Source organism: Lactuca serriola, chromosome 7 (genome assembly GCF_051521515.1).
Source record: "Lactuca serriola cultivar US96UC23 chromosome 7, Lser_US96UC23_V15, whole genome shotgun sequence".
Taxonomy (NCBI): Eukaryota; Viridiplantae; Streptophyta; class Magnoliopsida; order Asterales; family Asteraceae; genus Lactuca; species Lactuca serriola.
Genome location: NC_136414.1, coordinates 164889009 through 164961097, shown reverse-complemented (window position 1 = coordinate 164961097; position 72089 = coordinate 164889009). Strand labels below are relative to the sequence as shown.

Below are 72089 nucleotides of genomic sequence, written 5' to 3'. Positions count from 1 at the left end.
GTGAAGGAATCCTTGACGATCACGATTACTCGGAGTTCACGACGTGAGTTTTAAATTCTCACGACGTGAATGGTGATTTTCCAGAATATATATATATATATAATATATATATATATATATATATATATATATATATATATATATATATATATATATATATCCTTCTCCATTACGATTTGGAACAACTTTTGCTGGCTTAGGAGGATTCCTGGAGATGAAATTCAGAGAAAAAGAAGCTCTGGAAGTGGGTTTTAACACCAAGGAAGGAAGAGTTCATAATTTGTCTTATAGATTGGTACATTTAAATATGTTTTTGATTATAGAATTCGTTTGTTTAGTTGTTAATATGTCTAGCTAAATCTAGCTGCTTCTGTTAGCTAGATGAAGCTGGAACTCATGGTTTTAATGCATTAGACTTAACTTTACTTGTTGGTGATATGCTTGTGTTGATTGATTTTACCTAGCATGCTTGAATTAGTTATTTGATTGCTTTGAATTCTAGTTCTGTGTAGTTAGTGAACACAAATCTGCATGAACTTGAATACCTAATAATATAGTGAACACTAGTTTATTGGAGCTAAGATCAAACCAATCTTAGATTAGTAATTGAATCATTAAATCAAGCTGTGTTAGAGAACTCATATTATGACTGTAATTGTGTTTAAGATTAATCAATCTTTCATGGCTCCAATCTTAATTAATAATTGATTATGTGTTAACTATTGTATGACCATAAATAGATTTACATGAATTTATTAATCATTGGTAGATTTAGAATAAAATTACTAATACTTTTTAAATTGGTCACCAACAATAATAATTATAGTTAATGTATAACCATTGAGTGAAAGCAGATTCGAACTAACAGAAGTGCTTTGTTTATTAATTGAGTTTCGTTAAAGGATTAAGTTCATCTAAACTTGCAAAATTAGATAAAAACCCCTTCTTAGTTTATGAATAATTAGATTAATTTAGTAGTAAATAGATTAATTAATAACACTGTTCCATGTGATCGACACCCAACTTACCAAACTATTCTATAATTTGACTAGGTACACTGTCTAGGTGTATTTTAGTTAGTTAGTTAGTTAGGTTATAAATTTAAAATTTGGTGTAGCTATTTGCACACATTAAGTTTTTGGCGCCGTTGCCGGGGAACGGATTAGTTTATTATTTGTTTATTTGCTTTAGGTTAATCGATCCTTTTTGTGGAATAAAACCTGCAAAAAGTTAATTTTCCAGCAAAGTTTTTATTAGCATAAGTTTTATTTTTTTCTGTTTGTCCAGTTTTCACGACGTGAGGGCACTTCTCACGACGTGAATATAGTAGTTATCAGTTTATTCATTTAGTTGATATTTTCTTTAAATTCTAGGAAAGTTTGATTTTTTTTTTCTGATTAACAGAACTCACGACGTGAGAACTGTGATTTTTAGCTTTCTTTAGTTTTTAGTTTATTTTTCTGTTTTAGTTCGTTTTTACGTTGTCTTTATAGATTGTTTGTACTAGTTCTTGACCAGAGGCTCAAACACACCTTTGGTGCCACCACTTGAAGATCTGGAGTCAGCCCTTCACAAAAACAAGAATAAGAACGTGAAGGAAGATCACGCGCCAAAGAAGACGCCATTGCAAGAACTTAAATCAACCTTTTCAAGGAAGTCGGGGAAGAAGATAGGAGAGTCAAGTTCAACCCCAAAGGATAAAAGCAAAGTTGAAGAATTTGGTCCAGTTTCTAACCCACACGAATCAGAATACGAGTCAGACCCAGAATTTGAAATATTCGCGAGTGAGCCCAAAGACGAGCAAGAGGACGAAATGTTAGACATTGAGGAGATGTCAATGGGAGATTACAAGAAGCAGATCCGAGAAGATGTGGGTCCCCCTTTAGTCCAACCCGCAATACCTGCCACTGCCACATTCGAGCTGAAGGGACACATCTTGACTGCACTGAAGGATATCCCATTTTGTGGGAAGGATCATGAGGATGCTTTTAAGCATCTTGATGAAGTAAATAACATTGCGGATTACTTCAATGTCCCAAATGTCAATAGAAACATCGTCTTGCTTAGGATGCTTCCCATTACTTTCAAGGGAGCTGCTACAGAGTGGTTAAAATCACTTCCACCGGGTACGATCACCACTTGGGCTCAAATGCGTGAGCAGTTTCTTGACCAATTTTGCCCACCATCCAAGATAGCTAAACTCAAGAAGGCAATAGCCAACTTTGAACAAAATCCAGAGGAGTCATTATACGAAGCATGGGAGCGTTACAAAGGCTTGCTCAGAAATTGCCCTCAACATGATCTTAATGTCCAACAAGAGATGTCAATCTTCTATGATGGGGTCAACGTTATGACAAGGTAACTCCTTCATTCTCAAGGACCTTTGACAAAGAAAAATCCAAGGGAGGTTAAGGAGCTGATTGAGGAATTCGCGAAGCACTCTCGTGAGTACCACAACCCTAGGCAAGATGGAATCAAAGGCGGTGGAGGGGCCCAAACTGAAGAAATAGCAGCTATGATGGCTATGCTAAATAATATGGACCGGAGGTTGACACAAATGGACCACTCAATTCATGCCATAAGAGTTGGTTGCGAGAGGTGTAATGGTCCACACTTGACCAAGGACTGCAATTTGGATGAGTATGGGAATAAAAAGGCTCAAGTATGCTACTCGAGTGGGGACAAGTATGATGAACACTGGAGGAAACCAAAGAAAGAGTGGTTGTCATATGAAGATATAAGAAGCAAAAAGAAGAGAAGTATAGGCAAACAAGCCAAGGCTTATACCAAAAGGAGTAGCCACCAGCTGAAAAAAAAAACCCCGATCTAGAGACCATGTTAGTTAAGTTTATGGAAGCTTCAGAAAAGAGACACGATGCTACCGATTCTGCTATTGATGAACAAAGAACTTTGATGAAGAATCATCACGCAATGATGGTAGAACAGCAGGCTCTAATAAAAAATCAACAAGTCTCCATAAATAATCTTGAAGTGCAACTTGGTCAACTAACTACTTTGGTTCATGAGAAGCTTTCCCCGAAAAATCCTGAAAAGAAGACCCAATCTCATGTAATGGCCTTAGATACAGTAGAAGAGGCCATCTTTGAGTTTCTAGAGGTGTTAGAAGTGGAGCCACAACAACCCGATCAAAAGCCAAAGAAGCCAAGACTCGAAAAAGAAGAAGCTGTTGGAACACGCAGTTCACGACGTGAGCCACTATGCTCACGTCGTGGGATCTGTCTGAACAGAAAAATTTCGTCTTTGTTCCAGCATATTAGCCACCTTTGTCGTTTCCTTCCCGAGCTGCCCTTAGTCCGCTGGAAAGAGAGCATATAGAGTTTATTAAGCACGTGAAGGGTATCCCGATTAATACTCCCTTTGTCGAGTCGTTATCAAAAATTCCCGAATATGAAATTTTTTTACAAGACTTGATAAACACTCGTCAGCAACTAAAGAAGAATTCCAAAGTTATTCTAAGTGAGCAAAGTTCAAGGGTTGTATTGGGAGATATACCTAAGAAGATGGGGGATCATGGACGACTCACTCTTCCATGTGAGTTTGGGAACAACATGAAGGTTTATGCTTTAACCGATTCTAGGGCTAACATAAATTTGATGCTTTATTCATTTTATCAAAAGTTGGATATTTAGAAGTTGAAGGCTACAACAATGACTATTCACATGGCAAACCGTTCAGTGACACAGCTCCGGGGCATTGTAGAAGATATTTTAGTAAAAATTGGGAAATTCATTTTTGCAATAGACTTTGTGGTAGTGGACATGAAAGAAGATCCCAACGTACCAATTATTCTTGGCCGCCCGCTGCTAAACACTGCTGGAGTTCTTGTTGATATTCAGGAGTCTAAGCTCACCTTGAGGGTTGGAAATGAAAAAAAAAATTGGAATGGAAGATGGCTTTCAAGGGAATCATGCTCATGAAGAAGTGTTCAACATGGATGAAGATGATGAACTTGAAGAATTAGAGAAGCTCATGGAAGAAGAGATCAAGAAAATTCATCAAGTCAAAAGAACAAAACCAAGAGCAGCTGTTCCATATTTAGTTGAAGTCATTGCATACACGAGTCCAGTTTCTTGGGTGAGCAAGGAAGATGATAAGATTACAAGTGATGAAGAGCAGATTACTTCAAAAGTAACAATTCCAGTGGGGAAAGAAGAAAAGAATGCAATGGAGTGCAAGGAAGAGACTAAAGGGACCAAACGCAAGCTTGATGAAGATGGTGTAAAGGCTAAAAAGGAGAATTCGAAGAAGGCGTACAAAAGACGAGTTCAAGCTTACAAGAGGCATTTCAAGGAACAAAATATATTAGTGGTGGATTCTTCAGAGGACTCAACGTAGGAGGCACGGAGTCCAGCTCATGACTCCAAGAAAAATAAATGCTTCGCGGGAGGCAACCCGAGTTTGGTTTGCAATTTTTTTCTTTTCTTTTTAATTTTTGCATTTTAGTCTTAGAAGCATAAATCATATCATCCAACTCACTTTGTTCATAATTAAACACTGAGTGTGGGGTCCCTAAAAATGAAGTGTTAATAATTAAGGATTTAGTTAATAGACAAACTTGATTTAATAGTATTTTTTCCGTACAGTATTCACGACGTGAATAGTTAAGGATTCACGACGTGAATTCTGAATAAGTCGGATAAGATAAAAATGATGCATATCAGCCCGTTTTCTATTAAACTTATTGGCCCAAGACTAATCCATTATTAATAAGGAATGCATGGCCCAAAATTCAGCCCAGATAGGACTCACGACGTGAATCCTTAAGAACTCACGACGTGAGTGTTGAAAAATACGGGACCACAGATTAAGGGGATAAGAATCCCTTTGACCCTCTTTTCTTTAATCCCCACGAAGTGAACACAGGATCTGGTAGCCCTTGCTCCAATTTTGGCCGACAATCACACGAGTTTTGTTTTTGCTTACCTCATACTACAATCTAAGGTAACACTTCTTAATTCTTAAAGTTAATTTTTCTTTAATAGTTAAACTTAGGGTTAGGGTTTGTTAGTTAGTTGAAATGTATGAAATTTGCCCTAGAATTCGTGGATTAGCCTTGGTATGTTAATGAATTATGGTCGAAGTTATCATAGGAGTAAACCCCATTAGTAATGTGACCAGATCAACCCCTGATTTTTGCGATTCTGCTTGCTGAAGTTGTGAACTCACGACGTGAATCCTAAAGGATTCACGACGTGAATCTTGGGACTGTACATTTTCAGTTCTGTTAATTTCTAAACTTGTGGGTTGTTTCTTTTGGGTGTGTTTGTTGCTTGTTTTTGCAGAAATGGGTCCTAGAAGGAAGGCACCTCTTGGAGTTGCGGGTTTGCACCCGTTTTACAATTTTCCCACCACAATGTCCTGCGACATCTTGACCCGATGGAACAACAAATTAGGGTGGCTCTACAACCACGAGATTGTTGTTGCTCCTACAATCAATTGGACGCGGTTGAGGGAAGTCGGGATCGTGGAAAGGCTGTCCCCATTTTTGACAAAAATATTTATTGGAGATGGATACTCGTTCACTTGTTCGGGTTGGCACAATCCATTTTGAATTCAAGAGTGGATATATAAGGAATTTTGTGTTGAGTTTTTCTCAACAGTGACATTCCAGGAGACAGTCCAAGACCCACATTGGCTGCAATCTTTGGTGTTCCGGTTGGGGGGTGAGTACCGGGAGTGCAGCCTCGTTGAATTTGCTTGGAGAATTGGACTATATGATCGACAAGAGGCAATGACTCCCGAATTTGGTATGTTCTTGAGCGCGGCCACTAGAGGATATACGGAGGGTGTCACTGGATATGCTTTCTGGCATAATATTGCATCCGGAATGTTTAATTCCGGAGTGTCTCCCGAGAGCAGTATTCGGTCCCCTATCCATCGCTTACTCCACCGTTTCATCACATTCTCCATCAATCATATGAGGCATGGAGATAAAGTAACAGAAAAAAATTTATTCTTCTTATGGTGTATCTTGCATCCCGGAGTGTGTTGCAACATTCCTTATTTTCTGGCACGTTTTCTGGCCGGGTCTGCAGCTAGTTCGCGCCCTGGGAGCCCCATTTGTGGAGGGAAATTTATTACGCGTTTAGCCCGCTCGTATCATTTGGTTGTTCCTGATATTACTCATTCCATGACTTTGTGTGGATGAGCATGAGTTTGGCATGGGGTATTTGGAGACTATGCGGGTTGTCAGAAACTTCGGGTCGCATTAGGGAATAGTACCTTCAGATGGTGAGGGTGATGATGGTGATGACCAGCCGGCCAACCAACCTGAACCACAACTGAGGCCGAGGCGCAGGAACGTAAGAGGAAGGGGAGAATGCGGGCAACCAATAGATCCACCCGCATCCATGGTGGGAGCACCTTTTGGGGGTGACATGGTTGGTTATTTTGACCAGTTATATTTGAGTGTCAATTGGATTGGTGGTACCATGGAGAACGTTGTTTGACACCTTGGAGTGGAGCAGCCGCCTCATTTGGGGTATCATTACCCGATTTGCCCGAGGTGGACGGAGTATAGAGGACATGGAGCCGACGGAGCAGGCACTAGCGGGGTGAACGAGGATGACAAGGATGATTGATCGTGTTTTTATTATTTTAGTTTTATTTGGTTTAGTTTTATGTTCTTTTTGTTTGTTTTGGATTGTAAAACTATTTGGGTATTATGTTACTTTTTCTCTTATTGGTTGCTATTTTTCAGCATTACTAGGAGCGCGTATAAATGATGACGAGATACGAGTGCATATGTGATTAGTCGGGACTGTTTAAAGTCGAGAGTCGAGACCCATAATTTAAATTAAGTGTGGGGTGAGGCAAATGAGAAGAAATTTGGAGAGAATAGTTGAAATTAATAGGGTTAGAAGAGTCTTAATCCATTAAGACATGGGGTAAATATAAGAAGTGAGAAGAAAGGTTGAGGGGAATACATTTCTAAGAATCCAGTTCTCACGTCGTGACCCTTTTGGTGTTCACGTCGTGAGTCATTATCTGCTTACTTTCAGAACCCGTTTCCAATCGAATTCACGTCGTGGCCATTTACATACTCACGTCGTGATTTTGTACTTTTCACAAAAATAATCATATTTTTCTATATTCCTTATGTGGTTCACCACCATTCTTTTTGGGAATATTATGAAGCTGATAATGGCTTATCTCGCGTGTTCAAGATCCAATCGAATTCACGTCGTGGCCATTGTGCACATTTTTCTGCACCACATCTGTTGAAGATTGAAGACTCGATTCCATATTTTGCTGGTACATTACTTATCTCGCGTGTTCAAGATCCAATTTTCTATTTTTCAAAGTTTGTATTCAAGATGCACATTCCATCCACACTTTTGGAGATGATCACGCCACCATCCCAGGGGAGTCTGTTCCTTTTTCTCCCTTCTCTTAATTTTTATATGAATTTAAGCATACAATGAGGGCATTGTATGAAATAAGTGTAGGGTAGGGGTAAAGAGTTAATTGCTAGATAATGGTAAATTTTGAAATTTTTAATAATTAAATCTAGTAATAATAATCTGAACTATAGTTGTTAGTGTTATATGGGATGATTCGATAAGAGCTCAAATGTTTAGTTGAGCCAATACACGTTATAGTGCATTTGTGGCCTCCTTTATTTTAGTGAAATCATGGAACAAAAACATGACCTTGCATAGTTTGAGGGATGCAAAATGTTTAGCAGCCTGAACCTGAAATGTATCCAGGAAAGATATGTCTTAACCAATAAAGGTTGAAGTTAAGCGCCCTTGTTTAAGCATGTAGGTTTTTGAGTGAAAAAAAAAGTGAGTATACATGTAAAAAAATGAGAGAGAAATTACCAAAAAGTGAAAAAAATTGAAGAATTTTGGAGCATAAAAGTACCAAGTTTGAAAATCAAAGATCAAAATTCCAAATAATCAAAAGTTGAAGATACCAAAAGTTATATATGGTGAATTTAAGCGATCAAAGATCAAACATCAAAGAAGTGAAGAATTCCAAGAGCTCCAATGTGGTATCTAAAGTTGTAATTTCTAGATTACGTATGCTTGGGCAGCTTAACCAAAAATATCTTGAGGTTAAAAAGCTTTCTGAGGATGGATTCGGAGGGTTGCATAAAATGAACATTGTTCAAAAGAAGTGGGTAATTGTTTATGAAGATTGTGAGTATTTAAAGTATGGGGTACTTTAGGAAAATTTTAGACACAAATGCATGCGTTGAGGTCTTGGCATAATGGCTGAGCTGGAATTGGATTGTTTTATGAAATGCTAGTAATGAAGGTTTGAGTTTAAATAAGTAGATTTGCTTGAGGGCAAGCAAAGCCTAAGTGCGGGGTATTTTGATATTTCCATACTTATACATATTTTTAGGCAATATTTAAGTACATTTTTATATATATTTTGGTCATTCGCATAGAATAATGATACTTATGAGGTTAAATTATATTTTGCAGCCAAAATAGAAGACATTTTGAAGAAAGGGACTAAAAGCGTTAAAGGATGGAACTTTGGAGGTTGAAGGCTTGAAAGACAAGAGAAACACCCAAAAAAGACGTACTCACGGCATGAATAGTTGATGGTTCACGACGTGAGTGAGAAGAATTAGAAGATAAGCATCCGGGTGAAGGAATCCTTGACGATCACGATTACTCGGAGTTCACGACGTGAGTTTTAAATTCTCACGACGTGAATGGTGATTTTCCAGAAAATATATATATCCTTCTCCTTTACGATTTGGAACAACTTTTGTTGGCTTAGGAGGATTCCTGGAGACGAAGTTCAGAGAAAAAGAAGCTCTGGAAGTGGGTTTTGACACCAAGGAAGGAAGAGTTCATAATTTGTCTTATAGATTGGTACATTTAAATAAGTTTTCGATTATAGAATTCGTTTGTTTAGCTGTTAATATGTCCAGCTAAATCTAGCTGCTTCTATTAGCTAGATGAAGCTGGAACTCATGGTTTTAATGCATTAGACTTAGCTTTACTTGTTGGTGATATGCTTGTGTTGATTGATTTTACCTAGCATGCTTGAATTAGTTATTTGATTGCTTTGAATTCTTGTTCTGTGTGGTTAGTGAACACAAATCTGCATGAACTTGAATACCTAATAATATAGTGAACACTAGTTTATTGGAGCTAAGATCAAACCAATCTTAGATTAGTAATTGAATCATTAAATCAAGTTGTGTTAGAGAACTCATATTATGACTGTAATTGTGTTTAGATTAATCAATCTTTCATGGCTCCAATCTTAATTAATAATTGATTATGTGTTAACTATTGTATGACCATAAATAGATTTACATGAATTGGTTAATCATTGGTAGATTTAGAATTAAATTACTAATAATTCTTAAATTGGTCACCAACAGTAATAATTATAGCTAATGTATAACCATTGAGTGAAAGCAGATTCGAACTAACAGAAGTGCTTTGTTTATTAATTGAGTTTCGTTAAAGGATTAAGTTCATCTAAACTTGCAAAATTAGATAAAAAACCCCTTCTTAGTTTATGAATAATTAGATTAATTTAGTAGTATATAGATTAATTAATAACACTGTTCCATGTGATCGACACCCAACTTACCAAACTATTCTATAATTCGACTAGGTACACTGCCTAGGTGCATTTTAGTTAGTCAGTTAGTTAGGTTATAAATTATAAAATTAGTGGGTACTCCCGTGCACATCAGGATGTCACACATCAATTTCATTCTGAAATCATTTTCAGTCTGATACCAATTCCATTCCGAAATAATTTTCGATTCCAATATTATTTTGCCCTTACTTTGAATCTTGTATAAACTTAAACAAGTGTGTAGTCCACACCTTCCTTACTTGTTTAATATTATCAAGATTAGCGAAACAATTCACCAACAATTACTATATTAAAACACTCAAACCTACAGGTTTAGAACATCCTGACGGTCACAAGGAGTGGTAGAGTCGTTAATAACGAAGGAGGTCGAGCACCTTAAAATGCCGGAGCATGAGCTGCTTAGTTCCTAATGGATGAAGTTCAATTGATGTTGCATAACATGATAGATCAGAAAAAGTGTGAGTTTATGGATTTCCTAAATCAGGAGCTAACAAATGCTAGAGGAGGAGCACCAGTGATTAATAAATTGATAGTCATTGAAAGAGTCAACAATGGATCGGTTCCCTCTCATCCAACAACGGTTCATGAAAGGGAACTATGAATCGGAAAGTCATCAAGGAATACTCCCTCCTCCGAAAGATTTATAGATGCGAAGGAATGATGAACCTAGAGGCTATTGCAAGTATAAGGACTTCACGACTTGCAAGCCGTCACCATTTAGTAGGAAAGAGGGTCCAGTAGAAGTCATGAACTGGATTTAAAAAATGAAGCTTTCCTTCATAACCTGCGGTTGCATGGGAAAGTTGCAAACCACCTACGATGTAAGGCAATTCAAGGGTGCAAAAAATCCAATGGTGGAATATGTTGGGAAAAACTTTAAGTACTAACAAGCCTCTGCATCTGATATGGGAAGAATTCTTGACCCACTTCAAGCGCACGTTCTGCTCAGTAGAAAATATGTTGGAGTTACAGAATCAACTCTTAAAATTGAAAAAGGAAATCATGTGTGTTGATAAGTATATTAATGCTTTCACTAACAAAATGGAGTTCACCCTATGTGCTGTTCCGGATGAACTGTCAAAAATTGATAGGTACTCTAAGGGACAACTATGGGAATATTTTGTGCCAGTTAAGCAGACACCTACTTTTGAGGCAATCATCTGGGCTACAAGGTTTGTGGAAGACATGATCAAGAGAAGAACTGCCGACAAGAATGAAGTTGGCGATAAGAGGAAAAGTGAAGGACTCCCGAACTCTTATTTGAAGAGTAAATTCTCTAGGTCTGAACCCGACAACAAGAGATATGGGGTAACAATAAAGCAAAATGGTGTCATAAGTGCAGGAAGAAGCACTTTGGGAGATGCGACGGGGAAGTGACGTGCTATAAGAGCGGAAGGACTAGTCATTAATCCAAAGATCATACATTCAAAGACAAAATATGTTATGGATGTGGAGACAAGGGGCATATTTCGAAGGATTTCCCAAAAAAATGAACTAGAAGGGACGAATGCACCGCTGAAGCCAAAGGCAAGAGCACGTCATATCATCCTTGACGAATCAAATGTTGTTGCGGGATATTAAGAATAAGGAGCTACTTATCTGAAGCTCAAGATATAAAGTAGCTATATAGATAGTAATAGGTTGTGTAGCATAATGTAAGAGGCATGAAGTATGAATAAATGTTGTAACCATTTTAAGAAGTTATAAAATCCCTAGTTATGTTACACTGTTCGATGTGTGACAATAAGAAAATATGATTTCAACATAATAGGTTGGTTAAGCTGAATAAAGTAGAATAAATTATGGTATAGTGTGCCTTGCGGACATGCCACTATGCAAGAAAGAACTTGTACATAGACTTTAGGAAATAGAACCATAGAGGAAGTTAAGTTTAAAAGTACAAGGGTAGAATCTACCATTGTGAAGATGACATTCTAGTAGAATCTAGGAGAAATTTGTTGTACATGCTTTATTGGACACATTTATATGTGTTAAATAATTAGGTGAGATTTTATGTATAGTAACTTGAAAAAACGGTGAGACAATTTTTGGGACGAGTATGAGTAGGTGCAAAAGGTAGTAGAGGCCTATACTACCTAAATCACATGAATCACTTTTGGATCAAGAAGAGTCACAAGGTTACTAAGGTACTAGTAGCTGAGTTTGTTTCGTTTGTTTTCGTCATTACCATCATTTCGGTAAATGACTAAGAAAAAGAATGTTATTCCGACGCTAGTGGTCATCACGAATCAAGTGTGATTAAGATAAGTCTGTAAAGTAAGTTATTTGGTTTAGAGAACCATGATTGATGTAGTGTCCGACTTTCCTTAAAATTTTGAAGGAAAAAAGTTGAATCGATCAATAGAAGTATTGCGGTCGTCATTAAGACTAAGTAGCTTGTAGCTAGAAATGCTACTTGTTATGATGTGATTATATCACATTAGACCATGAAGGAATGTGTCTTCCATCCTAGAGTTTGAGTCTAGCCATTGCATCATGTGATGGAAGGTCATTAGAGTATGACCATTCACTTTGTTACGATATCCAAAGTAAAGACCCTATCTTGGGTTAAGTATGTTCTAGAAGAAGCAAGAGTCGCTGAAGAATATCAAAATTTGTAACTCAAAGGTTAGGACTGAAGATCCAAAATAAAATGAAGAGCAAATGCAAACTTGAGCACCGCCAACAGTTAAGAAGTCCAAGAGTTTGATATTCGTTTGGAAAGACATAGGAGTTATGGTTATTACCTAGGATGGAAAGGTGACATGTGAACTCTTTATGCGAGCCTTGTTTTGCTGATGATTTTGGTACATAATCATCCTAACAGGGAAATAAGTGTAACGCCCCCAGATTCGGGCTAAACAATTAAGATATAATAAACGTTAAAATAAATTTTTGATAGATGATTATCTATGATAAATAATGTTAACAAAAATTATAGTATATGTTACAAGGATTCTGTATATATAAAGAACTCTAAAATCCGACTTCGTATGAAGAAGTTATGCTTCTTCAAAGTTCTGCGATTAAACCGAAACTGCAACGCACGTCATAAAAAGTGAATGTGCATATAGAGAACACCAAAATCTGACATTGTATGAGGAAATTATGATTTTTCAAAGTTTCAGTGCAATTGTGTTAGCATAGAAATCGAAATTTAGATTGGTTGGTTGTTAGCCGAAACAATCTAAATGAGAGACGATGATCTCATTAATAGGAGTTTGTCAATATAAAAACATTCGAGAACATATGTCGTATGCAGGAGTTATGTCTTTTATACGAACTTTAACAATCTAAGCTTGTTAAAAATATAACTTTAAACATAAAGTGAGAATTAGCCGACAGAGTCTAAACAGAAGTTTTAAATCTCATCGATAGCTATATGTGGATATAAAGAAAGTAAAAAAAAAAGAGTTCCTATGAAGAAGATACGAATTTTTGAAATTTCCTGAAATGTGCGGTGCGCAAGCTTCTAGAAGTTGCCACGTCGCACCAGCCATTGAAGGACACATGTTAACAAGCGAGAGGGCTGACCAGGCTAGGGCACGACATGCACCTGGTCGGGGCATGATGCATACATTATAATTCCATCCTATAAATTGCATTCAGCTGCTCATTTGATTCCCACATCATTCCAACATCTCTTTCCCTCTCTCTTGAATTTCTCTCTATTTGGCACAAAAGTTCTTTAGTATTTACGATATTTTGGCTAGCTCGGAGGTCCTTGAGAGACTGGAAATTGAAAGCTATCAAGTCGAAGTTATGCCAGTGTAATTCCTAGTTTTCACTAAAATATATGTAACTTAAGCTACACTTATTTTATTTCAAGTGTAACTTATGTTTATTTTCATAATCATATTATGAACTTATAAATAGGATTTATCAGTAATTCTAAGTCATTATACTGATTGATCTACTTACGAGAATGATTTCTAGTCTGGATATAGTGAGGCATTTAAAGTTGGATTTGCAAACAGTATACTCTATATATCAAACGGATCCTACCCCCGATATGATGCTACATGATTGTTCCTTACTTGATAGATCTAGATGTAGACATTTGAGATTAGTGAGGAATCTAGACTATCATTCGTCACAATTAATATTACACTAATAAATAGTTATAATTAAACCTAGGTCATATCAAAGGAAAAGTCAAGGTGCTAGGCGAAGCACTTCCGAATTCACCAGTCATCAACTTTTAACATGTGAGTGCATAGTTACTTTCATCTTACACATAGATATGAAGTATTTAGATAATTGAATGTTATATGTGTTCTGTGATATGATAAGATGTCACGGTACGCTGAAAGATGAAAACGATGATAGGATGTCACGACTTTAATAGTACTATTGTACTAACGATGTGGGAACCGGTACTATCATACTAATGATGTAAGAATTAGCATTATTGTACAAACAATGTAGGAACTGGTACTATTGTATTAACAACGTAATAATCTAACAAAATATAAATGGCAACCACGATATTTACAATGATGGTACTTAAGGTAGGACACTATAGATGAATAAAGAAGATAATAGGAATGTGTAATCGGGTTAATTGTTTGACATGAAATAGATAATTAAACAAATTAGCTATTTTATTGTGGGTTGAAAACCCTATGTACTCACCAGGTTTCCACACTTGACCTACTCAGTTTCTTTGTACCACAGGAAGCAGTACAAAGATAATGATGTTTGGATCTGATGATAGATTAGAGGAGTTTATGCCACTAGCACAATAAGTTAATATAAGTGCTATAATGATTATGTTTATGCTTATGTTTTGTATCAATTATGACATCCCAAGTTTTTAATAATCAATGAAAAACATTTCTTCGGGTAAGAACGAAATCTCTGTCAAAATTTGTCACTACTGTGATTTAGGCCTTTTCAGGATGACCTGAACGTGAATCACCTATTTACTATCAGAGATGAGATAGATCATAACTGCATTGTAACGTAACAAAAATTAAGACCAAAAAGTTAAATTTTTGGAATAATAAAACCATCTTTCAAAACTTGTTCATAAAACCATAATAGAATTAAAGTATAACCAGAACATCCAAATACACCATAGTCAAATAACATGTAGAACAATGTGGTGTGTGAAATGCTATCACCCCGAACACTTCCCCTTGGCTCCGAAAGTACCTAAAAAATAAACTAAAAACTGTAAGTGCGAAGCTTAGTGAGTTCCCTAAAACACCAAATACCATACATATCAAACATAAAATGGGCCCTAACCAGCATCGGTCCAAAGCTCGGAATAGATCTGTCAGTAATATGAGATGTGCCCCACCTCATCACATTCATCAGCCCCACCTGGCATTGGGCTCCGCCCGGTATATATATAAACACATGCAAGAATCACAAAGATAAATAACATACAATATACTCATCAAGCCCCGCATAGCATCGGGCCCCACCATATATACATATCAGATATCAGACTTGCAAGAGTCACGCAGACAACTAGCATCCTAATCATAATAAACCATGTGTCGGCATTGGTGCCTTCGACTCGCCAAGCACAATGAGGAAACTCACCTCAAGCTTATGAATATCTTAGATAAAAGCTCGGACTGCTGATCCGGAAAATCCTTATGCTAACATCATCAAATAATACCCAATTAATAATTGGTCAATAATCTATAACTGGAATCCTAGTCCGATGCCCAACACTCAGGGTAAAATTCCATTTTACCCTTTCCTCACTTGGCCCAAAATCCGAGACCCAATCTAATACAACAAAAGCCTAACACGGTCCAACTTCCTAAATGGGCACAAAACCCATCATGGGCCTAAATCCAAAAAGTCCAAAAGCCTAGAAATGGCCCAAATTAGAAGACTAATGGCCTAAAAAGGCCCAAAACCCCTCTAGTCCAAATGTGGCCCAAACCGTGAAAGTCAACTGAAGTCAATGGCAACTGAGTATGCACTGCATTCTACTAAGCATGCAAGATCGGGGACCGGACGACGTACACGCATTGTACACATACGTACACCCTACGTACATGTCCATAAAGCACTTCTCCCATTAAGTGCTTAATACTTGCAACCACAATCCCAAACTTCAAATCCAAGTCTTATTAAACGTCTTATCCATAAAGTCATGAACTTGGAGCCTTTCCATGGCTCGAAAGGACCCACACCTCACTTTTAGCATTCTAATTTCACCATAACGGCCTAAATACATGCATGGTTGATCCACAACCATCAAGATGCTAACTTTAGGAACTAAGGGCCTCAGAAACATCAAGAGAAGCAACTCCTAACTTCTGGTGTGGAAAGAATCCACTAAATCTCATCATATAACAAAAATAGGACCAAAACTTCATGAAAAATAGATCCAAGCAAACAAGGAGCAAGTTAAAAGCTTTATACCTCAATGAAGATGGAAATGATGAGAGAACTATGGATCTATAACTCTCCTTTGGACAAAGCTCCTTCTTCCAAGCTCTTCTTATTCAAATCCCACCAGCACACACTATGAACACACACAATAAGGTCAAATCTCTTCTAGAAGGACTAGGGTTTCAAAATAACATCAAAAAGGCAATAGAGGCTGAGGAACGAGAGGATAATGGGTCATAATATTGTTTAAATAGGGTCCAAACCCTAAAATTTAGGGTTTGGCCTCTAAGTGCGTACACCCAACGTATGAGGAGTACGCCCATCGTAATCTGACTTTTCCAGAATTGGCAAAATTACCCCTAGGGACCAAATCCGCAAAACATTTACACACTAACGGTCAAAATGAAAAGTACCTTGGATCGAGTGTTATAATTCTCCCCCACTTGAATCAGACTTTATCCTCGAAGTCCGCTTCCGCGAATAATTTTGATCAATGCTCCCTCATCTTGTCCTCGGGATCCCACGTCCATTCTATACCCTTGCGATGCTGCCACTGCACCTTCACTAACTCAACAACCTTGTTCCTCAAGGTTTTCGTCTCCCAATAAAGAATTAGCAAAGGTCTCTCAATATAATTCAGGCGATCATCCACGTGAATATCCTCCAATGGAACTACTGCGAAATCATCCACCAAATACTTCCGCAACCGAGAGACATGAAACATGTTATGGATATGACTAAGCTCCACACGAAGATCAAATCGATAACCAACCCGGCCCACTAGGGCCACAACCCTGAAAGGACCGATGTACCTAGGGCCTAACTTGCCCTTCTTCCTAAATCGGATGACACATTTCCAAGTCAACACCTTTAGGAGAACCATATCCCCAACCCGGAAATCTAAGTCTAATCGTCACTTGTCGAAATAGCTCTTATGTTGACTCTGTGTTGTCTGAAGTCTACTCTGAACCTGTTGAATCAACACGATAGTCTTGAGAACCACTTAGATACTCCCCATGACTCGCTGACCAACCTCACCCCAACATATTGAGGTCCTGCATTCCATCCTATAGATCATCTCAAAAGGAGGTCGATCGATGCTGGCGTGATAACTGTTGTTATACGAGAACTCCACCAAAGGGAGATTGTAACACCCCAAAAATCATGTCCAAAAATTTCATTTTAAAACTATAATAAAACCATAATTGTCAAAACATTTATTCAAAACATATTTAATCAGAGTATCATGTCTAAACATATCATATCAGAGTAAAACATCCCAGGCTAAAACATCATGGTGTCTACAATGCAGTCATCCTCAACTCTTCCCTCCGCTACTGGAAGTACCCGAAACCAAAACTGGAAACCGCAAGCACGAAGCTTAGTGAGTTCCCCATACTACCACATACCAGACATATAACCACATACTGGGCCCCCGCCCGCTGCATTGGGACTTACCCGACATCGGACTCGCTCCGGCATCGGGCCCTGCCCGACAACAAGCCCTGCCTGGCATCGAGCCCCGCTTGGTATACAGATATGTCTCTCTCTTAGACCCTGCCAGTCTCTGGGCCTCGCCCTCCATACACATACAATCATATAAACATGTTAACAGATAAGCAAACATACCCTACTATATTCTTGTCCTAAGTCCTCGCCTAACTTGGGCATCGCCCCTGTCCTGCTACTGATGAGTCATGGAACCCCGTCCACACTCCGGCTGGTAATGAGATACGGGCCCCCGCCCACACTCACTCCTCTCCTATCTCGGTCCCCGCCCCTGCTTTGCTACTAAGAGTTACAGAACCTCGTCCATACTCAACTAGTGATGAGATACGGGACCTTGCCCACACTCACCTCCCAACCAGGCACATATAAGTATCATACCGACAAAAAGCATAAACTAACATACAAACATTCCTCGGGCTTGCACCGGCATTAGACCTTGGTCCGAAAACATACTACCGACACATGCAAGAATCACAAAGACCTCTAGCATACAAACATACCTCGGGCCTCGCCCAGCATTGGATCGTAATCCGCAACATATATCATAATAATGCCTAGGGTTAACCCCTAGGTCTTCCTACTATACACAAACATAATGGGTTGACATTGTGGCCATAGACCCATGCTCACAGAGAGGAGACTCGCCTCACACTGCTGAAGTCCTGTTAAAAACTCCTCTGGCTGCTAACTGGAATTCCCGAACTACTGATCCTTTGGCTCCCCAAGATATCAATACCAAAATATTAGTTAGTCCAATTCAATAACCCTTCATAGGGTACAATGACCATTCTACCCCTAGGCCAACTTGGTCCATAACTAAGGCCCAAACCATAATGAAAATGGCCCAACACTAGGTGGGCTTCCCAAGCTCACTAGTGGCTCACTAATGGCCCAATTTGCTAAATTGGCCCAATCCCTTTAATGGGCCTTAACCTAAGCCCAAACATTTCCTTGGCCCATATTATCTAACTTCTGATGGCCCACTAAGGCCCAAAGACCCAAAGTATGGCCCAAACCGAGGCCCAATCATGCAAAGCATAAACTGACAGAGTACGCGGGGCGTACATTCACATATGCTAAGTGTACTATCTAAGTGGTGCGTACGCTGGACGTACCTTCACGTACGCTCAGCGTAAACCTCCTGATAAGTCCTTTTCCCATTAAGTGCTTAATACTCCACTTCATAAGTTACAATCACAGATCTTGGTCCTTTTCCACGTCCTAATCCATAAAGTCACTAATTTGGTGATTTTACTTGGCCCAAACAAGCTAAAACTCCAAAAATGATGCATTACTTGCATGAATATGGTCTTATCTCTTGCATGAATCCATTAAGACCATCAAGGTGTCAACTTTCTGACCTAGAGAATCATTTAGCACCAAGGGTGGCAACCCTTGGCCTGGAAATCAGATTGGGGCTATAAATCTTCCACCTTTAGGACCAAAATTACTTCAACACTAAACCTCACTAGATCTAAGCACCCTTAAGTAAAGTTATGAACTTTATACCTCCAAAGAGTTCTGAATGATGATGCTATTCCATATCTATGAGCTCCAACTTCCTAAGTTCTTCCTTGCCAACTTCTTCTTTTCTTCTTCCAAGCTTACACCACCAAAATGAGCTTCTTGAAGTCAAAATCACCCAAAGGACGAGATTAGGCGTTCTAAGGTTTATCTGAGGTTGGGGAGGCTGATAAGGAGGCTAGGGTTTGAGCCATTATGTTCTTTATATAGTGGTTGGCCCTAAAATTAGGGTTTCTCGACACTGTACGTACGTTGGGCGTACGCCAAAAACACCCGCAACCAAACCCATTTATACGTTGGGCGTACTCTTGCGCTGGCCACCTTGCATGCATGGTCCTTTCTTGCCATCTTTCTCCATTAAGGACCAATATTGCCAATAACTTCAAAGTGCTATAACTCCTTCGTTCTAAGTCCATTTCCGACGAACTTTATATCCACGAAAAGGTGGCGAGAAGACCTACGCTTCTAGCAACACACCCTGGTCCCAAATCTCTCGAATAAAAACTTCAAGACCCATAAAAAACCGAAATGCCCCTAGCCTAGGCCTCTAAAATCCATAAACAAACATTTTCAGAACAGGGTGTTACAGAGATACGTATCCCGACTCCCGCCAAAATCCAATACACATGCCCGCAGCATATCCTCCAAAGTCTGGATAGTCCGCTCACTCTATATGTCAGTCTGCGGGTGGAAAACCGTACTGAAGTGCAGACAAGTACCCAAATCCTCATGAAACCACTTCCAAAAACTGGAAGTAAACTGGACATCCCTGTCTGAAGCCACTGAAACTGGCTCCCCATGACGTGCCACAACCTCCCTGATGTATATGTTGGTCAACTTCTCTATAGAGATACTTTCCTGAATCGTAATAAAATACGCACTCTTGGGCAATTGATCCATGATGACCCAAATCGAATCCACTATGCACGCTATCCGAGGCAACTTCATGATGAAATCCATGGTAATCTCTTCTCATTTCCAAATGTGAATGTCTAACGGTTGTATCTTTTCGTGAGGCCACTGTTGTTCAACCTTGACTTTCCTGTAAGTCAAGCACCTCTTTATATACCAAGCTACATCCCGCTTCATATACAGCCCCCAAAAATCAGGACATAGATCTCTATACATCTTTGTTGATCCAGGATGGATAAAGAACCTCAACTTGTGCGCTTCCTCCATCAGAACCTGACGCGCACTACCCTAGTAAGGAACCCACACCCTCTGATGGAGAGTCAATAAACCCCGACTATCATAATCGAAGGAAGCCACCTGACCCACTATACGCTCACTCTTTCGGTGCTCTTCCTTCATAGTCTCAACCTGAGCCTCTCGAATATGCTCCAAGAGTGGAGTAATCACCATCATCCTCAAAAAAATATCCTTAATAGGAGCCGCGACCACCTTGCGGCTGAGAGAATTGGCCACCACATTGGCCTTCCATAGATGATAAAGGATCGCACAATCATAATCCTTCACCACATCCAACCACCGGCGCTGCCTCATGTTCAGATTCGGCTGATCCATCAAATACCGCAGGCTCTTGTGATCCGTGTAAATAGTATAGCGGAACCCATATAGGTAATCTTGCCAAATCTTGAGGGTCAACACCATATCCCCCGGCTCCAAATTATGCCTAGGGTAGCTCGCCTCATGAGGCTTCAGCCGCCTCGAAGCGTAAGCAAGAACACGGCCCCTCTGCATCAGAACTGCACCCAAATCCATGATCGACACATCACAATAAACTACGAAATCCTCAACACCCTTTGGCAGGGTCAAAATCGTGCCTCACACAATCTTTGTCTCAGGGTCTCAAAAGCCACCTGCTGCTCAGGCCCCAATGAAAAATGACAGTCTTCTTTGTCAATTGAGTCAGAAGAACCTCTATCTTGGAGAAATCTTGAATGAATCTCTGGTAGTAACCTGCTAACCCAAGGAAACTCTAAATCTCAGATGGATACCTCGAAACCTACCATTTCATCATGACCTCGACCTTGGCCAATTGACCAGAATAAAATTTTGGTTGACAAGGTGCCCCAGAAACTCACCTCGCGCAACCAGAACTCACACTTGGATAACTCCACATACAATTTCTCTATCCTCAGAGTCTCCAATACTTCCCTCAAGTACTCCTCATGCATCTCATGGGTCTTAGTATAGACTAGGATGTCATCAATGAATACAATCACGGATCGATCCAAAATCAGCATGCATATGCGGTTCATGAGGTCCATGAACGCGGATGGAGCATTAGTGAGCCCAAAGAGCATAACTACGAACTTGTAATGACCATAACGAGTCTGGAAGGTCATCTTCTGCACATCGTCCTCTCGGACCCTCATCTGATGATAACCCGAGCATAGATCAATCTTGGAAAACCAATATGCACCTTAAAGTTGGTCAACAAATCACCACTCCTCGAAAGTGGGTAACGGTTCTTCACTGTTAGCTTATTCAGCTCACGGTATTTAATACACATCCAATGCAACCCATCCTTCTTCTTCACAAATAGGATTGACGCTCCCCGTGGCGAACTACACGGTCAAATGAACCCATTGTCTAAAAGCTCCTACAGTTGTGTAGACAACTCCTGCATCTCTGGAGGAGCTAATCGATACAGTGCTTTGGCTATTGGAGTCGCACCAGGAACCAAGTCAATCCGAAACTCCACTTGCCTCTCCGAAGGCACTCCAGGAAAATCCTCCGCAAACACATTCGAGTATTCCTGTACAATCAGTACATCAACTACAAACGCCTTACCCTTATCTCGGGTATCATAGCCAACATATCTAGGAAAACCCTGCTGAAGATAGCGTCTAGCCCTAGCTGTTGAACATAGAATCGGCCCATGTTGAGCACTCTCTCCCTGAATCACTAACTCTCCCCCACTTGGGGTTCGAATACGTACCATCTGATTCTCGCAATCAGTCACTACCACATTGGGGCTCAATCGGTCCATCCATACAATAACCTTGTTCCCATACAAAGGAAGAGGAACAAAGTCCATCGGATGCTGCTCGCTTAACATCTCTAGAACGCAACCCTGATGAGTCCTCGATACCTAGATAGACCGATCATCTATAATCTCAACCTCTAATGGACAATCCAGATCCCCCAGAGCACCAACAAACCTCTTGTTGAGTGCAAGAGATACAAAAGATCGGGTAGCCCCCAAATCAAACAATACCAAGGAAGAGATATCGTTCACGAGGAACGATTATAAAACAAAACACACAAATATAAGCAGAAAATAAACATAAATAAGGAAATAATTAGAAGATACATACCCATCACCACAGCAGGTGTTGCGTGAGCCCCCTCAGCTGTCATCTGAAAATCCCTTCTCCTCACAATAGGCACATTTGCCTTGCCTTGGCGGCCATCAGAAATTCGTAGAGTCGTTGGAGCTGGTGTTATCACTGTTCCTACTGCTGCCAAACTCTGGCAATTGGCCTTCTCATGGCCCACTGATTGCAATGGAAATAATGTAGGTTAGATGTCTGGGTGGTGTTGGTAGTAGCAATGCAATCCCTGCTAATATGACTCGTTCTGCCGACTTGACGCATCCAAAACCACCCACCTTGCACGCCTCATCGTGCATCTTGCCACAGTTGCCACAACGGCTCTTGCCCTGATGGCCTCTCGATCTCGAATCAAATACCTTGGGCCTCTTACCCGAACTCCCTGAACCCTGAACCTGATCTGGCTTCCTCTTTCTCTCCATCATCAAATCAATCTCCCTGTCTCTGGCTCTCGTAATCATATCCTCCAGTGTCCTGCAACTGGATCGACTCACAAACTGTTGGATATCACTCCTCAACATCTCATCATATCTGACCTTCTTCATCACCTCATCTGTCAGATACTACGGAACCAACAACTCCCTCTCGCGGAACGTCATGGTGATCTCCGCCACCATCTCAGTAGTTTGATGAAGGTCCTGAAACTCCCTCACCAACTCCTGCACCTCAATCACTAGTGCAAAATCAGCTCAAAACGTCGTCACAAAGTCATCCCATGACATCGAATCAACCACCTCGTCCCCTACGGCATTTCCAACATCCTCCCACCAATCTCAGGCTTTGTCTTTCAGAAGACAGGAAGAAAGTATGACCTTTGCCCCCATCAGGACAATTGCTAGTGTGGAAGGCATTAGCGACATTTGCTAACCAATGTCTGCTCGTGATTGGGTCCTTCTCCCATAAGTACTCCGGAGTCCCACATGCCCGAAACTCCTTGAAAGTCAAATTGCGAGCTCCTATCAATGTCACCATATCAGAATGAAAAACGCTTATCCAAAATCTCCAAAATGCCCTCCTTGACCATAGCAAAGATCACAGGAGTCTACTTAAGTATGTTGCGGGTGATCTCAGACGAAATGAACTCTCACATCTGCTCATCCAACTGTTCGACTCCAGAACCTGAACCAAAACCATTGCCAGAACCTCCTCGTGTGGCCACCATACTGAAAATAGACCACACAAAACATTAGAACATACATATATACACATCGAGGATTCCCATACTCTACAAGCTTCCTGGTATCATCACAGTTTTCCTTGACTCGAGTATGGATCCTTTGCTTCTAGTAGTACGGGCCCATACTACCTTCCACATCTATCCGTACTTTCCTCACGGATCGCTCCGAATCCTCCAAGTCGCTCCCTTATCCATACATACAACCCTCAACAAGACAAGGCTCCCATCACTAAATCTCTTCCTAGGTTTCCCTAGGGCAATCACCTCACCACTCTCCGCCATCAGTTGTAGAAGGAAATCCCACTAACACCCTCTAACTAGCTCACGAATAAAATTAGATGTCACTGACACCAGATAATCTTCGAATGAAAGGTCTCACACTATAACTGTTGGACTCAAACAAGAGCTGAGCAATAGATTTAAAACTTAACCTTCTAAAATTATTTAGTCTCAATAATATATAATTTAGCATATTCGCTTACTAGTTAGATGAAGTTAATGAGAACTCCTAAAAAGCACGAAGCAAGCAACATTCGAGCATCGAGTAATTGAAACTAAGCATAACATAACCAGGCCATCCTATCACTGACTAATCAATACTAACATGCAAGTCTACATGCTCATATAGCATGCATACAAAGGCATCTGTCCTAGGTCATTATCCCTAATCTAGCATGTGATTCACAGATTCACAGATCAAGCATATCATAAAACATGTATGGGTATTTTGGGAAAACTTACTTGAACTCGGCCGATTACCTACCCCACACCCCTTTCTTTTGTAAGAAAATTCTTTTTATAAAACATTCCTTTTATAAAAATCCACCAAATCCCCAGTTTGTGTTCAGAAACCCGAGAGTGTTCCTGAATCCCTCAAACTAAGGCTTTGATACCAACGTCTAATGTCCCAAAAATTAAGACAAAAAATTTCAATTTTTAGAATAATAAAACCGTCTTTCAAAATGTGTTCATAAAACAATAATATAATCAAAGTATAACCAAAACATCCAAATACATCAGAGTCGAATAAAATGCGGAACAATGTGGTGTGTGCGATGCGATCACCCTGAGCTCTTCCCCTTGGATCCGGAAGTACCCGAAACATAAACTGAAAACCATAAGAACGAAGCTTAATGGTCCCCGGCCAGCATCGGGCCCCACCTGACATTGGGCCCCTCCCGGCATCGAGCTCTACTCAGAACAGATCTGTTAGTAATATGAGATGGGTCCTGCCTCATCACATTCATCAGGCCCCGCTCGATATACATATAAACACATAAACACATGCAAGAATCACAAAGATAAATAACATACAATATACTCATCAGGCCCCGCATGGTATACATATTAGATATCACAGATACAAGAGTCACGCAGACAACTAGTGTCTTAATCATAATAAACCATGGGTCGGCATTGGTGCCTTCGACCCGCCAAGCACAGTGAGGAAACTCACCTCAAGCTGCTGAATATCTCAAATAAAAGCTCAGAATGTTTATCTAGAAAATCCTCGTGCTAACATCATTAAATAATACCCAATTAAAAATTGGTCCATAATCCATAACTAGAATCCTAGTCTAATGCCCAACACTCAGGGTAAAAGTCTATTTTACCCTTTCCTCACTTGGCCCAAAATCCGATGCCCAATCCAATAGCACCAAAAGCCCAACATGGCCCAATTTCCTTAATAGACCTAAAACTCATCATGGGCCTAAATCCAAGATGGCCCAAATTCTAGCAATGGCCCAAAATCTGAAGACTTATGGCCCAATAAGGCCCAAAAACCCTCTAGTCCAAATGTGGCCCAAATCGCGAAAGTAAACTGAAGTCAACAGCAGCTGAGTATGCCCTGCATACTCAGGCTTACGCACTACGTTCTACTAAGCGTGCAAGATCGGGGACTGGGCAGCATATACGCAGTGTACACATATGTATGCCCTACACATATATACGTGTCTATTAAGCACTTTTCTTATTAAATGCTTAATACTTGCAACCAAAAGCCAAAAATTCATATCAAAGTCTTATTAAATGTCTTAATCTATAAATTCATGAACTTGGAGCCTTTGCATGGCTCGAAAGAACCCAAACCTCACTTTTGGCATTCTACTTTCACCATAATGACCTAAACACATGCATGGTTGATCCACAACCATCAAGATGCTAACTTTATGGACTAAAGGCCTCAAAAACATCAAGAGAAGCAACTCCTAACTTCTGGTGTGGAAGGAATGCACTAGATCTCATCATATACAAAAATGGGACCAAAACCTCATGAAAACTAGATCTAAGCAAACAAGGAGCAAGTTAAAAGCTTTATACCTCAATGAAGCTGGAAATGATGACAGAAATCTGGATCTACAACTCTTCTTTGGACAAATCTCCTTCTTCCAAGCTATTCTTCTTCAAGTCCCACCAACACACCATAGAAACACACACAAGAAGGTTAAATCTCTTCAAGAAGGGCTAGGGTTTCGAAATAAGATCAAAAGGGCCATGGAGGCTGAGGAATGAGAGGATCATGGGTCATAATGTTGTTTAAATATGGTCCAAACCCTAAAATTTAGAAATTCCCCTCTAAGTGTGTGCGCCCAACGTACTCTAACTTTTCCGGAATTGGCAAAACTACCCCCAGGGACCAAATCTGCAAAACATTTACACACCAAGGGTTAAAATGAAATGTACGTTGAATCGAGTGTTACATGCGTCCAAAAGCTTCATAATTTATTTCTTTACTGCCTCTACTACGGGTGGGTTCAATCTTTCTTTCTGCTTCTTGGGTTGGTTTGAAGTCTTCCTCCATGAGGATCTTGTACATGCATAATGAATGACTCAACCCTTTGATATCATCAATGTTCCACCCCTATTGCCTTCTTGTACTTTTTCAACAAAGTCACCAACTCATCTTCTTCTACAATGGACAAGTTTTTGGATATAATAACAGGCAAAATCTCTTTTTTCTCCAAGGTAGGTATACTTCAAATGATCTGGAAGAGTCTTCAATTCTAGCTTAGGTGCGTGCACAATAGAAGGAAGAAGTTTTGTGTCAAAATGGGCAATTTCACTTTGGTATTATCACACATCATTTTCTTCCTTTCCTCCATGAACTGTACACTTTCCAACACCTCTACATCTAGCCTGTAACTTCTTGCAATCTCTTTGACTGAATTGTTATTAAAATTCCTGCTCAAAACTAACTCCAACAAATTATGGTTATTCAACTCAAAACACTTTTCAGTCAAAGGTTGAATAACATCAACAAAATTTATACAATGAACGTCACTTGGATACTGCATTGCTTCATAGATATTGAAGTTGATGACCTCCCCATTGAATTTCCGTAGACAATGTACCATTATAAACATCAAATTTTGTTCTTGTTGTTTTTAAGAATGGTCTACCTAAAAGTATGGAACTCGAGGTCAGGTGGTCATCATCTCCCATATCAAGTACATGAACATCTAAAGGAAAAGACAAGTTTATTAACTTGCACAAGAACATCTTCTAATTCACTTTTTGGGTGTACTATAGAACAATCTGCAAGTTGGATAATCACCCTGATTTTGCTTAATGTGCCTATGCTAATAGATTTGTAAACATAATATGGTAAAATATTAATAAAAGCTCCTAAATGTAGCATAGCACAAGGGACATAAATATTTTCCAATTTCCAAGGAGCGGTGAAAACATCCGGATCCTTACACTTTGGGGGCATCCTTTTTTGCAAAACTATAGAAACATTTTCACTAACTTTTACTATCTAATTACCTCACAGCTTCTTTTTAGATGTGAAAAGTTCCTTAAGGAACTTAGCATATCTAGGTACCTGCTTAATCGCGTCCATGAGAGGGATGGTGACTTTAATTTTTCGGAACATCGCCATGATCTCACTATCTTTTTTTTTGCTACTCAATCTTGATGAAAAATGTGGTGGTGTGATCATTGCTTCTTTCTCTTACAACTTCTTTTTCTCCACCATTTCTTCTTTTTTCTCGTTTTTCTTTGGCGGTTCTTCTATCACCAATTCCTCTTCATTTTCGGGCATCTTTGGGCCATCATATGTCCTACCACTCCTCAGGCTAATTGCACAAGCATTATGCTTTGGGCTCTTTTCAGTTTAAGGAGGTAGTTTGCCTTGATTCTCTATTTTGCTCATTGATTGAGTAAGTTGGGCCATTTTTTATTCAAGATTCTTAATGCTTGTCTTGGTTTCTTGTTGAAAACTTTAAGTACTAGTGGCAAGACTTTTCACAATATCTTCTAAAGATATGCTTGTGGAACCGGCTTGTTGAGAAGAAGGGGGATATAGTTGTCTTGGTTGATAGTTTTGTTGTGGGAATGGTGGTCTTGGATGCTAATGGATGGTGGTATTTGTTGGAATCCTGGGTTTTGATTGTTTTTCCGCCCTTGATTGCCTCATGGTTGATCATAATTTCTTTTATTTGTCTCAGAATAGCTTCTCGAATCATTTTCATCTTCATAATCTTCTTGAAGTTTTGGCACATATCGGTTGGGTGTCCTACTTGAGTGCAAATTTTGCAAGGGCAAGGTGTGGGTTGCACACATTTGTCTTTAGCTAACATCATAACAACCTTTGTAAGCTTAGATAACTAAGCTTCAATTTGAGGAGTGTGCAACTCTTTTACACCTCGGGGTGCATCTGTGTACCATTCTTCATCATGACCCAAATGTTTGGAATCTTCTACCATGTTCTTGATTAGGTTGCGGATTTCAGTAGGGATCTTGTTGGATAAAGATACGCCACTTGAGGCATTGATCAATCTTCTTTCCATTAGATTCATGCCTTGAATAAAGTATTGAAAGAGATGGTACTCAGTGATTCCATTCTTTGGACAACAGACACATAACTTCTTGAATCTTCCCAGATATGTATGAAAGGATTCTCTCATATGTTGCTTGATTCCAATGATTTCCATTCGTAGGGCAGAAGCTTTCATCTCAGGAAAATACTTGTCCAAAAACAATCATGCAAGATCTACCCATGTAGTAACCATCCGCGGTGGAAGGTCATAAAGCCAATCTTTTGCTACATCTTGCATCACGAAGGGGAATGCCTTAATCTATTTGGTCTTCTATGACATTGTATGGTTTCATGCCAGCACACAACATGGAACTCGGTCATGAATTTATGAGGATCTTCATTTTCAAGACCTCTAAAGGTTAGTAGTAGGTGGACGAGTCCGGATTTTAGTTCAAGGTTTGTGGCTGTCAGATAGGTGATGCAAAGAGGGTGTTGAGTGACCTCTTGTTTTGCCTATTGGCGAAGGGTTTTCTCATGTGTTGGATGAGGGTTGTTATTTCCTCCAATTATAGGAGTTGGGATTGAGGTTTCTGTAGGTATAAGGATGCTATGAGTGGGTGAGGAGGGTGGAGTGGTATATCTAAGAGAGGATGGTTGAGGTGAGAGTGATAAGCTTTATTTTTGATTCCTGATGCACTTGAGAGGGGTATTTCCTCCCAAATGTTGATGAATGGAGGGGTAGATGACGATGAAGTCCTATAATTTCGTGTCAACTGGTCATGGTGTACCTATACAAAAAGATTTATGCATAAATAATTAGTAACACCATGTCCCCGGTGATGGCACCAATTTGTTGGGTGTCTCAAACTCAACAAATAATAGGGGAACATTAGACTCTAAATACACTGCTATAATGCACTAAAAATGGTAGCACACAGTAAGAAAGGTCAATCCTTAGAGACATGGGATAAAATTCTATACCTCTTTGTGTAAGGTACTTTGGTCATAAAGGTTTTTTTTTGCAAAAGTTAAATAATGAAAATAACAATCTACTTTTAAAACATGCATAAATTGAAATAGATGTGTAAACAAGTTGGTGAAATGGTTCCAGTTCTAGTTCTCAATGTTGTTGTTTAACTTAATTATGACTTGATGTAATTCATGATTGCTATTCTAAGTTGGTACTGAAAGATATTAACATACTCTAATACCTCTCACTTGCCAAATTATCTAACCAAAACACGCTCTTTGACTAGACCTAGCTTTACTAATTCAACCTAAACACACTCGTAGATTGTATTGAAAAAATGCATTAAGTTTTGTACAAACTTCCCAACAATGTTCATTTCTTCTCATACGTTCGGAAGTGTGATGTGACAACCCAATACTTTCCCAATCAAACCCGATTAATAAATTTTCGAAATTCGTGTATTTTCGTTAAGTTCGTAAGGGTTAGAAAATAAAGTTTATATAAATTTTCAGAACCAAAAGCACTCTAAAAACCAAGATTTTTCCTCAAATCAGCCAAACTCGTTCAACACATCGTTTTCGGTCGAAAACCCTCGGACCGAAAACTAATCTCGGCCGAGAACCCATCTCCGGCCGAAAACCCAACCGCTATAAAGGTTTTTTCCTCAGAGACTTGATCATTTCTCACTCATTTCACCCGAAAACTCTCTCATTTTGCTCCCAAGGATCATCCAAGAACACCCACGTCTTCAAGAGGAAACCTTCAAATCTTCATATCTTCCACCAAGAACATCAATAACACCAAGAACAACCTTCATATCTTCAAGTGGCCGAAAACACCAACAGAACCGAAAATCCGATTTCGGCCAAAAACCTGTGTTCGGCCGCAAACTAGTTTCCGACCGAAAACTCTTCTGGATCGAGAACCTAGTCCTCGGATTGAGCCTTCACCGAAAACCCTCCTTTTCACTTCAAACACTCTCGGATACCGTTAATTCTGCGTACATCAACTCGAGGTTCATCTGTCCAGTCTCGTTGTCCAACACGCACACTAAAACAACTGTGAGTTCATACCCCTACATTTTCATTGTTTTTAATGTTTTTAGGGGGAATACAAGTAAATCACAAGGATTTTTGTGTTTTTATACAAATGATTTCAAACATATTAAAAACTTTTGCAATTGATACAAATTGAGAAAAACACTACCTTTTACAAAGATATTCAGATATTTTAACCCTCTTGTATCATACTGAACATAAGGGTAGTTTTCAACATACAACCATAATTGCAAAGTTTTCAGTACATCACATAACATACAATCAAACTATGGTCAATATAGTTTGGGAACATTACAGAACTTTTACATAATTCAATACATGAAACGAGAACGTACATACAAACTATAATAGGTATAGTTTGGGATACATTACATGATTTCACTAACTCAAGAGCTTTATACAAAAACGAACATATAAACTATGACAGATTTAGTTTATGGGACACAAAACTAATTTTCTCAGCTATAAGGGATGCGTTACCAAATAATTATTTAAGTATAATTATTTTACATTACAAAGTTCATTATTACAAGGTTATACATACATTTACAAAATACAAGAGAACATTACAATACTACACGTAAACTAGTTAATATAGGGTTGTGAGGCACTACTTCAATTGTATCCTCCAGGGTACAGAACTAAATCATATACAGTATAACCAGAGTCTCCTGGAGGGAGAGCGTGAGATTTGTGTATAGATCTATACGGGACTGACAATCTCACACCTGAACTGTTAGCTATAGTTAGGCAGTCATGTCTGGGGTGACAAATGTCATAACTTCCGACGCCTAAAGAACATCATAGAGGTCACTAGTTCATATCAAGCATGGTTATATGAAACTTACAATAGTATAAACTAACAATTTGTTTACAGGATTTCATTTCTTCAAATAGTTTTATTTTAAGTAATAAACTACTATACATTACTGGTGATATCCAGGGCTTTAATACAAAACAATACTTTACATTACTGGTGGTAGTCATGGTTCTCATACAATACATTACTATACATAACTACTGGTGATATCCAGGGATTTCGTACAAGAGTTTTTCATACGAAACAATATAATACATTACAGCTGGTGGTACACAGCCATACATACAACAATATACAGTTTCAGAATACAGTAACAAACATACATTTGGTCTTAAAGGCTAAGACTACTTTTCATTACTAAAGAAAATATCGGATTTTGTTGAGAAACATACAAACATTTTCACAGATTCAAAGACAAGATTTCATTACAAAAACATACTTATGAACTCACCAACTTAAAATGTTGATACACTTTCAAAAACACTTGTATTCTCAGGGAACCAGTAGGCAGGTTCACCCACAAGATTTTTAGAAGACGGAGCTTTTAGAGTCTCGTCTTTTATACTTTTGTTATCCTTTTGATATATAAGCTATGTATCGAACATATGTAAATACCTTAAATATTCAATGTAATGGTTGTGTTTACTTTGATTACTATAATGCAATTGTTGTGATACTGTGCATGACGTCCTCCGCCCCCGAACGTTTCCGCCGTCTTGGTTTGAGGGTGTGACATGTGAAAACATGTGATATATGTTCTACAATAAGAAAACCTATTGTTTGTTACCAATCATTAACTTTATAGAATGATTAGGTGCCTTAAAGTTAATTAACTACACAAGAATTCAATTGATATAAGTGGCCAATCAAACACAAATCAAATCAATGATTCTAGTTTAAACAAGAACATAATCACTAGAATAAAATCATAAATCAAATATCAAACCATATGCTTCAAGTCAAGAAATCAACATGTTTTGAACAAGAACTAGAAATTAGGGTTTCTTAGCCATGCATGGCTAAGAAGAAATCAACTAACAAAAAGATAAAATTTAAATGCTTAATGCTCACAAATGGAAATCAACAGTGTTTGCAATGATTAGAAATCTTTAAGAATCCTTCAAAATCACCCAAAATACCATAACTCAATCCCAAAACCGTATATATAAGAAAAATGGTGATTTCCTCCTTTTTAGTAATTACTCACGTGCTTGCCATAAGACCATTCATTTTTTAGCATGGTCGTGCGTTTTTGGCATGGCCATGCGTTTTTGGCATGGCCATGCGTTTTTAGCATGGCCACGTGTTTTGAATCAAGGTTGTGCTTTTTGCTAAAACTCAAATCAATCTTCAACTTTGCTTTGTCTTCGGTCTAGCTTCACCTCGAGTCATGTTGCTCAAATATATGGTGAAAATGACAAACATAAATTGTATCAGTGTGCACATACCGTGTTTCAAACATGGTCCTTTGCCATGATGAAATGCAACGACTCGGGTTATGTCATCGAGTTCTTTTCTACGACACGACCAATCCATCTTCTCTTCATGCTCAAGTGCTCAAAGCTCCATCATCCAAGCTACATGCTTCTTGCTCGCCTCCAATGCTCTAAGCGCCATAATGCCTACTAAATAAATCAAAAATAGTGAAATACTAGGTGTTCCGAATAAGACATGCAATTGCCTAAATAGTTAACTAAATGCAATAATTAGGAAGTGAAATGCAATGAAAAGACATGATAGGCGTGCAAAATAGGTGCATAAAATGCACCTAATAATATCAATTAACCAAGGTTGTAAAAAACGCTCAACGTTAGCTAGTCGGTGAATTGGGGGTTAAAGGATTAATCGACTAGGAGAAGATTAATTGGGGGATTAATCGGGGATCATTAAATGCTAATTTGTTGACTTTTAAAAAATTAAATTGACAAATATCATATCAAAGTTCGTAAATATCACCAATATCATAACAAAATATGTTAATATGATCAATACAATACTAGTCATACCTCAAATAGTTTCTATTGAGATTTAACTTCTTCAACGTGTTAAAATTTCATTGTTTTATACTTTTTCACTCATTATGTATGTAAGTATTAATCGCTAGGCGCCTTCTAGTCGGTCGAGTAGCGCCTAGAGATTAATGGGGACCTAGTCGAGATTTTTACAACAGTGCAATTAACATAGAATGTTGAAAGTTGTATTATTCACCCTTCACAACTAAGGTGACTACACCAAATTGGTCACTATAGCCACTCTGTCACGTTATGTCAAATCCACATCTTAGTAGCTCTAACAAACAAATCGATAGCCTTAGACAGACCACTCCAGACCCTTGGTGGCCCAATATGGCCACAAACTGAACCAATCTGGTCATTTCAACGATCAAGGTTTTAGGTTCAAGTTTAGATTCGTCCTATTTTTAGAAATGTTTGCATGGTTAGATTTTTTAAGAGAAACAATTAGAGCATTAGTGATATTTTAAAAGGTTTACATAACAATTCGAGGGATTAATTCACGTGATATTTTTAGTGTATTTTCTTGTTTTGTTGATATGTTTGTAATCACATGTTCATTTGTCCATGTAATAAAATCATATCATATTCGCTTGGGGACGTACAAACATCATATCGATGATGGAACCACGGTAACTATTCATGTTCTTCGTATGTTTAATTTTATTTAGTGTTCTCTTCTTTTGAAAAATTTTATTCGATTTATTACATTTGTTGTTGGTTGTTCACTCGAGATGCGAATGTTCTTCGTATTTATTTCCGACAAAAAAAACTCTCAATTAATTTATCGTATTTTATACTTTTACAAGTTTCTTGCTTTTGGTTTTAATTACTCTCAAGAGTTCTAACAATGTTACTCTAAGATGAAAGCATATACATCAAGGAGTGATCTTAGGGACATGGGATACCTTGCTTCCAATTAATGACATTGCAACCCACTTTTAGTGTACCCAAAGACAATCTTTAAGCTCACCTATTCATGTGATTGTGATCCCGTTTCTAGGCCAAAAAAGTTTGCAGTTCCATGAATCATGTGATTTTGTGCCTTGGTAAATCTTTCTCGTCCCAAAAAAGCGTGGATCCGTTTAATGCATAATAAAATTAAATAAGTAGAAGATATAAAAAAAATTATGGCTCAATAACATAGTTACGATAATTAAGACCGAAAAAACCACATTTCATGATATACATATATTGCCAAAATACGTTTCGATGTATGGTAATTCGTTAAACAAGGCTCATATATGGATTTTTGCTCAAGGGTTCTCCATGGATGTGTGAAAACGGGTGGATTGTACTTTGTACATATGAGGTAACATGCCAAAATGGAATCGGGTCAAACCGAGGTTTTTTTAGTCGGGTCGACCCAAAACACTCTTTTATCCTAATTGTTTTTAATATTTTTATAAATATTTAGTTTTAAATACAAATACAAAACATATATTTTATATTGTGCCGAACTTGATCTGCGCATAAAGCGAGGAAATTCCAGCAAGTTAGGACAAGTCCAACATATGAAAAATTACGAATTTCTTAATAAAATTTCTTCTTTTTTGGACGAAAATAATCACGTTTTTGAAGATCAGACAAAAAAAAAACAAACAAACAAATAAACAAACTGTTGCAGTTAATATTGATTATAAAGGGTAAACGTAAATCATATTGGTGTTTTTGGCAATGAGCATTTGGAAACTTCTAATTTTTAGATTTAAAAAAAAACAAAAAAAAAAAAAGAAAAACAAAACTCGATTAAAAAAAAGTTCCGTTTGAAAGTACGAGTGTTCAACTTTTAATTTAAACAAAAATTTAAAATATAAAGCTACTTCATCTATTGTTTAAGAAAATATTATTAAGCTTTTTAATCGATTTCCAAATTTGTTCTTAAAATATATTGATATATTTATTTTTTTATACAATTGGTTTTTATGTAATTTAACATATTTTAAAAGTTTCAAACTATTTTTATCAAACAATTAAAAGTTACACTTTCAACTACAAGTTATTCACTACCAACTACTAATTTCCAATACCGATTAGTTTTGACAAAAATATCTCTTTCTTTGAACTAACTATTTATTTTTGTATTCTTTAATTCTCAATATAATCAATTCCAAAAGTGATCGTCCAAAAAAATATCAGAAAAATGGGTAATCATAGACGGAAAATTACTTAATATTGATCAATGAATAAATTAGTTGATTTGACCGATTTGTAATTATGTTTTTGTTAAGCTTATACTCTTGAGATTATGCACTAAGATGAAAAAGGTAAAAATGAAATATTATTCTAATATAACGTCATGACCACAACTGATAATGACAAAGTTATGGGCCAACTTTTGTTACCATTATCGGCCTTCTAGTATTTCGGTTGTATACGTTTAGTGACATATGGAAGGACAATTAATTGATTTAACGTTTACCAACTAACGTGCCATACCCGACCATATGTTTTGTACGACGTCGTTGTATCGTTGTCAATTTATCATATGCACCCCCATATTATACCATTAATATAGTCTCCTATATAGTAAAGACCCAAATCTTTATTAGCGTATCATTTGCCTCTATATTATACCATCTATGTTTTCATATGCCACATACAATTGTCGAATGTCATTGAACGTAGGCTTACACAAATATTATGTATCGTAAAGTTTAATGACATCTTTACAAAACATATAACACTTTCATGTGTGATTATTGCAAAAATATTCTTATACTCATCCCATGAATTAGAATTGGTGTGATATGCTAATTGATGAATTGCGCTTGTGTATTTTTGTAGTGGAGTAAAACTTTTTTTACACCTCTTGCATCAAACTTCAATTAAAAAAAATGGAAATCTATCCATCCAAATCATCAACATATGGAAAACCTTAACTTCATCGTCTTGGTTGCCCTCTCCACATCTAATAGCCATAGTACATAGTTGAAAATTCATTATTATGCTCGTATAGCCCGGATTTTAGGTTGATATGGGCCATGATTGTAGCCCAATGTTTTTATGTGGGCCGGACCGGTTTTCAACTGGGTCGGAAATAATTTGATAGATCCAAAATGTTAGCCCATTAACCCGTTCGGTGGAGCCGATATTGAAGTATTGAACCACCGTTAAACCTCTGAATGTTCTTCCATTTTTTCTTACCAACAGGCGGCCATTATCGTCAACCTTTGAAGCTCTTCGTAACTAGCAGGGATTAAAAATGGAGAACAAGGATAAGATCAAAATTGCAGTTACGATATCATGTCTTGCCGTGGTTTCAATCCTACTGGCGAACAAATTTCGGAAACAGCGAAAACGAAAACAGAACATAGGCTCTTGTTACTTGAAATCAGAAGCAAAACCTCAACACAATTTTAAGCGTGTTTTGGCCAATAATTCGTACTCTCCTTTCAAGCACCTGAAGCTCGACGGTAATGTATTGTTAAATTAATTTTGTTTTTGGAATTGGAGTATTGATATAAGCTATAAACCCTAGCTGGAGTTTCTAGGTGTTTTATAAAAATCTAATTTTGATTGTATCTCTTGATACATTGAGATTTTCCTCTTGTAAGTGTTGCAACGATCTACCTCAGTTCGTTATTTGTAACGACTGGTTTTAATGGTTACTCGTTTTGGCATGTGTAATTTGTTATGGCAATGTATTGATGATGTGTCTATTGAATGTCGACTTTTGATAAGCAGATGACAGCTCTCCGGATTTGCATCCGTATGAGTCAGAGATCAAGGCTCTGTTGGAGAAACCTGAGCTAGAATTTGAATTTTGCAATGGAACTATGGATATGGACATGAGTGATACATATGTTTGGATTGATAATGAATCAAAGTTGAAAGAGCTTGCACAGGTTTTAAGTAAAGAAAAAGTGTTTGCTGTGGATACTGAACAACACAGCTTAAGGTCGTTCTTAGGGTTTACAGCCCTTATTCAGGTGGGACATATAATTCTTCTTCAAGAAGTAATAGTATTCAACATTCATGTTCTAATGCTTTGTGTTTATGTTCTCAATTATAGATTTCTACAAGAGAGGAAGATTATTTGGTGGACACCATTGCTGTTCATGATTCTATGGGAATTCTTTGCCCTGTATTTGCCAATCCCAATATATGCAAGGTACTTCTTTGGCATGTGCTTCATTTTTATCTGATGTTATCTCTCTTCATGTTATAATGCCTTGTGGTTTGCTTGTCTAGGTATTCCATGGTGCTGATAATGATGTTATATGGCTACAAAGGGATTTCCATATCTACGTAGTAAACTTATTTGACACTGCAAAGGTAAGGTTTAGCATTTGTTTCTTCCATCTTTTTCCAAAAGGACACCACATGAAAGACATTTAGTATAAGCTTCTATATTAATTCGACATTGAATTTACTTTTTGCAACTTTTAAAGATGATAAATTGATAATTGATTGGATAATTTTCAGGCTTGTGATGTGTTATCAAAACCACAAAGATCATTGGCGTACTTACTTGAAACATACTGTGGTGTCACCACTAACAAGCTTTACCAGGTACAGTATCAAAAAGAGTAATGTCAATACTCAATAATATACTAATATTAAGTTTTTTTATGAATAATTTGCACATATATATAGCGTGAAGATTGGAGACAACGTCCACTACCAATAGATATGATTGAATATGCTCGAATGGATGCACACTATTTGCTTTACATTGCAGAATGCCTTGTTTCTGAACTCAAACTCCAGAAAAACGGTATGTCATGGTCTTCTTTCATACAAAAACCAGTGTGTAATGATAAGAATAATCACACCTAATAACTACTTTCAAAAAGAAAAAATGAATCTTGTATTTTACCATGTTTCTTCTACTGTAGTTCTAAAGATAATAGTGCATCAGAAAATTCAGCCAATCTCGATGACAAATTCTATTTTGTTTTCGAGGCCAATCGGCGTTCAAATGCTTTGAGTCTTCAACTTTTCACTAAAGAACAAGAAGCTTCCCCTGGACAATATGCTGCATCTTCAATTATTTCCCGCCATTTAAATGATCATGGAGCTTCTAATATCAATTCTCAGGTACCCTTTTTTTTTCCTTCATCTTAGGGTTTGTTTGGAATCACATTACACTCCATTATCAATTCAATCATGATTGTTGCCTTTGGTTCTTGATGTTATGCTGAATGCAGTTTCAGGATGTTGTTAGATGTCTATGCTGTTGGCGGGATTTAATGGTAAACTAAACACCTTTGAGTTCAACTTATTTACCTTTTATGCCATTGTCTGATTGTACACATGTTTCCAGGCTCGTATGCATGATGAGAGCCTTAAATACGTATTATCTGATAATGCCATAGTTGCCCTTGCTGAAAAAGTTCCTTTAACCACAACTGATATCTGCACTACAATATCACAAGGTGATATCGAAACCGAATCTCTAAATTCCAATTCTACTCCTCGCTTTCCTTCCTCTGTTGTCTTGAGCCATCTTGATGACTTCACTTACCTTCTTCAAGATGGATTAAAGTTAAACAATCCTGATGATATTCTTCAACTATTTCTTAAAAAGCACATTGGCCCACATGGTTCTTGTCCTCTTTCTCTTTATAACTATGGGTTGTTGTCTAAAAGCAGCATGAAAGTATCAAAAAGATTGGTTTCTAAAAATGGATATAAGTTTTCAAAACAAGTTGCAAGGAAGGCTTCTCGAGAGCTTTTTGTTCAGAAGTTTTCGTGCAAATCTCCTGTTTATCATAACTGCAGGATATATGCTAATGATGGACGATTGTTGTGTTATTGTGATAGAAGGAAGCTTGAATGGTTAGTACTAAATTGCTCTTCTGATTGAATGTGAATGTAAGGGTGTGTTTGGTTTGTGGATTCCGACGGAATTGGAATTAAAGATTCCATTCCTAGGAGTGGGAGGAAGGAATTCAATTCAATTCTTTTTTTTTTTCAAAAGACCAATCAGTACCCTTGTTGTATATCAAGATTCCATTTCATGGTGTGTTTTGTTGGCACATGTATGGAACTCAAGATTCCATTTCATGTTTGATGCTTTTCACCTTTCCTAGGTGTTGGTGGAAGGAATTGGATTCCATTCTTCCTTTTTATAAAAAAAAAAAAAACCAAAATACCCTCGTTACATGTCAAAATTCTATTCCATGGCCAAGTTCATGGAATTCAAATCTGCCATATTCCTTCAAATTCCACAACTCCACGGGGTGGTGGAAGAAAATATATTTCCATTTTTTTTTCGTGAGACCAAAATACCCTCATTTTATGTATATAAGTAAAAGATAAAATTATAAGTGAATTCAATTCCACTCTTCCTATTTTTAGTTAAGAGACTAAAATAGTGAAATACCCTCATTATGGGCTATTGGAATATATATATATATATATATATATATATATATATATATATATATATATATATATATTATAGGTGAATCTAAAAAAAATCGATTTCAAGTCCAATTCCTTTGACAGATTCCCTTCGTCCTTTAATATCAAAAGATCAAGTGTTTTTCCCAAAAATTATTAGGATGCGTTTGGTTGTGGAAAATTTTCCAGTTTTTCATGAAAATTTTCAAATGAAAATAAATTTTGAAAACGCATTTGGTTGATTCACTTTTCAAAATTTTCAAAGAAAATTTTACAAATCGTATGTAAATTAGAAAAATGATTTTTACAGTTTTCCAAACTTCTCTAAATTTCTAAAATGGAAAACGAAAAACTCCATCAATTTCAATTTCAACCAAACGTATTTTCCAAAACTTTTATTGAAAACTCAACTCAATTTTCTAAAACCATTTGTTAGAAAAACAAAAACAATTTTGTTTCTGAATTCCATACCTTTTCACACCAACCAAACCCCCCCTCCGATTCCAATCCCTTTACCAGATTCCATTCCTTCCAAAAACATTCCACAAACCAAACAACCAAACACCACATTATCCTCAAACAAAACATAACCATCAAAATCTTTCAGGTATCTACAACGCGATCTAGCAAAAGTAATTGAAGAAGAACCACCAGCCATAATGCTACTTTTTGAACCCAAAGGTCGCCCAGAAGACGAAGGAAACGACTTCTACATCCAAAGTAAAAAAAACATATGCGTAGGATGTGGAGAAGGGAATCACTATTTACGATACCGCATCATTCCCTCATGCTACAGAATCCACTTTCCCGAACACCTTAAAAGCCACCGCTCCCACGACATTGTTTTGGTTTGCGTCGACTGTCACGAGAAAGCACATTCCGCTGCCGAAAAGTACAAGAAGAAAGTCGCTTCGGAATTCTCAATTCCGTTGTTCGTACAAAAAGTCGTTGATTCCAACGAGGAGTCACACGATGAATCCGGAACATCTTTTATGAAACTTGCCGATGGAGGTGTGTCTCCTTTGGAGTTGAGAACTGCAGCAATGGCGCTCTTGAGACATGGACCCAGGATGCCAGCTCAGCGATGTGAGGAACTGAAAGAGGTTGTGAAGAAGTATTATGGAGGAAGAGAGATAAGTGAGGAAGATTTGGAAAATGCTTTACTTGTTGGAATGAGTCCTCATGAAAAAAGACGATTACATAAAAAGAAAGGATTGTCTCTCAATAGGAATTCATTATCATGTAAAAAAGATGAAGGGAAAAATGATTTAGAAGATGTTGACCCAAATCCAAATGGTTCAGTGTTTGCCACGTGTAGCTCAAAGCTGTCATTGTTAGGTCATGGCCCACATGGGAAACAAGTGGTTGACTTTTTGTTGAAGGAACATGGAGAAGATGGGGTGCGTGAGTTTTGTCAAAGATGGAGACAAGTGTTTGTTGAAGCTATTCATCCACGTTTTTTACCTGGTGGATGGGATGTCACACATAGGTAAAACATACTATATTAACCTTACATGAGTCTCTGCTAACATGTCTTTGACTATGGTTGACTTTTGTTTTATGGAAAAAGGATATGATGAGTGGATGGTTTATTGGCATTTGGCAGTGGTAGAAGAGAGTTTGGGGACTACAGCGTGTATAATCCTGCAAACAAGGCTTCTTCTTCTTCTTCTTATCCTGCTGCTGTTGAAGGTTAAGGTGGTGGTTTTTTCTTTCTGTATTTTTGTTTTTTTATTTACTAGAAAACGGGACTTCTGTTTAGATTAGAATGAATGACGTTGTATTTAATTTTGGAAAATCTAGAGAAAGTAAAGTTGTTGCATTGAATTGTGATTTGTTTGATTTGTATCTTTAAATGGTTAATGTGTCACTGTTGCCCTACCAACTTTTGGGTTTTGTTTTAAAATGTCCCTCACTTTTTTTTTTTGACCTATTAAAAAGGGTATTGAATTTCATTTTCACCGGTTAAATCTGGATTATGTGGCATTTTTACTTTTTGATTAATAAAAAAAATTCAAACTCGTTAAGATTTGGGACAGGTGTAGGCAGGAATGGTGGCAAGCTGTTACTACATGGTTGGGGTATAAATAATAATGGGCGCATAGTATTTGGGACCATCTTTGAGAATATTTCTGTTATTGAGTGTCGATTGTGTAGCTTGGGCAGGAGGGATAATCATTAAGATTTTCTTCTCTGATTTCGACTCTTTGTAATTGTTTTTCATTCATAGCAATTGAAAGAATTCATTCTTCTCAAAGTATTGTCTCAATCTAATCTCATTTTTTTTTTTTTGAAAGAGTAATCTCATTTGTATTTTATAACACAGAGTTGAGTTTCCTAAAACCATCCCTCTTCTTATCATACTAATAGCCATCGTCGTTGTTAGTGTTGTTGGTGAAGGTGAACATATCGTTGTGTTTGTTGTATTGAGAGGCAGAGTGGTGGTTGGATTTTGTCAATGGAGTTTCATCTTAAGTTGTTTGTGGAAGAGGGTTAGTCTTTAAATGGGGAGCACAAAAAAGCTTCGTGGAAGAAGAAGATGATGGATGAGTATGTGAGTTGAATTTTAGTTTTATTTCTTTTTTTAGTGAAAAAAATCCTCGTCATCAAGGAACCTAAAGTTACGATGCTAATGTGGGTGACACATGCGAAGATGCACTTCAAATGTAGATGTAGCATAAGCAATCGGTTTTCATAGGTAAAGGGGGCCATTTAAACCTGTCACCACTCACTTTGTGACCCTAGAAAGCAAAAAGTGAAGTTTAAGGAATATTAAACCAAAACTAATAAGTTGGTCAGACTATACTAACATTAACCCTATCTTTAAATTGTTAAATTACAAAAAACATATTTAAGTTTCAATTTTTTTAAAAGATATGTATCAAGTAGGGTGACATTTGGTTTGAAATGGTTTTTTTTTTGGGTAAAGAATGAAATGGTTGGACGATTTTTTTAAATTATTATGGGAATAATTGAAATGAAATGAGAAGTGATCAATGCATGTGTTTGGTTTATACATGATGAAATGAACTTCATAGTTAATATTTTAATAGAACAACAATCATATATATACCTATTAGTCTTACTCCTAAATCTACATATTTGTCTACAATGCGACTTGAGCTTTCAACCATTAAGAGAGAGACATTTTAGTATGGTGTGATGTAATGTATGGTCGTTACTTGTTAGATTAGGTTTAGAGGGATTTCAAGGTGACTTAGGAAGATATGTTCAGGTGTAACATGGAGTGCAAGGGGGTTTGGATTTTAGTACTAGAAACGGAGAGGGTTGTATGCTAATAGAGTTCGAAGTTATATACAAGTTAGTAATTTCAAAAAAAAAAAAAAAATCGGAAGGAGGATGTGTATTTGATTTGTCAAACCTTCTGCTCGACCTTTGGCGTAAACACTAAGCAGTGTGACGATATAAAAAACATCAATCATATTAACCTGAGAATACATGTATTTTGAAAGTCCACATAATGTTGGTGAATGAACGAGTTTTTATATTTTGAATTTTTGAATTCCTTTTAAGAATACTTTTCTTTAGCGAAAACATTTCTTATTTATTTATCTAGTCTTCTATCTTTTTAAGATATGTTTTATTGATCTTAAATGACTATCTTTTCAGGATATCTAACAATCCTAACGTAATATAATTAGGATTGTCTTTTGTTAATCCTAAATTACTATCTTTTAAGGATTTCTAATGATCCTAACGTATTTTAATTACCATAAGAAACGTCCCTAATGGTAATCTAAGTTCTAAGGCAATTTTTAATATATTAACGTGAGCCCCTATAATTGACACTAAGACCGTAAATGTACCGTTGATCACGACACTTCATCGGACGTCGAATAGTAACTTATATAGAAGGTATCATGTCGGGATTGTAGCTAGCAATCGCAAGTGAGGTTGTCATGACCCTGTATAGATCTATATATAACTTCCTAGCTCTCGCAAGATTAACGATTATAGGTATTGGGGATATGTCGAATTTAATCAAGGCTTTTGGATGAATAACCAACTCACTAACGTATTAATCATAGGCTTTATCTTTTATCTTTTAACCTTCTATATTTATCATAATTACCCATATATATATATATATATATATATATATATATATATATATATATATATATATATATATATATATATATATATAAATTGTCATATATATATACCCTAATTATGGTTATTTTAACATGATATTTGGGCAGCGTAACAAGTACAATGCATCTCTTAAATCTTGTCTAGCATAACTCCTAGGTATTTAAAGTTTACTAGGTATTTGACCATTATAACATCTAGGTATTACCTACTCCTAGATATTGGGCATCATATATTTTAGACATATATCATAACTTAAATCTAGGCATGGTATCTACAATTACACTATCCTATGGCCTCTTGCTTATAATAAAATGACTTAATATTTATAAGATAAATATTTTTATAAAATCATTTGTTTAAGCATGTATTCCCCCCTGAAGACATTTTAAAACAATAAAATAGGGGCTGTGAACTCACTCTAATAGCGTATCGAGGAGTGCCAGAACCGTTGCAACCGGAGTTTCTTGCCATAGAGAGGGTATTGAAGTACAGAGAGAGATTTTGGAGGTTGGTTTGAGATGAAAAGTCAGGGAGCAAGCACCCTATTTATAGTGATGGTGCACGTCGGTCACTCTCTTGCGCGACGTGCACTCACTTCGTGGCCCATCCAAATCTTGCCACGTGTCACCCTTGTGGTGGTCCACGTTTCTCCGATGAATTTAGGGGTCAGATGTGCGCGATGGGCATGGCGTGCACATTGACGTGCACCCTTAAATCCTTTTTAAAGATTCATATTTTCTTCATATGAACTTTGTTTCTTACCCTCTTTATATATTTGTGTAGCTCTTTCCTACAACTACAACTTTCCTTTAGGTTGCATCTTCAAATTTTAACTTTCAGTTTTAACCCACATGTTTATATTTTATAAAAATCGTGTCTCCTTCATACGACTTCCATTTTCGCGCTTCTTCCTTCCCAAGTTCTTATCTCATGCTTTACTACAAATTTCCTTTTTGTAGTGTTAGCCGAAACTCAATCGTTTTCTTTTTGCTATTTTGGACGTCAATAGTGTTATTATGGTTGGTTTCTATTCGTCATGAAATCATAACTCTTCCAATTAGAGTTAGATTTTCTCGATTGTAACACCTGTTTTCCTAGAAGAGTCGAATAATGGTTTCAACGATTCAAAGGCATGGTTTTTGGGAAAAACCAAGGCTCAAAACATGAGCCATTTAAGGGTCACATTGTGAGGTGCAATTAATGAAGGAAATGTATTTATACTGTGCTTACAACGTGAAAAATAAGAGCTCACAACGTGAGGATCGCTGCAGCCCAAGCCACAAACTTTTAGGGTTTCCCACGTATTTAAGCCCCCTTAACTCAATTTTAGGGTTCATTTCTCAACCTCCACCTCCCTCCAACTTAGAAAACCCTAACCCTCATCCCTCTTGGTGGTTTTGGATCCATCTTGGTATTTTAGTGGCTAGAAGAAGAAGAAGAAGTTCTAGAGTGTTGGTCCAACAAGGAGGATCCATCATCATCATCTTGTGCACATTTCGGAACATTGTAAGTCTCCAAGATTCAACCTTTATGAGTTTAAGTTACTAGATTTGGGTTCTTGTCCCTTTTCCTTCAAGATTGTTAAAGTTTGCATGGAGGAGATCCATAAAGTTGGCAACTTTATAGCCTTTAAGGGTCCCTTGAGCATCATATCTTATGGATCTAAAGTTTAGTTGTGATTTATGAATCTTGCATGAGCTTGGGGCCATTTCTTGTCATTTTGACCTAAAGTGGGTTTAGGACATGCATGGTGTAACACCCGAACATTGACAATTTTCTGAGCGCTCCAAGTCTGGTATTGGGGTTGAGCGGCCTTCAGATAAAATTCGATTAAGTCCCGATCAACCTGTGGATGAGGATGAGGGAACTCTGCAATGTTGTCAAAGGCATGAAAAACAAACGCCTTTCGGGTCAGTGGCATATCGAACTGTGAGTCGACAGTGTTAGAACGATCTAAAGAGATCACAGGTTCTAGCCACAAGATACTTGGTGTGTCAATGGCTTCTTTAATCAGCCTCTCAAGAGTCCACGGAGGAAAAAGAGTTTTCCTGCTCTCAAGAAGGTCGTGGGCTTCTTTCTGTCTTCTTTCGGCTTCTTCAGCCTCTCTAGCCACACGAGCACTGATGTCAGCCTCTTTATCTCGACCTTGACGCTTCAGAAGGTCGGAAATTGTCTCTTTATCATCATCATCACTCTCCTCAGCAATATTTTTGCCTTTGTCTTTCACACCAGAACCGGAGGCTTGGCCTACTGGAGGAGTTTCGGTTGTGTGAGTTGCTGAAGTAGGAGGTGGTTGAGACACTTGTTCTTTTTCTCCCCCTTGTTTCGGAATGGACACGAAATCAAGTAGCCCTTCGATTTTGTTGAGTAGAGAAAGGGCGGGAGCGAGCTTCTCTGCAACGGTACGGCGTACTGAATAATTGCTGATTGGGTCATGTGCTTCAAGGATGTTGGAAATAGCAGAGTAGACATCCGGAACACACGATTTAACCACCTCTCTTTCAGATCGAAGAGAGTCAATCTCCTGTTGACAGTTGGAGAGTTGAGTACTCTTGACCTTCAAAGCGGTAGTCTTCCTTGCGAGAGCATCCATGAGAGAGTTCTCGGCAGCTAAGTCTTCTTGAAGCTTGGAGAGACGCTCCTCAATGGTGGTTCTGAAAGCTGAGTTATCGTCCGAAATAGACTGTCTGAGAGAAGCGAACGACTTTAGCTCAGAAGCGACTGATGTAGCCAACTGGTTGATGATGGGTTCCAGCATACTCTTGGTGGCTTCAGCACTTTCCTGTAAAGATTTCAACAGGGAAGAGGCATCAGTAAATAGTTTATCGACTTTTTCGGTCGCTGCCTCACAGGCTTTGGTTGAGGCATCGATGGCGGCAGTGGCGGAATCAAGAGAAACTTGATGAGCTTTGGAAAAAGCCTCAACAATTTTCTGAATTGCAGCTTCAGATATGGATGACTGAGAAGTAGAAGAGGAGGCGATGAGCGAGTCGATTTTGTCATGTAGCTCCTTGAGATGCCTTTTGGTGACAGGAGCGTCGTCATCGTCATCACTCTGTACTTGAAACGGACTATAGTAGACCGAATCAAAATTCATATTCTCCCCGCCAAGGAGTGGTTCTTCTTCCTCTGATGCATGAGTAGGAGAAGATGGTGGTGGTGAAACTGTATGCTCAGTAGTAGTAGTAGTTTCGGGTTGGGTGGTATGTTCGGTTGTTGGTGTGGGTTCGGGTGCTGAGGTGGTTTTTGGTGCGTCAGTATGAACCCTCGTATCAGATACGTTGGTTCTAACATCTGCAGTGGTGGTGGTGGTTGTTGCTTCGGTAAATATTGGTGGTGGTATTGGGATGGAAGTAGGTGGTATTTGAGTGGTGGAAGTTATGGGGGGAATAGAAATAGGAATTGTAACGGGTGGAGAAGAGATAGGAGAAGTAGAAATATGTATCTCTGGGGTAGGCGAACGTGGTGAAGTGTTGCCACGTTGAGATCCATCCGAATCAGAACCCTCGTCCTCAGATTCGCTTGAGGATGAAGCGATAATCAACTTTCGTCGCGGTTGGGTTTTTCTCCTCTTCTGCGGTGGAGATTGAGCAACTCTGGTATTTTTCCTCTTCTTGGGAGATGGGCCTTTCGCCCCCTTTGCCACCTGTTTTCCCTTGTCAGCCTTCTTGCCTCTAGCAGCAGGCTTGTCAGCATCATGGATTGATTTCAGCATCTCTGGAGTAAGATCCCTCGGACCAGAACGTTTGAACTCTTTGTACGTTCTGATAATCCTGCTGTCAGCTGGAACATCACCATACATCGTTTCCGGGATAGACCCGTTGAAGGAAAATTTCGAAGCATCCGACACAATGATCTTCATGGTATGGAAAGTACCAATCGAAGACATTGGAGCACCAGCGACAATGGGGACGTGGTACTTGTCCATCACCCATTTCGTGACAATAGTCCAGAACCGGGCATATGAGATCTCTGAGTGCCGGAAGGTCGAAGAGAGACTCTGGATAAGTTGTTGCCATAGGACTGACCCGTAGTCCATGTTGATGCCATTGTAGATCCCGTACATGATGGAGAGGAACAGACGACTAGCCCCATCGGATCCAGCACTTCTTTCTGATAAGCCCTTGAAAAGAACAGTGAACATCCCATTCCACTGTGGGGGCAGGCACGACTTTTTGAATTTTGTGACAGTAGTGAGCACCTCAGTGTACCCCATGTTGTAGAACATGTTGAACAGATGACCCATAGGAATAGTTTCCGGATTAACCCTCGAAGAATCAGCGTCAAACCCTAACAACGAGCAAAACCTCTGCTTTGAAATCGATGCCTTGTGCTCAAAGAAACCGAAGAAAATCCTGTCGACGACCTTGTCGTAGTGTGTTGTGGCGAAAATTTGTGACAGGAACTCCATTGGAACAGCTTCAGCCCTGGTAAGAGCAGGAGCGATGGAGGAGTACTTCAGGCATTCGATAATGGGATACATGAACGCATCGTACACCTGGGGAGTGAGATCAATGATCAAACTCTGTTGTGGGCGAATGGGCAAGATGTGAGAGGTTGCGTGAACTGATGAAGAATCTGCCATTGTTGAATGAAAGTGGGAGAGATGATGAACAGTAAAGGTTTAAGGATTTCTTGCTCTCTGGGAATTTAGTTGCAGTAAAGAGGTAAACGGTGGATCACGTTGCCTTTTATACTGTGGGTAAAGGAGAGAGAAAAATCTTCCCAAATCTTCGATTGAAAAACGAAGGGTTTTTCGGAGGTGACTGACGCGTGACAGTTGGGGTTGCCGATGATCACGCATGAGAGAGAATGTCAGGCCCTAATTACACGCCTTCCCATCAGGCGCCGTTTGGAGATGAAACAGTTCCTATTCGCACGCGTTTCCCTGTTGCGCCATTTGAAATCAAATCGATTGGACTCCCGCCGTTTGAAATCATTTCGTCATCTTATCCCTTTAGAATGAAACGGCATCTTTAAAATTAAATCGCCATGTGGATCAATATTAACCACAACTTTTGATAACAGCCAACCCAAGTAAAATGCCTTAGAATTAAAGAAACCAGAATTTTGGAAAATCAAAAAGATTTTCGTGCTGAGTGTGTAAAACAAAAAGAAATAAAGCAACACTTTTTGAGGGATTATGTGATGTCAATAAAGACACGAAACAATGGATCCCGGACACGAATCTCTTCCTTCAAAGTCAAGAGAGACTTTAAAGTGTTTGTGTGGTTTCCCGTTGAATAACGATCAGACACTTATTAAGAAGTGTTGAAAGGATTCTTTTAATTAGGCTTATGAGGGTGGCTTTCGCTTCAATTCAGAATTCCTAATCTTGATATAAGATAGAAATCGAATGAAGTACTTGTGAGACCAATGTAGTCTGTTAAACAAGTAGGTTGGAGATAACTTAAGTGGCAAGGTAAACTAATATATGTGTGAAATCTCAAAAAAATAAAATAAAACTAGATCCCAAGGGAAGAAATGTTATTGGACTTAACAATTTCATAGGAATCACTCAAATGAAAAATAGAGATTTCATGTTGTACTCCCATGGATAAGTCCGTCAATTCATTAGTGAAAGCTAGAGCAAATTAATTGTTCAAAGTCAATGCATAATAGGTATTGAATTTTGGGTTTCACTTGGCACGTAGTGACACGAAGCTAAGATCATGAACACAGAAATTGTGCAACCATAAACCTCAGTGGTAACGTCTGAGAGTCTCAAGGGTTACGTTTGTGAAACGAATGAGATGGAGAAAAATGATGTAGATGGTGTAAAGAAACCCAAAGTACCTCTGCTATGAAAAATAGGATTAAGCAGAAAACTCTTATCTCATGTGAGAAGAGAGTTAGGTAGCTCATGATTAGAATAAATATGAGAGCCTAATTGGGAAAACAAAGTTTGTTTGTACCAAGTCAGTAAGGCGTTTATTCAGAATCAGATGAGGCTTTGGTCACATACAGCAACATGCTTCTAGGGACACTTAGCTAGTGAAATAAGTTAACCACAATGAAATAAATAAAATAAAATAATAAAAGAAAAAAATGAAATATTGAAATATTTTTAGAGTTTTTGAATTTACGAAAAAAAAAAGACAAATAAATAAAAAAATATATTTTTGGAATTTTTGATCGAAATAAATAAGACATAAAAAAAATGTTGGAACCGAACCCGAGCGTTCGGTTTATTTCGGTTGAGAAAACTTTGGAACCGAACCCGAGCGTTCGGTCTATTTCGGGTGAGAAAAATTTTGGAACCGAACCCGAGCGTTCGGTCTATTTCGGTTGCCAAGAAAAATAAGATTGAAAAAGAGAAGAATTTTGACAATAAGATAAATGAATTAAGAAAAATAATACAAAAGATTTACAACCATAGAAACTACCTTTGAGTGATAGGCGAAAATCAGATGATGCAACCGAACCTAAGCGTTCGGTCTATTTCGCTTCTTATGTTTGAGCTTGAGAGGTAATTTTTGGTACTGACTCCGATTCCATCATTCCAAGCCCTTGTAGAATTTTGTTGAAAGAAGCTTCAGGAAGAGCTTTGGTGAAGATGTCAGCCAGTTGATCAGTGGTTCGAACAAAATGAATTTTGACGTTCCCATCTTCCACATGATCCTTAATGAAGTGATACCTCAGTGCGATGTGCTTAGTCTTGGAATGTTGCACTGGGTTATGACAGATCCTAATTGCACTTTCAGAGTCGCAATATAGTGGGATCTTTTTCATATTGAGTCCATAGTCCCGGAGTTGGCTTTGGATCCAAATCACTTGAGATGTACAGGAGGCAGCTGCGATGTATTTTGCTTCAGCGGTAGACAAAGATACACAAGTATGTTTCTTTGATTGCCAGCTAACCAACTTCCCATCAAGGAATTGGCAGCCTCCAGTGGTGCTTTTCCTTTCTAGTCCACAACCTCCAAGGTCTGCATCTGAGTAGGCTTGAACGAAGAAACCTAAGTTTGATGGATACCATAGGCCGAGAGAGGTAGTTCGTTTCAGATACCGGAGAATATTCTTTACTGCAAGCATATGAGGTTCACGAGGATTTGCCTGAAATCTAGCACAGTAGCAAATAGAAAACATTATGTCAGGCCTGCTAGCAGTAAGGTACATTAGAGAACCGATCATCTGGCGATATAGCGTAATATCGACTGCTGGCTTGTCCAAGGATGGAGTGAGCTTGGTGTCGAACGCCATTGGAACTTTAACCTTTGAGTCTCCCATCATGTCGAATTTAGCAAGGAGAGTCTTGGTGTAAGCTTCCTGGTTAATAAAGATGCCTTCGGGTCCCTGTCTAATATTTAAGCCAAGGAAAAAGTTAATAGGACCCATTGAGCTCATTTCAAATTTAGTCTCCATCAACTTTCTGAATTTAGCCGTTAAGCTAGGATTCGTTGAGCCAAAGATGATATCATCGACATAAATTTGAACAATCATAAGGTGGTTACCTTCCTTCTTATGAAAGAAGGTTGGGTCAACCGAACCTTGTTTGAATTTAGACATCTTCAAAAACTTTGTTAGCGTTTCATACCAGGCTCTAGGTGCTTGTTTCAGTCCGTATACCACTTTGTCCAGAATATAGCAGTGATTGGGGTACGTTTCATTCATGAATCCCGGAGGTTGCTCCACGTACATCGTTTCTTCAAGTTCTCCATTTAGGAATGCACAATTCACGTCCATTTGGTAGACCTCAAAGTTCTTGTGTGCAGCATAGGCAAGAAATATTCGAACAGATTCTAGCCTAGCTACGGGAGCAAAAGTTTCCTCATAATCGATTCCTTCCTCCTAGCAGTATCCTTTCACAACCAGACGAGCTTTGTTTCTTATTACATTGCCTTCCTTGTCCATTTTGTTCCTAAAGACCCATTTGAGACCAACAACCGAGGCATCTTGAGGAGTTGGATTGAGGCGCCAAAATTTATTTCTTTCGAACTCATTAAGTTCGTCTTGCATAGCTTGAACCCAATCAGAGTGATCAAGAGCAGTTTTTACTGTCTTCGGTTCAACTTTTGAGACGAAAGATTTAAACATGCAGAACTCTACTTTTGAGAACATAGATGTTTGCTTTTCCTTCAGTTGTGATCGGGTCAGGACCTTTTCAGAGATATTACCCACAACCTGTGAAACAGGATGGTCTCTAGTCCATTTGACAAGAGGAGGGTAATTTGGATCATAGGATGGATCCAATTCAACATTTACCATCTCTTCTAATTCAGATTGACTGTCATCATCATAAAACATATTGGCATTCTCCCCCTCGACTGATGAGCTTTCAGGGGTATCTTGACTTTCTAGTGCTACAGGATTTTCGGGTGGTGTCGAGCTTTCGGGTGTTGCAGTACCTTCGGGTGCAGTAGAGCTTTCGGGAGCTACAGTACTTTCGGGTGCAGCTGGAGAAGAGTTCTCCCCCTCAACCTGTGAACTTGGCAGTTTTGATGAAGATGGATTCTCCCCCTCAACTGAAGCACCGTGCTGAGAAGATTCATTTAGAACTGATTCTCCTTCACCCAGTCGTTCGGCAGCGTCATCGACGATTCGCTTCAGATGGTCAACATTGTTATCTGTTGCATTAGCTTCTGAGAGAGTAGCTTTCTCCAGTTCATCGAATAACTCCACAAATTGCTCAAATAAATTTGCAATCGAGGCTGTGACTTGGCCTGTTTGAGAAAAGATTTCTCCAACTGATTCTTCCATGGCCTTCAGCTTCTTGACATAACTGTCATCGAAAGTCACATAATACGTTTCTTCAATTTTCCTCGAACGCTTGTTTAAAAATCTGTATGCTTTCGAAGTGAGAGAATATCCCAGAAAAATCCCTTCATCGGCTTTTACGTCGAACTTGTTACGATGTTCTTTAAAATTGAAGATAAAGCATCGTGAGCCGAATACGTGGAAGAATTTGACGTTTGGCTTTCTGTTGTTGATGATCTCATAAGGAGTAAGAGTGAAACGCTTATTGAGATAGGACCTGTTCTGCGTAAAACATGTTGCAACAATAGCATCAGCCTAGAAATATAGAGGTAGAGAAGTGAAACTTATCATGGTTCGGGCCGCCTCACACAAGGATCAGTTTCGTCTTTCGACAATTCCGTTTTGTTGAGGGGTGTAGGGAGCTGAGAAGTTATAACTAGTTCCTTTTTCTGCTAAAAAGTCTTCAAATTCTTTATTCTTGAACTCCAGCCCATTGTCGCTTCTGATGTTGCGAACGGCTTTCCTCAGCTGCACTTCAACCTGCTTGATGAACATCTTTAGCTTGAGAGTTGCTTCAGATTTGTGCTTCAGAAAGAACACCCATGTAAAACGTGAAAAGTCATCAACAATAACAAGAATATACTTGCTACCACCAATGCTTTCGATAGACGATGGACCACATAAGTCAATGTGAATCAACTCAAGTGGTTCAACGACTTTAGTGTTTATGATGGATGGGTGACTTTGACGACTCTGCTTCCCCATTTCACACGCAGCACACAAATGTTCTCGATCGAATTTGAGCAATGGAAGACCCCGAACATGACCTCCCGTGACAAGTTTGTTGATATCCTTGAAATTGAGATGGGAGAGCCTTCGGTGCCACAACCAGCTTTCGTCAGAATGAACTTTGGATAATAGACAGATAGCTGGATTTCCTTTGATAGGTTTGAGATTAAGAGGAAACATTTCGCCTTTGCGCTCTGATTTGAGAATCACTCTTTTTGTTTTCTTCTCTATTATTTCCAAACCCTCATCATCAAACGAAACTTTAAGACCGGTACCTCCAACAAGTTGAGATACACTGATGAGATTGTGCTGTAGTCCTTCAACGTATGCAACTTTTCTAATCGTGAAGTCTCCATTTGTAATCATCCCATAACCTTTTATTGTGTCGTATGAGTTGTTCCCGAATTTGACATTCCCGCCGTTTGGAAGAGATCGAAATTCCCTCAGCTCTTCCTTCCTCCCTGTCATGTGACGTGAGCAGCCACTGTCAATATACCATTCTTCGTCGAACTGCTTGTCACTGATAACCTTCAAAAATCAAGCAGATTTAGGAACCCAAAGTTTCTTGGGTCCACGTGAGCCTTTCATAGGAACAGGAATAGCAAGAGAGATGTCAACAAGATAAGTTCTTTTTATTAAAGTTGTTTCATCCTTCTTTTTAATGGTGAAAACTTTAATTTTGTTGGGATTTGTTACAGCCGGTTTGGGTTCAGGATTTGACGTTTGGGCCTTGGCATGCTTTTGAGTATTCTTGACTGAGGAAACCTTCGATTTTCCTTTCAGATCTACTGAATGTTTTGAATTTTGAGTTTGAACAGAATTGGATTTAGAATGGGGTTGAGAAGAATTAGAACGAGAGAAGTTAGACTGAGAAGTTTTCTTGACTTGAGGTTCTAGGTGCCCCTTTTGTTTTTGGTCATTAGTGGGACCGAACCTTGAATCTTGATTGCTTTTGCTCTCGGAACCGAACCTATGCTTTCGGTTGTTGGTGTTCTCTGAACTGAACCTTTCCCTTCGGTTGTTATTCCATTCAGAACTGAACCTGTCCTTTCGGTTGTAACTACTTTCTTGCGTCCTCATAGTACTTTTCTCTGACTTGGAATTTTTTTCATGATAAGAGAAATGGGCGTTTTGAGATCACCAAAACTGTTTTCGTTCTGAGAGATTCTTCTTGTATCTCAGATTCCTTTGCTGCTTCTGATCCTTTACTTGCTTCGGCTGTTGGTGGATGTTGGCTTTTTGCTTTTGCTTTTTGCCAGCTGGTTCACTTTGAACTGATGATGTTTCGCTCAAAGGAGTGACTTCTTCTACAGGAACTTCTTTTGTACCACTAGTACTTGGCACGTCGAAGTTATCAGGCTTGTTTAGCGGCTCCGGCACATATCTGCCTTTAGTTTTCCAGGAATTCCGTTCTGACAGACCAACAGTTTCGTCTGCATTATCTATAGGAGCAGACCAGAAGAACTCATCACAACCATCTGCATTATCTTCATTTACAATGGCTGTGAGTTCGGCTGTCTGATGTTCGGTTACTCCTGTGACCTTATATACCTGATTTGGTGTTGTTCTCACCTTTTGGTACACAACAGCCTTTTCTTCTAGAATCGGCGACTTATTTTGGGACAAACGAGCAAACTCCATAGAATTTCCAGAAATAAGATTTTTGTGGTTTTCGAGTTCGCTCTTGATAAACTCAGAACAGTCAACTTCATCCTCTACAGAAATTTCACTCATATCATCATCCTCATTAAGCTCAGACGCGTTTTCAACATCTATTTTATTTTCTGAGCTCAAGTTGGCATTCAATGAGTCAAATTTTTGTATGGTTTCGGTCCTTAGTTTCAGTTTATCATTTTCATCCAAAAGGTCTTTCAGCATGTCCTTATGGTCCTTGGATTTTATGAAAGATTCAATTTTGTCTAGACCATACATGTAGGTTGGATTCACATCATCAGACGAAACTACACTTTCGCAATTATATGATTCAGCGTCGATTTCATCCTCCTTAAATTCAAGGAAGGGCAAAATCATGCGATGAATTTTCTGTCCTATTTCATAGTTCAAATGAAGTTGAGTGATGTTAGAATAAAGACGCTTAGCAATTAAACAAAACACATTTCTTTGTTTCAAAAGTTTCAAATTGTCTCTTTGTAAATAAATGTTTTCGTCTTTGGATTTAATCAGCTCCAACTCCTTCAGCTCTATCCACATCCTCCGTTCCTCACTCTTTGATGATACCCTGCTTATTTGGTCAGTTAGGTTAGAATTTGTGACCCGTGTTTGAGTTAAACTGCTATCTAGATTTGAGATTCTTGAGTTTAAGCTTTTCAATTCCTTTTCATATGAGTTTTGTGGGACTTTATATGAAATAAAAACGGATTGTACCTTCTTGATTAATTCATCAAGCTCGTTGAATTGCACGCTGAGAGGTTTTGCTGTGAAGCATAAGTCCTCTCGCTCCTTCGTTTCTTCATTCCCACCATCTGTATTGTATCCCCTCATTTGAGATACATCCGTCACCATCAAGCACTTCCCACTGCTTTCTTCACCTCTAGCGACATACGCCTTTCCATGAGATGGCTTCCTAACCTCATCATCCTCCGAGTCGGTTGACCAGACCTGCACACCACCGAACTCATCATCCGCTGCCGAACCCTGCACAATTAAAGCATTCATTGAAGGGTTAGCAATAGCTTTCTTTCTCTTGATATCTTCCAGCTTTTTCATCAGCACGACCTCTTCATCATTTTCCTCGTTCTTCTCTACCATTTTCTTCAAGACACAGTCTTTGGCATAGTGGTTCTTTCCTCCACCGTAGTAGCAGTTCACACAAGAATCTCCTTCAGCTTTTGGCTCTTTCTTTGGTTCTTCTGCCTTCGGTTCCTCCCTCACCTTTTCAGAACTATAGCTTCCCTGCCAATTCCGATTCTTATTTGTAGGGAATATTTTCTTAATGAACCTCTTTGGATTTGACACCATCATTGCATAATCTTCAGATGTAAGATCATAATCTTCTAAGTTGAGATCTTCATCCTCTACTACACTTTTGCTTTTGGACAGAAGAGCCAAGGATCCTAAGCTTGAAACCACACTTTTCTCTTGTAAGACTATCTTTTCTTGGGATTTCAGAATCCCTACTAGCTTTGCCAAAGAATAAGATTTGAATTGCTCATGAGCTTTAACAGTGGACACAACTGCTCTCCACTCAGATCTAAGACCATTCAAAAAGCTAACCTTTTGTTCAATCAGCTTCCTTTCTATATCGTGTTTGATCATCTTACTAAGAAGATGATTGAAGCGATCGAACGTCTGAGTAACAGTTTCATCGGGATTCTGCTTAAATTCGCCAAACTCTGATAAGAGTAAAGTCTGAATGGAATGCTCCAGATCTTCATCTGTGGAATATAACTCTCGCAGCCTATCCCAGATCTCTTTAGCAGTACTGCATGAACTCACTAGCTTGAACGTATCGGATTGAAGAGCGAATCGAATCAGTCTCAATGCTTTAATGTTGCACTGAAACTTTTCCTTTTCGTCTTGAGCAACATCCTTTACGTCTTTTAACAGATCATTATACTCTTTTTGAGTTTTAATGATTTTTGACGTTGCAGAATGAGCAAATGGTCCAGAGACTATTGCTTCCCAAATAAGGTATCCATTGTCTTCCGATCCAATGACATAATCTTCGAAGTGATGTGCCCAGACTTCATAATCCTGGGTGTAAAGAATAGGAATCTTCGTCGTTGATCCGATGTTGTTTGAGATATTGATGGGATTTGATTGTGACTCGTCCATACTTGATCGTTTAACCTGTTTGAAAGATCAGACTTGTAATGAATAATATTAGGGAAAAACAAATAAATGCTGAGTAACGTCAATTATGGAATGACGACTCAATAAATATTAGTTAATGTGGAATAACCCTAATCGCAAACTTTTTCACAGAAAAGATGTGTATGAATTACATAGCCTCCTGCTCTGATACCAATTGATAAGTTATTAATTAACTTGATGATCGATTAGATCTATGTAACAAGTAAGCGATGAATATAAAAACAGTAAATAACCCAAGAATGAATCAAGATGTGTCGAATGATTAGATTACTCAATCCTCAGCAGAGCTCGACTAAGAACTTCCACTGTAGAGGATACTTAGGGTTACAAAAACAAGAACGATAACTTTGCTGAACAAAATAAACCTCTAAACGTTACTGATCATCTTCATTCTAAGATGCATGCAAGCACCTATATATAAACCCTAATAAACTCACGGATGGACAGGCCCATACCGGAGAGACATATTAGACTAACTAACGAGCCCAATAGACGCAACACAAAATACGACCCAACAAATTGTGAATTGGAAAACAAATGGTTTGGAAATCTATGGATTATGGGATTTGTTTGATTAATTAAAAATGAAAATTTTCTTGGTAAAATTGGGTCGTTACACATGGGGCATGCATGTCCATCAAGTAATCATGTTTATTGACCTTTGGATTCCTCTTTAGCTTCTGAAAGAATTGGAGTCGAAGACTTAATGGATTAAGGAGTTAAAAGTTAGATTTTTAGCCTCAGACTGTTCTCATGACGTGAGACACAAGGTCTCACGACACGATGAGCATTTGGTCTCGTTTCTGATGAGCTTGTTGGGGCTCATGCTGCTCACATCGTGAGGCCAGCTCAAGTGTTATTTCTTGACTGAGTTGGCTTGGTTGAGTCGTGATGAGTTGGGATCTGATCGAGTGAACTCTCACGACGTGAAATGTAGTTTTGGGCTTTTGGGCTTGGTTGGGCCCTAGTTTTATGTATGTGGGCCTTATGGTTCTTGGGTCCATTTGGAGCTTTGGGTATCTTTTAGGAATTTAGGCCTTCTTGGATTAGGCCCACGATGGGTTTTGGGCCCAATTATGAAGTTAGCCCATATTGGGATTTTGATACTATTGGTTTGGGCATCGGATTTTAGGCCAAGTGAGGAAAGGGTAAAATGGACTTTTACCCCGAGTGTTGGACAATTGGGCTTGGATTCCAGCTTTGAGTTGTGGAACAATTATTAATTCGGTGTTATTGATGATGTTAGCGCGGGGATTTTCCATATCGGCAATCTGAGCTTTTATCTGAGATATTCAAAAGTTTGAGGTGAGTCTCCTCACTATACTAAGGGTCGAAGGCACCAATGTCAGCCCATTGGCTTATGTGTCACACCCCCAAACCAGAATGGTGGATGACGTCATGCTCAGTATCACAACAAATGTAGAATAGTAAAGCAAGCAATAACATCCATTGCATTAATATTATAGTGTTTACATTGTATTCAAATCACATATGATTGACCCCAAAAGTAAATAGCAAAACATAGACATGAAGCTACTATGCTCCATCTTCTGAATCCATGTGTGTGAACTTGTCTACTAGTTTCCTGAGAATACAAGTGATTTTGAAAGTGTATCAACATTTAAGCTGGTGAGTTCATAAGTATTTTGTTTTAGAGAGTATGTTCTTTGTTCCTTGAAAACCTTAGTATGTTCCTCCAAAAAATCCAATATTTTCTAGTGTAATGTAATGTAAGAAAAATGTGACCTTTAAGTTCCTTCTACAATCACCTAGTAAATACAAGTTATATACAATATAGATTGAACGGACAGTCGATTGTGTGGTTCTGCCCTAAGCCCACAACCAAACAAGGAACAAGAAATGAGGCGGAATCCACACATTCCATTATTTGTCAGATCTACAACCCTGGTGTATAAATTAGGTAATTACAGAGTTATCAGTGTTGGTCCTTTTTTAGTGACATCTACATTGTATGTAGAAAGTAATGTCATACTGTTGTATTTGTATGCAATCCTTTGTGTATGTATGTACTTAGTTAAACGTTCCATCCGAAAAGTACGTTTTATACTAGAAAATAGTATGTTGTACTTGTATGTTATGACCTGACCCATACATGTTTCCCCCCTATGATTTCTTAGTGTATACGGGTTATATATAGATAACCAAGATCGAATGGATAGTAGACTGTGTGAATCTGGTTTAAGCCCACAACCAAACAAGGAACAAGAAGTGAAGCGGAAAACACACATTCTACTGCTATCGGATCCTATTAATATATAACCCTGATGTATAAACCAAGAAATCATAGAGTTAACATTATAGGCCCCTTTTAAACTATATGCTCATGTTACTAGAAAAGTTGTGTGGTGTAGTTCTATTGTTTAGTAAAACTACTTGAAGTTATGAAATCCCGTAATCTAAACGCCTTAATTGATACTAATGTGAGTTTTATATAACCATACTTAATTGGACCGGTAAAACACGATGTTCCTATTGGATTAATGTCTAATTCCATAACTATATTTGGTATGTACTTGACCTGACCCGACATGGTCCATTTGGGTTGCATGGCATCGTGCACTTGGATATATTAAATGAGAGAAATAAGACACTTATGGTTATTAATATATTATAAGTTCTAATATATTAATAATAAGAATAATAATATTTAATTAGTATTGATCAAGAATTAATTTAGAATTAATTATGTGATCAAAAGAAGACTAGTTAAATATATGGGTTGATTGTGTAAATCATCCATAACTTATATAGTGGGCCAAAGCTCCATGGATAATCAAGTTGGTTTAAACCCATAGGATGCTCCATGGATGCTCCATGGAGGTTACATAACACATGGGTCATGGAAATGAAAGGTCATGATAATTAGGGTTTACATGGTGTAACCTTAATTGTAACACACTATATAAGCATCATATTATTCACCAAAATCGGTGACTAGAGTGTGTAAAAGAAGGGTTAGCCGATTTCATGAAGTGTGGATTTCTCTCTAAGTTATTCCAAGAGCATTTAATGTTGTGTGAGCCATTTGAGCTGTCACATTTGAGGCACTAGGCACTCAAGCCCCATGGAGTCAAGCTACACTACAAAAGGTATGCATTCTATTTATATTATTACCCAAGTATCTATGATTGTATGCTAGATAGGGTAATACCTTGGAATATTAGTATTTGCATGTATATTAGAGAAAACATAGATCCAAGGTATTTAGGGTTGCATGTACACCATAGGAGTGTTAGAATGCTCAAAACCCAACAGTCGTATTAGAGCCTAGGCTTGTTTTCCTGTATACTTGATGCAATTGCTGAAAAATCGAAGTTTTTGTGCTGTCTGGGCAGTGGACTCACTGAGTTCCCTCATGGACTCGACGAGTCCAAGTCAAAACTCATCCAACTCGGCGAGTTGGTTCATGCACTCGACGAGTTGGACCCACTGATAGCTTATCTTCAAGTTTTGGTGCTGGAATTGGTCTAGAATCATTATCTTAAACTATTTTGGACTTATGAAAACTATTTTTTGATGTGATAATGATTATGGTAAACCAATTTCAGAGTTGTTATCAAAATTTCAAGTTTTATATGATTAATTTTATGATTCTTGAAATTGTTGATATGCATGTTCTTGAACTTATGAGTTTTGATGATTATAGGAATTATTTGTAACCTTCTTGGTAGTTTAATTCTTGATCATTATGTGTTTTAATGGAGTCCATAACTTGTCCTCAAGTTATGGATAACCAAAAGTCACAAGTTATTAAATCCATTAAAAAAACACAATGGTTACATAAAATGAAAAGACACTCATTTTAATAAGCCATTAAATCATAAGTTATGAGAAAAGAAAAACTTCCATAAGTTATGATTTATGAAGAGTCACTTTTTTAATTAGTTTAAAGTCTTCCATAACTTGTCCTCAAGTTATGGAACTTGAAGAGTTTTTTAATTAAAACTACTTTAAACACATAAGTTATGGAATTGAAAAGTTTTGAAAGTTACAAAACTTGCCCTCAAGTTTTGAAATTGAAAAGTTTTCTTTTATGAATACTTTAATTCCAAATTAAGCCCTTAGAATTTTAAAGAATTAAAATTCAACCCTTATACTATTATAATATTATAAGTTAATAATATATATATATATATATATATATATATATATATATATATATATATATATATGTATAAGAGCAAGTCATCTTACCATTAGTAGGCCTCATTCACGAAGCCAATCTATAGGGGGTATAAGGTTATTACCTATAAAATGGCAACTTAATGGGTGTCCACTCTCACCCACCGCTTCCTTGATCGGTGGAGGGTCGTTAGCCGAAAAAGGTAGGACAATAACTATAATTCTCCCTTCATTAAAAGTATTAATGATAAATACTAAGTGACTAAACACTTATAAATTCCCAATCTTAGTTACTTAGGAAAATGTGAATAAGGTGCTAATCCATGAAATTACACTTTGCACTTTGTTTAAGATGTTAGTGGAGCATGTGTGGTTAACCGGCACACTAACCTGGACTTAACAAGGTAGGCAAAGGGTAACTTAATATTTATCAGAGTATCGTTGGAGCGTGTGTGGTTAACCGACACATCGATTGAGGGGTAAATATTAAGGGTACCAAGTATATTTGCATGGTTACTTCACACCTTGTTTTGTGATCCTCGGTATCCCAGTCACAAAACCTGAAGGGCACACTCGAGATTGAAACATGCCATTGAAAAGTTCAATGAATCTCAAAAGATCTAGGAGTTTCAAAACCAATTAAAACCTAATTAAATATTTCGTTTATCTTGTTAGAAATTGGTGAATCGTCATCCACCTACCTTCAAATATCTTATAGCTTGGATTACGGCATCCCTCTTCCAAGTTATAAAATATTGTGTTGGGTCCTAGCCTTAATATTTCATATTGGGTGTTATATTAAGGATTTAAATCAACTTACTTGAATTTCTCCCATTGAGATGTCTAGTTTAGACAACAATGATCTTCCCAAATCAAGCTTTCTAATGAAGATTATTTCCCAAGTTTGTCTCATGGAAATCATACTTCTCTTTGTGACATCCCCATTTTCACGGCCAGAAAAGACTGATTTTGTTTATGCTTTGTTTAAAAATCAGAGTAACATTTTAAATAAAAGTGTTGCGGAATTTGTCCCAAAACAAAATATGATAAAGATTTATCAAAAGCATTTCCAAAGAAATATATTTCATTAAAAGACTTGGGATGTCATGTTCGATACATATCAAAAGCATAAACAGTACAATATAAGCCTTACTACATTATTTCATATCTACAGGCCTATATCCGTAATCCCTCATCCAAAACATCACATCTATGCTCATGCACCACTACCTGTAATACAAGAAACTGAGTGGGTCAGGCTTGGGATCCTGGTGAGCACATAGGGTTTTCAACCCACAATAAATAAGTTTATCAATTTCATCAATCAACAATAACCCGATTACCCGTTCCCGTTATCCTCACTTTACGTCCCTAAACACCTATCATAAGGGACCTAGCCTAAGGATCGTCATCGGGATGGACACTACTGCTAAGGGGATTCCTCAACAATAAATGTCCTTAAGGCAACCATGTGGGGGATAGAGTACACCTGGTGAGCACACAATTCAAATAAACACCTACAGGTTGCGAGCCTGCTAGTGTTACACTGGACTGTCTAGAATAGTTCATGGTTGTCATCTATACTCCGCTAGATGACTGGATCATCAATAACATCTATAACGAGGCCTCTCATTATTTCATTTTATCACACAGCAACTAATACAACTACCCATGTTTTACCCCAACATTTTCGTAGATATAAAATACATATACAGTTTAAATCATTGAAAACATGTATAAAAATGTTCATCCAACATAGATAGCAAGTATTCAGATAATATGCACACATAGCACATAATTTATATAAAATACTTCATATCTATGTGTAAGCTGAAAGTAACTATGCACTCACCTGAAAGGTGGTGACTCAGCACTCGGACATCGCTTTGATACTCTCAAAACAATTTTCCTTCGATAAAACCTAGTACCAATACCACTAGGGTTTAGTCTAACCATAACAGCGACTAATTAATAGTCTAGCTATTATTATTATATAAGCGTTAAATAACACTCAATATAACTCATAATAATAGCCCAAATAATTATTTTAAAGACATAATAACATTACTATAATGATTTGAAAGCTATATTAAAAATTGCGTAAGCGTAGCTCACTTACAACGGATTTTAAAGAAAACCGAAACTTTATTTGGAGCAGTGTTTCGAAACCGAAAGACACTTTTCTCGGGACTCCGGGAGCCTCGGGGCTTCCTTTGGGTGCTAGGGGTCTTATCTAGGGTTTAGGGGGGTTAAAATGGGTAGTGAGAGAAAGTAGAAAGAGAAAGGAATGAACAAATGAGTGATTTCCTCGGCAGCCCTCGCAGGGTATTTATAGGGCGAAGCCTCTCGGATTACGCTGGGCGGCGGACAGGACTACGTTGGGTGTAGTTCGGATAAGCCTCCAGCTCGCATCCAGCTGTTACCCACTTCGCATCGTATGGATAAAGTTGAGGGTACGTTGGGCGTACCAGCCTCGGACACAGGGTGTAATTGTGAAGGCTACGTGGTGCAAATCCAAAGCGGCTACTGATCTACGATGGACGGTCTAGATCGCTGCCACGTCAGTGCTCCTCTTCATCAGCTTCGCAATTTTGGATCCAAACTTCAAAAATTCGTATCTTTCGCATACGAGCTCCGTTTTTGAAGTTCTTTATATCCACGAGAAGGCGGGAACGTACTCTACAACTTTCGTTTAGAATCCGTCGGCTAATTTTGACTCTATTTTAAAATTTATATTATTAATAGGTCGGGACAGGATTGGTCCGTTAAATTCTCATAACTTCTTCATCCGATGTCCGTTTTCGCCCATCTTTTTCTCGTTACGCTAATCTTAACGAGATCTTCGATTTTCGTTCAGGTCATGTCGGCTAAAAACCGCTCGATCTAATATTCGAACTTCAGGCTGTACACTGCTAATCCGAAACTTCGAAAAATCATAACTTCTTCATACGAAGTCAGATTTTGGCGTTCTTTTTATCGATGCTCTTAGTTTAACATATTATACGACTTTCGTTTAGATCACTAAGGCTAAATCTCGCTCTATCGTAAATTCACTATTTACGCTTCCCGGTATCGTGTCGGTTCTGTAGCGAAACTTCGACGGGTCATAACTTCTTCGTTATAACTTGGATTTCGGCGTTCTTTATATCCCCGGAATCCTTGTTTCAACCACTACAATTTTATATAAAGATATCAGGCTTATCTCACACTTTAATTTTGACGCTTATTTTTATTCTTTATTAATTACACATTTATAATTAAATAATAAGCACATAAATACATATAATTCACATAGTACTCAAATATTTCATCTTTATTAGTTCAAAAATAGTTACAATAGTTGACCTAGACTATTACATTGTCAAAAATGCTTAGCCCTGAAACCCGGGAATTACACTCTTCCTCCACCTCCTTCAATTATTCTTCCTATCCCACAAGCTAAAAGACTTGAAAAGTTCAAGATCACTCAATCCCTACTCACAATAAAACATAAAAATCGAAGTCCTGTGTGCACTCATGTCTTAGGACTAAAGTCACAGATTGTCAGGTTGAGAATGTTGGGTGTCATTGTCCCAAGGAAGTTGGCTATTGACTGGGTCTTTCGGTCACTTTCTGAGTCATATAAAAAGACTACTATGTGACAGGTCATGACATGACCCTAACGGATCTTTATTATTTGCTTATTGATGCTGAATCAAGAATGGTTTGATGCAATAGTCAAGCAAATATGGATAGAAGGTCTATTTCTCAAACTTCCATGGACATGGAGAATGGTAACATTGGAAGTCTAGAAAAGCTTTCTCTTCCCAATGGAAAGGGATCGGCCTTGGTCAACCCGGTTGACCAGAAGGTAAAGAGAAAGTATAAGTCTGGGAGAGTCTTTTGTACCATTCCCAAAGAGTCTATATGTTTTCATTGTGAAGAAAAAGGGGCATTGGAATCGAAGCTGCCTTAGCTACCTGAAAGAAAGAAGAATCAAAAGTTTGACTCTGTTTCAGGTAAGTCCACTATCTAACTCTCTTAAGTTTCATTTCAAGATTCTTAATACATTTTGATGTATGAAAGGATCAAGCAAAGGGTAGGAAACTTAAAGAAAAGAGTATGCTAAATCTGATCGCGTAGATGGATTTCTATCGCATGGTTTGAAGATCAGATTCTTGAGCTACTTCTTAGGAGTTATGATAGATTGCTAGGAAACCTGAAATATCATAGTTTTCATTTGAAGTTTCATTATAAGGAAAAAGGTTTTTCCGCATTTTGAAAAAATAAATAAAAGTTTTCTTTATTTTATATCTCCTTACAATTGCATTCATGAAAACTTGATGTTTGTATGTTTCTAGCAATATTGGAAATATGAATCTGATTCTTTCATTTGTGGTAGTGTCTAAATTTATCAAATAAGGAATGATTCTCACCACCCAAGTTTCAATTGGACCGAAACTTAGAATCATGCAAGTTGTTTAGTATGATGAATGAGAATTTTTATTTTTGGAAAATTAAGACTAGTTTCTTGTTCACATGTATATGTGACTCAAGTGAAGGACTAAGGGATCAAGTACACATTCTTGTGCACTAGCCAAAGTCCACCACAAAAGATTAATGAAACTATTCATCATATGATTTACTAAGGTTTAGTAATATGATTATACTTACAAGCTTAAGTATAACTCTAAGACATTGGAAAAATTCCAAATTTATGGCAAAGTGAATAATAAGAATCAAATTAGGCAGAAGGATAAAAGTTTCTCAAATCTGAAAAGATGGGAGAGTACTTTAGTATCATGTTATATGATCATCTTAATGATTAAGAGACCTTATCACAGTTCATCCTCTAAGTGCATTCTGATAGCTAAGAAGAGGAGATATGAATTGTTGAAGTGGTCAAATCAAGAAGATGATTCATACATCGTTCCAAAAACAATTCTTAGATTCATACTCCAAGATTGTAACTTGAGTGACATATCTTAAAGGAAAGTTTAAAACACTTGTAAGAGTAAAAGTTTTCTACTCTTGTACATTTGAAGTTGGTAAGTTGTGATGTTTTGGATAAAACAAAGACCAACTAAGGCCAATTGTGTTAAGTGTTTGTCTTGATTAGAATCCACACTATCTCTTGAATATTTGACAAGGAAGTCTTATAGGTCAAGAAGACAGTGGGAGTCAAAAAGATCCTGAAATGGTTTCAAGAACTAATCAAGAATAAAACATGTATTTCATCACTAGCACACAACTAGAGGTTTATAACCTATCTTGTTGACATTTCTGTGCCCATTCTAGTTAAGTTGGCTATACATTTGTGTTCTACATGTTCTCAATTGTTTGCATAACTACTTGGAAGCACTGGCAGTCCCTTGTACTGCCAGGTGGCAAGAAGTTTAGATTGCACAAGTTCAATCCATATGAGTTTGGATTTGTCACTAACCTTGTCTTGTGATTATGGTTTTGACAAATTCACGTGGATAAGAACAAATACACCATAAAATCTAAGGGTTATAAGTTTTCTCTCCGATTCATGAAAATGATGGTGAGGAAACTCTTCCACCAAGTAGATTTTAAGTAGATAGTAATCTTTGCATTCTCAAATTCGTTAGTAGAGCACACTAACATGGACTTATGAGAAATAGAAAAGGTCTAACCAATTGAGACTATGATTACGGCATCTCTTTTCATAGTTCTTAAATTGTTTAGACACACCAGTGAGCTATTTACAATAAGGTGTATGATTTTGATAAAGTCTTATCAAAGCAATCTAGTATCAGATATTTAAACTTTGGTAAGAAAGTCAATAAAGTATTGATTTCTAGAAGTCCACTAATTTCTAAGTACATGTCAAAGCTAGTAGGAGCATAAGTATTATGTTGATAATCATCATGTTAGTGGGAGCATGATAATTGTGATAAGTATTGCAAGTTAGCAATGTTAATTATAGAAAACAAAAGCTCAACTCGTGAGGTTGCAAGGGTTGAAAAAAGTTGTTTTGCTATAATTAAGGGAGAGGAAATTATACTTCATTTCAATTCTAAAAGGCTTAGATTGAGATTTTAATCATTTTAGTCAAGAATATATATATATATATATATATATATATATATATATATATATTTCATGTTGGATTGGTTCAACTTAAGGAAATTCTATATATTGCGTTCTCAAAATTCAGTTATGATTACGACATCCCTCTTTATAGTCAAATTTTGAAAACATGGAAAAAAAATTATTGTAGCAAAAGACTGGTCTAGAATCATGTCTTTATGTGAGACATCATGAATCATGTCCCGTTTGCTTTGGGTACAAGATCGATTGCATGTGCTATAATATTTATCCTTTCTAAATTTTCCAAATGCCTTGGGGCATTAAGAGGAAAAAGGTCTAAAACTGGATATGACTAAAGTGATTAAGCAATTGTCGAGGACAATCTAAGGTTTTACCAAAGATTGGTTGCTCAAGGACAGTTGGAAGTATATTGTTAATATTGGAAGGACCATATTGACATATTTTGGAAAAGAGACAACGCTTGTTCAGAAGTAGTAGTCAAAATAGGAATATTGAGTTGTCTCCATAGGTGTAAGTTATATGTGTAAGATTAGAAAACTTAATGCAAGAAGGATATTCAAAGCAATGTGCTTTGAGAATTCGTCTCCATGGAATTGATCTCCATTGGAACAACCTGTAATGACTGTTGACAAGTCTTTGTGACTTTGTACATATTCATTACAAGAGGGTCTATGCATATAAGTTTAAAATCTAAACAGATTTTGGTAAATATTAGGAATTTGGAATTCTTACATTTTTCGATAAGGATTTGGGAGTGTGAAAAGAGAATCATTGAAAGTACGTTCAATCGATCTATTTCACAAAGTAAGGATCATAGACAAACATAAAGTGCATAATTGATGTATTGCAAAGCTATTGTTTAGAAAACATAGTGTACATGCTTGGAGCATGGGACAACTAGTGTTTTTTAAATTCAAGTATAAAGTTGATAAAACCGAAACAATGAATAATGAGTAATCAATATGGTGATAAATAAAAAGTGTTTTATTTATATTCATAGTTTTGATACCATATTAGATTCATTTATTCTTGTGTTTCATTTTGCATGTTTTGACTTCCAGAATAAACTAGGTTATTCTTCCTGAATGACTAAGTTATTCAAACCATCCAAAGTCGGTCATATGTTGGAAGTAGATATGAATCAAGACTGTCATGGGTTGGCTTGTAGAGGTCTAAGATGTTGGACAAAGTGGTGCTACAACACTCATGAGTGCTGATAAGTTCTGAGTATTGGATTCAACCCACTCATTGAAATCACTTCATGGATTTTATCACGAGTGATCATGAGACAATAATATCTTATATTCTTCAAACCTAGAGATATGATTTGTTACTATGAGTTGATAGTACATTGATTGCACGAAAACGCATTAGTAACTCGATGTTATAAAACGTGCCTTTGTGTATGACTCAACAAGTAGTAGAACAAGCCATATGAGTTGAAGTTTATCCATTCCTTTTACCTTCGGGATAAAAGCGATATATGTGGGCCCCTCAATGATTTAGTGATGACACATGTGAATGCTTGGCCAAGACAGGACTGATGTGATTTGTTCAATCAGTCAGTCGTCATAAATCGAAAATCGGGAAACAACAAATGGACAGAGAGAATGATTATTAATCCATGTCTCAGTCCATATGATATCTAGAATGAAGGAATATATGATCCCTTATCTAATGGACAAGTCATTGACAAGGTCAGAGTTCAGTTACAAGGTCAGAGTTCGACAGCGGCTTTTGAGAGCTACGATTGCTAGTTGGGTTTCGAAGTCATACGCAATAATAGTTTTAGATTTATCCAAGTGGGAGACTGTTGGATTAATGTCTAAGTCCATAAGTATATTTAGTATGTACTTGACCTGACCAGGCATGGTCCATTTGGGTTGCATGGCATCGTGCACTTGGATAGACTAAATGAGAGAAATAAGACACCTATGGTTATTAATATATTATAAGTTCTAATATATTAATAATAAGAATAATAATATTTAATTAGTATTGATCAATAAGTAATTTAGAATTAATTATCTGATCAAAAGAAGACTAATTCAATATATGGGTTGATTGTGTAAATCATCCATAACTTATATAGTGGGCCAAAGCTCCATGGATAATCAAGTTGGGTTAAACCCATAGGATGCTCTATGGATGCTCCATGGAGGTTACATAACCCATGGGTCATGCAAATGAAAGGTCATGCCAATTAGGGTTTACATGGTGTAACCCTAATTGTAACACACTATATAAGCATCATATTATTCACCAAAATCAGTGACTAGAGTGTGTAAAAGAAGGGCTAGCCGATTTCATGAAGTGTGGATTTCTCTCTAAGTTATTCCAAGAGCATTTGATGTTATGTGAGCCATTTGAGGTGTCACATTTGAGGCACTAGGCACTCAAGCCCCATGGAGTAAAGCGACACTACAAGAGGTATGTATTCTATCTATATTATTACCCAAGTATCTATGATTGTATGCTAGATAGGGTAATACCTTGGAATATTAGTATTTGCATTTATATTAGAGAGAATATATACCAAGGTATTTAGGGTTGCATGTACACCATATGAGTGTTAGAATGCTCAAAACCCAACAGTTTCGTAGGCGTCAAAAAGATATGACGTTTTTCACATGTAGACCTGCAGGTCCAACTGTAGCTAACAGCAAGGTGCGGGATTGTCAGTCCCGTATAGATCTATACACAGACTTACGCTCTCCCTCCAAGAGACTCTGGTTATATATTATAAGACTTAGAAGCCTGTACCCGGATGGGTACAACCCAGTAGTACCTCACAACCCTGTATAACTAGACACAAAGAGAATACTAATGTTCTTTTGTACTTGAAAATATGAAATACATGTACTAGTAAAGTACAATAATTATAATTTAAATAATCATTTTAGTATGATATTCATGACTTAGTAAAATAGTATTAATGTTCCCTAAAGTATACATATTATAGTTTACATGTATGTTCTGTATGCAATGAAAATCTTAGTAATTTAACATTTTATATCATACAATTAAATATTTTGAGTAAGATACCTTTTGCTCGACATGTTTACAAAAGTGCAAATCTTTATTTAAATAAGTTTCATGTTCAATATATATATATTGAAATGCTTACAAAAGCCTTAGAAATTAATTGAAAGGATTCTAGACGTTTTCGATGAGCAAATAGGAGTTTTCGGTCAAGGCTTGAAGACTTGATGATTGTTCTTGGTGTTCTTGGTGAAAAGGGAAGGATATTCAAAGGAAAATGGACAAAACCTTATGAGCTTTGAGAGCAAAATGAGGAAGGAATTTGGTGTGAAGTGTGAGAAATGAAGTGTGTGTTTCGGTTGAACATATATATATATATATATATATATATATATATATATATATATATATATATATATATATATCAAATAGAAATCGGTCTTAAGGGGCTTGGGCCCTTGTGAGTTCGTTCCTAAAGGGCCTAGATCTTTGAGAATTCAGTCATGGCAAGACCGAATTCACCATTTGTTGAAAGTGATGGCCGAATTCATCCCATATATTTGATTCCCTAAACCAAATTCCCCCTTAATGTCTGACTTGAAACCGAATTCTCCCTATAAAGGAAGTCTAAAACCAAAATCATTTAATTAAGGTGATTATCTATGTTACAAACCTTTTTCCCTTGATTTAAATTACTATATACTAAACTATATTAACCTAGGTCTCAATCCATGCTTAGTTATTAGCTTATAAACAAGCCCTAAAGGCTATAGAGAATACACTGCATCAAGGGTTGTAATGTGGTTTCACGTGTACTAGGTTAGGGTTTAGGCTTTGCTAGGTTAAAATTTTCGATTGTGACATTATGCTATATAGGAAGACCAAGGGGTGCGTGACATCCCCATTTTCACGGCCAGAAAAGACCGATTTTGTTTATGCTTTATAAAAATCAGAGTATCTCTTTTAATAAAAACGTTGCGGAATTTGTTCCCAGAAAAAACATGATAATTTCATTATCAAAGCATTTCCGAAGAAATGTATTTTTATTCATTTTAAAACATTTGGGATGTCATCGTCAATACATAAACATAAGCATAAATAGAACTTACATTCATTTACACTAGTGATCTATATCTCCATAATCTCTCAGTGTAATGTAACTTCACCTCGTCACCTGTGATACAAGTAAACTGAGTGGATCAGGTTGGGAAACCTCGTGAGTACATAGGGTTTTCAACCCACAATAATATAATTATTATGTTTAATCATCAAACAATTAACCCAATTACCCATCCTCGTTATCTTCTTTATTCCTAAGTACCTTCCTAAGGATTTATCCTAAGGGTCGTCTCCTACATCATATTTACCTCTCATCTCCTTACATCGTATCTCCTTATATGTTTGTTCCTAAGGACTCTCCCTAAGGATCATCGCCTACATCGCATATACAGTATTGATTCAGGGATTACTCCCTCAATACGTGCCCAACAAGGGTAAGGGCATCATTGCATGAATATGTAGTTACAACGTCGCCTGAACTCGTAATTCATAGTAAGGGGTTAGAGTATCATCGCATGCATACGTAGTTACAACATCGCCTGAACTCGTAATTCATCACCTACAGGTTATGGGCCTGCTGGTGTTTCCATGGGGTTGTCTAGAATAGTCCATGGTCGTCATCTATACTCTGGTAGATGACTACATCTCCAAATTGTAGGGAAAAGTTCTAGTGTCTTTTATCCTACATCACCGATTCATCATCACCTAATTATCCTCACCTTCTTATCATCACCTATCTCTCATCATTTTATTTCATCACACACTAACTATTTAATCTACCCATGTTTTACCCTAAAATATTTGTAGATATAAAATAAATATATAGTTTAAATCATTTAAAACATGTATAAAATCATTCATCCAGCATAGACAACAAGTATTCAGATAATATGCACACATAGCACGTAATTTATATAAATTACTTCATATATATGTGTAAGATGAAATAACTATGCACTAACCTGAAAGGTGG

At 37.6% G+C, this 72089-nt stretch overlaps 2 protein-coding genes and 1 non-coding gene across 4 annotated transcripts; 1 reads left to right on the top strand and 2 right to left on the bottom strand.

The window, feature by feature from the left end:
* Nucleotides 1-2197: 2197 nt before the first annotated feature.
* LOC145065083 (small nucleolar RNA R71) lies at nt 2198-2304 on the bottom strand. The gene has a single exon (XR_013688235.1). It is a non-coding gene; the product is annotated as a small nucleolar RNA R71 (small nucleolar RNA).
* Nucleotides 2305-21559: 19255 nt separating this feature from the next.
* Nucleotides 21560-22018, bottom strand: LOC145064511 (uncharacterized). Its single transcript, XM_079011948.1, has one exon. It carries the CDS (start codon nt 22016-22018, stop codon nt 21560-21562), a length of 459 nt encoding a protein of 152 aa, XP_078868074.1.
* A 14195-nt stretch (nt 22019-36213) lies between these two features.
* Nucleotides 36214-41284, top strand: LOC145061345 (Polynucleotidyl transferase, ribonuclease H fold protein with HRDC domain-containing protein). Of its 2 annotated transcripts, none has more exons than XM_079008787.1 (11): nt 36214-36507; nt 36779-37023; nt 37107-37205; nt 37286-37369; nt 37520-37606; nt 37691-37811; nt 37956-38134; nt 38245-38289; nt 38361-38875; nt 40050-40931; nt 41049-41284. In XM_079008787.1, the coding sequence occupies exons 1-11, from the start codon at nt 36297-36299 to the stop codon at nt 41137-41139; spliced, it is 2559 nt and encodes an 852-aa protein (XP_078864913.1). In that variant the 5' UTR covers nt 36214-36296; the 3' UTR covers nt 41140-41284. The 2 variants fall into 2 exon arrangements, with proteins under 2 accessions (XP_078864913.1, XP_078864914.1); XM_079008788.1 differs by having other exon boundaries at nt 41013-41284.
* The last annotated feature ends 30805 nt before the right edge of the window (nt 41285-72089 follow it).

What these genes read in the sequence shown, in the direction of transcription:
- LOC145061345 (XM_079008787.1), top strand. Translation starts at nt 36,297, where the DNA reads ATGGAGAACAAGGATAAGATCAAAATTGCAGTTACGATATCATGTCTT. An exon ending in ACTTATTTGACACTGCAAAG is followed by an intron (nt 37,370 to 37,519) that starts GTAAGGTTTAGC and finishes GATAATTTTCAG; the next exon opens with GCTTGTGATGTGTTATCAAA. An exon ending in GATAGAAGGAAGCTTGAATG is followed by an intron (nt 38,876 to 40,049) that starts GTTAGTACTAAA and finishes AAAATCTTTCAG; the next exon opens with GTATCTACAACGCGATCTAG.
- LOC145064511 (XM_079011948.1), bottom strand. Translation starts at nt 22,018, where the DNA reads ATGTTAAGCGAGCAGCATCCGATGGACTTTGTTCCTCTTCCTTTGTAT.